General features: G+C 41.1%; 1 protein-coding gene across 1 annotated transcript; it reads left to right on the top strand.

Annotated features, from left to right (window-relative positions):
* Positions 1–12072: 12072 nt before the first annotated feature.
* LOC122638822 lies at positions 12073–71750 on the top strand. Its single transcript, XM_043831670.1, has 3 exons — positions 12073–12679; positions 12752–13114; positions 71692–71750. The coding sequence occupies exons 1-3, from the start codon at positions 12073–12075 to the stop codon at positions 71748–71750; spliced, it is 1029 nt and encodes a 342-aa protein (XP_043687605.1).
* Positions 71751–72089: the final 339 nt, after the last annotated feature.

Below are 72089 nucleotides of genomic sequence, written 5' to 3'. Positions count from 1 at the left end.
AAAGTTTCAGGGCTTTGGCCCATACTTCCAGGTATTTAAGGGGATACTTTTAGTAATATTTTAAGTCTAAGGTTACAGGTGTCGGCCAGTGCCACTTAGCCATTGCCCTTTAGGTAAAGGTCTAAACTGCCCCGGGATGTAGGGGTATATCTGGGGTGCAGGTGTAACAACCAAGGCGCAATGCCACTAAGGTCCGTAGACCACCAAGGCATAATGGCACCAAGGTTCGTAGACCACCAAGGCGTAATACCACCAAGGTCCGTAGACCACTAAGGTGCAATGCCACTAAGGTCCGCAGACCACCAAGGTCCGTAGGCTACCAAGGTCTGTTGACCACCAAGGCGCAATGCCACTAAGGTCCGTAGACCACAAAGGTCCGTAGACCACCAAGGTCCATAGACCACCAAGGCGCAATGCCACCAAGGTCCGTAGACCACCAAAGCAAGGCTAATGGCCAAGTGGGATTAAGAAAGCATATGGAAGGCACTACTGTTCATTGCAACCCAAGAGCAAATACTTGGGGGCCACCAAAAAAGCAAATGCCAATGCAAAGGAGGGAGAAGATTCCAGGAAAGAAATGTGAAAATAAAAAAAGCAAGAGAGAGAGGAGCAAAAAGTGAAAAAGGAAGAGAGAGGAGAAAAAGATATCTACAAAAAGAGAAAGAAGGGAAAAAAGACAAAAAGGTGTGAGAGGAAAGGTTTGAACCCACAACCTCTCCCACTTCACCAAATGATTCGCAGGTACACCCTCCAACAAAAAAGAATTTACAACAAACCTCCTGTGAGTGTAAAAAAGACAAAGTCTACTCTCTTGGACATTTTGACCCAAGAGAGTGGGGGGAAAATGATAAACCCAAATTCACACCAACCAATCACAGGCCGCCATATGTCCCAGCCCAAGGAGGTGGACCATGATAGGACCAGTGAAGGACCAACCACGAGTGTGGACCATATGACTACCCCCTCCTTAGGCGCTGATCCGAATGACCGCCCTCCATGGACGCTGATCCGAATGACAACCCTCCACGGATGCCGATCCGAATGACCGCCCTCCACGGACGCTGATCTAAATGACAGCCCTCCACGGACGCTGATCCGAATGACAGCCCTCCATGGACGCTGATCCGAATGACTACCCTCCATGAACGCTGATCCGAATGACAGCCCTCCACGGATGCTGATCAGAATGACCGTCCTCCGCGGATGCTGATTCAAATGACAGACCTCCATGGATGCCAATCTAAATGATCGGCCTCCATGGGTGCCGATCCGAATGACCGCCCTCCACGGACGCTGATCCGAATGACTACCCTCCACGGACGCTGATCCTAATCTAAGATCAAGGTACTACCGCCACCATCAACAAGACATGCACCATCTCCAGGACTCTAGACCACCGCCTATCAGCTGTACAGTCCCAAATGGACACAAGCACCAGACACCTTATCTGACAACATATCAGCGTCTATCCGCTAGGTACATCAGCCCTACAAGGACAGTACCACCTGTAGGGGACAACTAATCAAGGAAGAACCCTACTACCTAGAGACTCTATTAACTACGAAGGATTACTCATCATCGACCGGGACTCTCCACACCACCACGTTCCACTATAAAAGTAGAGGTACTCCACCCCATCAATCTATCTTGAATTCTATCATTCATCTGTTTGCTCAGAAAGATCTAACTTAGGCATCGAAGAGTCTTAGGCCAGAACCACATCAGTTCTCCTTTGTCACCCTGGTCCTTTTGTAGGTTACGACACTCAAGGGACCATCAGACGATTTCTTGACGTAACACATATCTTTCAAAATAAATACAAGATAAAATCAAAAGTAGAAAATGTAAGAAAAATAAAAACTAAGAAGCATAGAAGAAAGGGTAGTTGCTGAACTCTCAAGTGTCAACCCTAACCCTCATCAACAAAAGGGTAAAATATCAACGGATAGGTTATTATCCGAATTTGTCCAAAAACTGATAGGATATTGTCCAAATTCGTTCGAATATAATCAGATACGAATATGATAATGTCACTATCCGATCAAATTTGATCTGTTTACATCCTTGGTTAAAATAGTAAAGACCTCAGATTATTGGGATCTGGATCTCCTCCAGCCGTGGCGGGAGCTGGAAGAGGCCTAGCAAAAACACTGGGTGTTTTGGTCATTTCATGGAGGGGCCTGGTGGAGATCCGAATTGGGATTATTGTGGCCAGGTTAAGAGTGTTAAATTCAAACCTAAACCGAATCAAGTCGTTTACATCGAAAAGGTGAAACTGTCTAATAATAGTTTGGTTTTGGTTTTAAAAGTAAGATCGTCTAATTAAACGATTTAAATCGAACCGAATAATTTAAACCGATGATAAACTGTTAAAATCCAAATAAATATTAATAATATATAAAGACAATAATTACCCGTTATTGATAATAATAAATAATTAGTAAAATGTAATGATACATATAAACATTATTTAAAGAAAACATATAAAAATTTAATTCATACATATATTTCAATAAATAAAAAAACATGTAATAGAAAGTAGCGATTTGAATAAAAAAGTTAAAAAGAACTTATAAACCGATTAAACCGAATCTATTTATTTAATGGTTTCGGTTTCAACATCTGAAACCGTTTATTAAAGAGTGTAGCTTGAGTTCATGTATGTGAACCTCAGCCAAACTCTTTATTAAATAGGTCGCTTTGGTTTTACCTAAAAAAACTTGCACAGAACCGAATTGAACCAAATAGTTTAATACCCTTAGGCCCGTGTTTGAGTTAAAATAAAACAGCAAGCGTACGGGTCAATCATAGCTACGGGTCGAACACGAGGAGATATACGCCACTCTATTTAACTAACTTAAAAGTAATGCAAAGTGAACCAAATTAAAGTGTTAAATTAAACTAATTATACTAACGAAAATCAATGCATCCTAACTCATAAGCATCTAACAAAATTAAGGGATTAAATCGACGTCCTAACACATGAGTATCTAACCTATCAAACTAAAGCGAATTGAAAGGAATAAAAATGCAGCCACACATACTAACCACATAAAAAAAAATAAGGGAATAAAAATGCATCCATAAATCACAACCATATAAAATTAAAATAAAAGAAATAGAGGGGGAAGAAGAAGAAGATAGAGAGAGATAGAGGAGATGGAGAATGAGATTGAGAGTTTAGATGGTAAAACCTGGATGTGCTTGCATGAATGTAATTGAAAAGCTTGAATACTTGCACAAACTTACCATGGCCTCCTCTTTTAAATCTTCAAGTCTTGTAATCAACTTAAGAACTTAGACTAGAAGGCTTAAAACCTAAACTAGAATTAAGAAATTACAACCCAATTGAAGACTTAAATTGAAATTAAAGCATAAACTAAACCTATTATAACCATTAACTAAAATTCATAAAAGCAAACTAGAACTTAGAAAAGCCAAAAATCACAAATTTGAAGGAGAAGAAGAGAAGAAATTTCACTAAGTCAATGAGCAATTTTTACAAGAGAGGTAGGGGGTATTTATAGGTGGAAGAGAGGAGAAGAGAGAAGATGGAAGTGTAGGAGAACTATTCCCTAAGAAAAGAGAATATTCTCTTCTCTTTCCTCTTCTACAATGCCTTGAATCCAAAGAAAAAAAAGAAAAAAAATAGAAAGAAGAAGAAGAGAAGATTGTTTACATAGACCTTCTATTTCTAGAAAAGTAAACTTCCAATTGTAACAAGTGCTTCCTTTTCTTTGTAGATATCTTCTCCAAGCAATAAAATCAAAGCATCTTTGATTTTTCAACCTTCTATTGATGAGAAAATATAAATCTATCTCAAGTAGAATTTCAGAAGTGCCCTTGAGAAGTTGGAGGAGAGAGAGAGTAAGGATAATGACTAGGATTCCTTCAAGAATAAATAAAAAACCCATTCTATCATTCAAAAAACGTGGAGCATGGGGTGCTTATATAGGCCTCACCATTGTGTTCCTTGCGAAAAATCACCCAAAATAGACCCAAATTTGGCCCAATTCGGAGTTGGGGAGCCCAAGATATTTCAAGTTGAAGTTGGACTGTCCAGAGCCTTCCAAATGGAATCTTTCGGGTACAGTAAAGTAACTTCTGATAATTACGTTAAGGCCCCTGGAATCCGAACTTCTGCTTCACTTTATCCCCCTCCGACTGTCAATAATTATAAATAAACCCCTATAGACCATTTTCGCGCGTCGTTACGAAAATGGCCATAACTTCTTCGTTTCAACTCGGAATCAAATGTCGTTTGAACCGTTGCGAAGCTGACTCGATGGGCTATGCATCCATACTATTAACACCTCTAGAAAGCTTATAAACATCTCCTTAGCATCATCTCCTCCATTTTCACAATAATTCGCCTAAACCCAGAAAAACACAAGAAAGCACCCAGTAACTTTGTCCAATGTGGTAAAATGTATGCTTTATGCCCTAAGATTTCACATATAAATGTGCTCATCAGCCGGCCCTTCTCCTAATCCTCCAACCCATCCAATATATTGTTGTATCCATCCGCATATTTCTCTTTCTAACCATACAATAACCAATACCCCTATAATTCATGATACACGAGAAAAAAATAAGGACAAGCAGCCATATGAGCTCATAGGCTGCTTTTTAAGGATTCCGATCTAGAAAAAAAATTGATAGCTTGTATTTCTGTCGTATCAATTATCATTTCAACGATCAAATTCTCCCGTAATAATATCCATACTACCTAGTATTGTCATATATCAGGCAATTTAAGTCAATAAGTTTCTTTTAGCATTGGAATTCAGTTTGGTGTTCAATCATCAATCGTACCATCTCGTTTGACAACAAGGAGACATTCCCGCTCATATAGTTGAGCAAGCTTTCTTGTTCCCCTGTATGCATATGGATCATCAAATAATTTCATTTGTAAGGCTTGCTTCATCTAACTGACTCCCCTATTACATTTCTTCGTTCAGACCACTGCCAGTAATAGAATACTCAATTGAGCATGGGCATTTCAGAATTGAAATGAATGAAATATTTTTGTTATTTCTTCATCATTTAGTGAGGATTTCTATTTACAAAGTCCCATAACCAATCAATCACTTTCTCAAAATAGTTTAAGGGGAAAAAGAATGTTGTTTGGTCGTGTAGCCCCTAGTAGACTAGGTGGCATTCTCTTTCCCTTGTTTTTTTTAGTTTAAAGGGGGGCTCGAGGGGTGGGGATAAGGGGGATACTTAATTGAGGGCCGAGAGTCTTGGAGCCAAGACCTCCTGGCGGGACTGTGCTCAACTGTACCAGCCCCCAACTAGTTGTGCTAGGCAGCCATACTTACTGTTATTGATCGAGTAACCTAATCTAGGACTAATCCAAGGGAGTTTAACTCGGGTACTCAATGAGTCAACTCAACTTAGAAGAGCAACAAAGTGGACAAAGGAGGAGGGTGATAGGAAGCAAACCTAATGCCCTAAGTAGATAGGTTTGGAAATCAAGCCAGGCATTACACTCTCAAAAGGTATGGGTGTAAATTGGTTTGGAATTGATATTCGGTTTGGTTCAGTTTGGTTTCGGTTCGGCTGGTTTTAGAGAGTGTTTGTTACATCCACGCCTGGATTTACTATTAATTATTATTTCTCTCTCATGTGACGTGTAGATTCTACTGCCGTGTATGCTGACAAGTTGTTTTCACTTATGGTCAAACCTAGCCATAAGATCATTGACTAGTTCATGGGCCTGCCTATGGAGGAGAGGTTCCTCAACCGGCAGTGGGGAAGATTTGTCGATGATGACTTCATCGATCATCCTCCTAGCATGAGTCCATGAAGCGAGGAGTACCGGAAGGCGTTCCCTGTGTCCCCACAGCTAGACACCTCCTTTGGCGATGAGCTTAGTATCATGATTGGGAAACTATTCGGGATCATGAAAGACACATCGTCACGGTCGAGGGGTAAGATACTGACCTTGTGAATGTTGCTGTACCCTTCCCCTAGTTGACCTTGAAGTGTGGGCTAAAGCCCGACTAATGTCCTTAAGTTTCTACCTTTACAGTAGCAATGGACGCACTAGCGGACTCACCAAGACTGAATCCATCTGTTAGTCTGCCCGGGCTGTTTGAGGACCTTATGTGTTTTCCTTGTGTGGGACCCACACCCCATGCCTCGGGTACTCTTTTTAATCTTTTGGACGAGGTAGGTCTCATCCTTGATCCCCTTGACTTGTGGGCTTACCATTTGGGTGGACCCATTAGCTTGGTAGACCTCTTAAATGAGTTTTGACTCATTATGTCCAAGCCAAACAGGCCCTAAGTGGGATTTGGTGTAAGACTAAGACTTAGTCCTTAAGCCTCATTACTTCCTTCACCTACCCAAAATGTTGGAGCTGTGGGAGCATTGAAGGCTTGGAGAAGAAGGGTTTAGAGAGGCTGTAGACGTGGAAAGCATTAAATAATCCATCCTTGAGGTAGGCATCTTCACCTTCCTTCCTCTCTTTTCCATTTTAAATTTAGGGGATCCCCTTGGGATCGATCCCAAGCTTGGGGTTTCTCTTGGAAACCCAATAATCCCTATTGAATGCTCCCTTTGAGGCTTACATTCCCTTTCCTTAATGCCTTTATGGCTTGGATGACCCAAATGCTGTTCAAGCATTTGAAACCTAGCTTAGGTTTGGGAAAAAACCTTGGAGATGGACCCAAATCCCTTAAATCCCCTTACCTTCTTTGAGGACCAGGTGTGTTGGGCCTCCAACGAAGGTTTGAGCTCACCTCCCCAACCCTAGGACCTCTATGGATCCATGAATGAAGGGCTGGAGTTGATAATCTTTGCAGCTTTCAAAGGAATGGTGCGGACGAACGATCGGACTCACTGTTATGTATCCGCCCTTTAGTCCGTTCAGCCTAACCTGGGTGTTTAATCTGGGCGAAGCCATGAGCGGACCCACCTAGGTGAATCCACCCGTAGCTCAGGTTGCTCTCGGGTGTGTCTTAGGTTTTGGATGGATGCACGAGCGAATCCATGTTCCGCGTCCGCCCGTGAGTCCGTTCCATATATTTTCTGGGTATGGCCTGGACAGATCCACGATCGGACTCACCTGGCTGACTCCGTTCCTTCATCTGCCCCTGCTGTCTTGATCCAAACTTCATTTAAACTATTGGGACCCTTTGTGGGACCCACCTATATACTTCTAACGCTACTTTCACGCATCCTCAGACTTTGGAATCTGTACGAGAGTGCGTGTACTAGAGCAAACCTCATCGAGCGACAAGCAAATGAACTGTGAGTGGGTTTTGGGTGATGTTCGGGCTTGACAAATACATATGGAATATAGAATGGTTTATGTGCTTACATTCATTCTTACCATGTTGCATTTTACATATAAAACCCTGTTGGATACAAATGGATGAAATGTGGATATGATACTTTATATTGTTATATTGGGTTACGGTGCCGGAACCCCGTAGTTCTTATGATTACAATCATTGCTTGCCATCCTGGTCTGTATGCGTCGTGCCGTGCTGGTACCCAGGTGCTAGATGGAATGGGACACTGATGCACCTGGAATACCTCTCGGGACGATAGAATCGCATGTAGTATATCTGTGGTTAGGAATTATACTCCCTTATGCTACGATCCTTGCCAACAGGGGTTTACGTGTTGGATAGTCAGAGCACCTGATGTCTGTGGAGGTGGAAGAGGCAAGGTCAGGGGTAGTAACAGCTATATGGGGTCTGCTATTGGGTGGCCTATGGCTTCCACCGACATAGGTCCAGGATAAGTGACCCTCAGTGTCTCCCGAGTTATCACAGTAGCATATACCATGACTTAGACTATTTGTTAGGTCAAAAAATATATGTTTAACATTTCATGCATTATGGACTATGTGTGATTGTGTGTATGTGCACTCCCCTTTCCCCTCACTGGCTCAGTGGAGCTAACCCCCTATGTACACAACTTTTAGATTTTGATGCAGGAGATGGATACTTGGCCGGCCTAGATGTACAGTTGGCAGAGTATGATGTTATTGGCACAGAGGAGGCTGGGTACGTGTCAGAGGAACATGGCGATGGTTGCCCTTGTGATGATTGTGCTTATGGGCACTGATGTTACGTGGGGATTTCCCCTATCTTTTGATTCTTTTGGGGTATTGTGCCTGCTATAAATATTTTCTGTAATAACTTATTATACTTTTGAGTAGTTATGTCATGGTCAGCTGGTGTCAGCACTAACTATTATACTATCACTCAGACAATTGAACATACTGTAACTGCTTATGTAAATACTACTTTTGCTCTTTATAACTCTGACAATGATTGGAATATTTATTCCTTGTTGCTCAAATGTATTTATTTGGGTGGGCCCTTGGGTATTGACTATGCTCTGGGACACTGTGTCGTTGATCTTGGTAGGTATTGGGGTGACGTGTGTCATCCTAATTACCCTTTTGACTGTGCGTATGGCATAAACTTGGGATAGGGGCGTGACAGCATGGTATCAGAGCGTGATGCTCTGCACTAGTCATGGCTCACCAAGGGCTCTTGATTTACTCTACACAATAGGGTCTAAATTAAAAGCTTCTAACCAGCATAATTGGAATGTGTGCAGAACATAGGAAGAGGACTAGTTAGGGAGAAATCTGAGAACTGAAGCAAATAATAGGGACAACATGAGAACTAGAAAATTAATATATATATAGGCAAATTCCATGTACATCTGACTGCCATACCACTCAAACCTCCTGTGGAGGCAAATAACCACACAAAATGCAAGTGAAGTTCCCAAAATTGCAGCCAACAGAACCATAATTACATATTCAAAAAAAAAAAAAAAGAGATAAAAGATAAGTCAAAATAAAACATTGCTCACAAACTTTCCACTAGACCACAAAAGAAACTGAAATTAAGAAAAGTCAATAGAAACTCCATCAGATTCAGGGTCTAATCCCCCATCCCATCATCATTGCCCTCCTCTCCCTCATCATTGCCTTCATAGTATAGATATGCATTTATATCATGGATATCCTTCTCCATTCTTTCAAGGCGATGGTTGTGAGAGGCAAACTGCCCACTGATACTTGTAAAGCCATCTAACATCTCTGAATTTAGCCTAGCCAGGTTGAGGTTTATCTGATCTAGGGCATTTAGGACTGCACCCATCTTTGAAGTTCCAGAACTGGAGGCACCAGCAGCATACTGCATTGGAACCTCTCCCTCATCTTCATCACTGGCCTCTCCACCTCCATCTCCACCACCTGCTGGAACCACTGGCTCTCCATCGCTATATGTGTTGACTATGATCGATCTTCATGCAGGCCAGGGAATTCTTTCCAAATGGTTCCTTGAAGCTTTAACATGGTAGCTCATCATTTAGGTTAACCTGAAAATACTGGAAGATGTGGGTCAAAAGCCTTCCATAGGGGGGGGGGGTTCTCAATTCTGGACTTGAATTGGACTTGCTCCATGTGCTTGATAATGGCATAAGGCAGACTTATTTGGTTCCCCTGATGCAGGCAGTACCCTAAGGTGGTAGACATAAGAGAAGGCTCGATGTTGTGCCCTTTGACAGGCCCCAGATTTGACTTGACTATCATGGTCAAAATCCTCTGAGAATAACCAAAATCCGTCATATTTACCCGGCTTTCATGCTTGTCATTGGTTAGGGTCTTGTACAGATGTTGGTATTCTGCCAAAGACATGCAAGACAAAGGATCTCTCGCGGGTAGATGATATACTCGAGGCCCAAGAGAACTGACCCCTAGAATTACTCCCAATTCTACCTCATTGAATGAGATGTTGATTCCCTTTACAAAAGAGTTGATTCGAAGCATCTCCACATTCTCTTGAACTAGTGTCATGTTGGCATAGAAGTGCCCAATCAGTTTGATATAGTAGTGCCTGGGCAAGACTAGCATATTAGACCATCCTAAATGATTGAATCTTGGCCCCACTTTGAAGGCCACGAGCTCCTCAGCAATGACATCCCTCCCTGTCTCAATCTTCCGTGCTCGTAGTGTCTGGGTGTATAGGTTCTCTGCCTTTGCGGACACAAAGGAGTTGGAATCGAATGGGACTGGGGCCAGAGCTGGTACTGCTGCAGCAGCAGGAGCCCTGTTTCCTCTTGTCCTGGGAGCCATTTTCCCTTAACATAACCTACACACATTCAAATAAAATAAAAGAGACAATGTAACTGATTAATCACTCCAATTATAATAACAACATGAAGATTTGATACAAGAAAATTTGAATAACAATGGTCTTATTGAACTCAAAAATTAAAAGAAAAATATAATGAACTTTTGTGGAGGCTGTCATGATACTAAGAAATTGAACAACAAACCATGCAAGCATTAAGCTTGTAAAAGAAATTGAAGGAAAAGTGATACATATACATTTAAGAGCAAGGATAATTCCTTCTCAAATGACAAAATTGGGAAATTCTTCAAATTTCCATGGAGACAGTAATAGAAGTCCTGAACAAGAGTTGTACAAAAATTTACAATAAACTTATGTAAGGTCGGGAGAATAAGTGATACACTTCATGTCCTAGAACAAAAAAACCACCAAAACAAGTGGGAGATTCGGTTTTGGCAAGGGTTTGACTAACCCTAGCCCTAATCGATGGGGGAATACATGGTTAAACATGTTCACAAACAGATTAAGAGTAAAGAGAACAAGAAAAATAATATCTCCACATATTTTCAAGCAATCAAACAGAATGCCATGAAAATGGGAAGGAAAAACCTAACTAGAATCCCTAGAAGAAGAACTAAAACAATCCAAGGAATCCAAAATGGTTGGAGAATCTCATACCTTGAAGTAGGGAGTTTGAGATTGTGAGTAAAGAAGCCTAAATCCACAATCCTTGGGCAAGAAAATTGGAGCGGACGAAGTCTGGGCACCTCTGCTCTGCTCCTCCGCCTCTAACCAACAAACCTAAAATATGAAAAGGAACTACGCGGTTACTGTCCTTGTCAAAATTTATCGCGTGGATGCACGACCGGACTCACTATCGTGAATCCGCTAAGCCTAGAAACACTGACCTTTCGTCTTCTGTATTGAGCAAAAGAACAAACGGAACCACGATATGAGGATCCGTCAGTTAATCCGTTTGTCTCAGGTCCTCTCGGCCAATGGGCACCCTGAAAATGGACGAATGAGTGGACTCACGTTCCGCATCCGCCCGTTAGTCTGCCCAAGCCAATTTTACAAGCGGAGTCACGACTGGACTCAGAGGTGTAGGTCCGTCCGTGGATCCGCCTATGTTCTTAAGGGCTATTGGCCTGTATTTCTGGCTCAACCTCATTCTTGGGACTCTAGTTACTTCTGTGTGTTGGAACACACACCTTGTATACATTGTGTGCTCCTTTCCTCTATATTGCAATTATTGTTCCCCTCATCCTTGTGCTAACATGTGAGGCATCAATACTCGCAATCCGAATCATTCCCCTCCTAGGGATGACGTCGGTGATGTTTTCGAGGATTGTTTGCCTACACCCCCTCCGGTGAGCACTAATGCAAATGTTGCCGCAATCTTAGGGAATATTCTGCTCGACATGCAGAGAGAACACCGGGAATCCCAAAATGAGCAGCACGCTTTTATGCAAAATGTGACTGCCCAACTTCAAAATGTTAGTTAGGAAGGGCCAAGAGTACCACCTCCGGTGCACGAAGTCCCAAATCCCATAGCTAATACCACTCCTATCATTCCTCCTTTTGAACCGGCTGCAAATGAAGTTCATGTAGCACAAGTGAACCAAAATCCACCTCCCCCTCCTCCGGCTGCCTTACCGGTCAGAAATGTGATACCAGAATGGGCCAATGCCTCCAAACTTTCTAAGAAGTTTCAAAAGCATCATCCTCCTACTTTTTATAAGTTGATCGATGACTCCATGTTCCCGGCCACTTGGATACGGGATTTCGAAAGGATCTTTGAAGTGCTACCTTTCAACTCCAAGGTGACGCTGATGTATGGTGGCATTCCTCGAAGGATCATTTCTGGGTCAAATACCCCAATACAACTTGGGCTCAATTTAAGGAAGCTTTTCTTGAGAACTACTTTCCAAGGAATTTTCTAGAAAAGAAGGAAATTGAATTCATGAGCCTCAGTCAAGGATCCAAGTCAGCCCTTGAATATCAACAAATCTTTGAGGAGTATTTTTACTTTGCTCCGACTCACTTAAAGACTGAGGATGTGAAGGCAAGAAGGTTTGAGAGAGGGCTTAGAGCTAGCTTGAGTACTTCGGTGGTACTACACAAGTACCCCACCTACACAGAAGTGGTTGAAGCCGCCAAGCTGATAGAAGACCAGCAGAGGGAAAATTATCGGGCTATACAAGCAGGCAAGAGGCCAATACCATCTCATGACTCTAGGGGACCCAACAAGTTCCAGAAGAGAGGGGCTCATACCAATGCAGGCCCAATTCAGTCCCGTAGACCTGATGTGGCTCAAGTGCCTAAAGCTATACCTGCTTCTCATTACGGGACTGAGACTCTTATTTGTTATAACTACAAGGAATTTGGCCATATGGCCAAGGATTGTCCACAACCACGACAATTGGGCTCATGGCCAGTTGTGACTTCCAAGGCACCCTTGGCAAAGACTACTATTCGCCCACTTGTTCCTTCTCTAGCGAGCAAGACTCAGGGGCGAGTTTATTCTATTACTCATGAGGAAGCCCAATCTGACCCTAGTGTTATCACAGGTATTATACTCAACCACCTTAATCAATTAATTATGTTGAGATTATCATGTTTGGCTATTTGGTGTTTATCAGGCATGATTTCTATGTGCTCCTTACCTGCTTATGTGTTATTTGATTCGGGGGTGTCACAGTCCTTTGTATCCCCCTCCTTTGATGAAAAATTATCAATTGAACTGCCCAGAATGGAGCAAAAGTTGACAGTTAGTACGTCAACTGGAAGCAAAGTTGAGCTTGACCGGTCCTTCAACTCTTGCCCTGTTCGAGTGAGCGACCACAGGCTTGAAGCTAGTTTGATCATTCTAGATATGAAAGACTTTGATGTGATCTTGGGAATGGATTGGTTATCCACACTTGGAGCCAACCTGATCTATGCAGAGAGGAAGATACTCTTCCAGATAGGAGAGGATAATGAGTTCATATTCAAGGGTAGAAAAAGTAATAAGCCTAACATCCCAATCATATCGGCTCTCCAAGTTCAGAAGCTCTCACTGTCAAACCCGCCCCTGACTGGTTGGGGATTTGAATGAAGGACAGGAACCCCTGACATGGCATCCAAGCACACTATGGAGTGCCACTCTAGTGATTGAATTTAATGGAGAAACCCTGAGGATGTCCTCCTACATACCTATCAAAAGATGGATTGTAGACCTTTGTAGTTGTACAACCCACTGCATAATGTACAGCCTGAGGAAGGTACCATCCCTTGATTCTAGGACCCTTGGACTTAATCCTAGTTCTAGGATAAACTAATGATGATCCTCATCACTTTAAATATTTTAGATAAGGCATTTTTAATCCCAAACATCAATTTGCATGATTGATTTGATGATGAGAACCCAATTCCATACATACATCTTAAATCCCAACATAAATGACAAATTCTACTAATTTACAGATTGACCTTCTCTTAGTTAAAATGATATAACTCCACCATCAGAACTCCATTTGTCTTGGTTCTAATTTTGTTAGAAACTAGACTCATAGGGATGCATTTTGTTAGAAGACACCATTACCTAGTTATGTCTCTAAGTTAGTTAAAAGTTCAGCTCTAGTTGCTGTCAAAATCAAATCCTGATGTCTTGACAAGTTGACCTTTGCATAATAAAAATAACATAAATTCATAATCCAATCTTCATTTCCTTTGATTCTAGTTTTTCTAGAAACTAGATTCATAGAGATTCATTTTCTTAGAAAGAACTATGATCCAATTATGTCTCTAAATGAACTGAAATTTCATTTCAATCCAAATAAATTTTGCAAATGAATTCTCTGGGCGATAGCACTGGGCGATGCACGCATCACCCAGAGACATCACCCAGAGTGGGAAAATGCAGTATTTTTATCTGTAGATGTACGGGGACCATCCATACTGGCCATGGCACCCTCCATAGGTTGAAGGGAGTCTGGGGAACCACCTCATACCCTTGGACCCCTGTGTACCCCACCAGAGTGCCCAGAATGGCTGAGAATCAGTCTAAAAATACATTCTTAAAATGGGCCTAAGTAGCCAAACAGGCTTTAGTAGAGGGCTGGTCTATAAATAGAGGACCCCGGCCTTGTTTAAAACCCTATTTCACTACTGAAACCATGGGAGAGAAAAGAAGAGAGAAAAGAGAGAGAAAGAGAAGGAGAAGAAGAAGGAACAAGGAGAAGAGAGGGGGGAAGGCTTACCCTTGCATCAAACCAGCTCCAGCAGCCATTCTTGGCTGTTCTCAGGTATAAAGCTACACCTATACCTACTACCTTGCTGCTGTTACTATCTTTCTCCTTAGTTCTTTGCTATTTAGATGAGTTTCTGGCCATTGGCAGCCCAGAATAGCTGGGGGCTGCCATGAGCTGCCTCAGATCCAACATGCAAACATGTTGCATGGAAGATCTGAGGTATATTTATGTACTTTTAGTGCTATTGTTCACCTGAGACTGAGATCAGTCTCAGTGCATGGCTGCACTACCTTGTTGCACCCAGATCTGGCAATTTGGGCTTGGAACTGTGCATACAGGCTAGCCCTTGCCTAGATCTTGGTAGGGACAGCATACTACCATGATTATACATGTGAATTCTCCCTTCCATGCAGCCCAATCCATGCCCATATCCTGAAACATTGCTGGGTTACTATTCACTGGGTTGTTTGGGCAGCTTCTGGCAGCCAAGTGGTGGGCCCAACTCAAGATCCGAGTGGACCACTGCAAACCACTCCCCATGAGGTCCACAATGACCTAACATGCATGTAGGGTCGATCAAGGCACGGCCTATGGTGCAAAACCCAAGAAAATGAACCTGTTCACGTTCTAACCATTCTCTGGATGATGCACTGGGCGATGCACACATCACCCAGAGACATCACCCAGAGAATTAAAGTGGACTGTTTTGCAGATCTGAGGTTGGGGACCTCCACATATGGACTATAAATAGTGTAAGGAGGTGGAAATGACCAAAATACCCCTCCACAGATCTGTCCATAATTATGAACACCTTGGGTACCTAAGTGGGCCCGCAGGGCTTGGAAACCCTATCTGTGTTGGTCCTACAGCACTGCTGACCTAGGGACTGTGTTGTAAGACTATTGTGACCTAGAACCATGTACTAATGGTAAAATACCATATTGACCCTAAGCCACATTCTTCGGATGATGCACTGGGACTTAGGCCTAAAGCCCAGTGCAAGGCCCAGAGAATTCCAAATGATGTCCGATTGTGCACCGAGTCAAACCAGTGAGCCTAGATCAACACTAGGACATCTAAAAATAGTTTGGAATAATAAATGACATATTTTTTATTTATACTTTAGGGTTTGACCTCGCGCTCGGGGTGCACTGTCAGATACCGGTCGGAACTGAACAAACAACTGAACCGGTAGGATCAAACAAAGGTGAGTGAAATTACACCATGAGTGTAGGTGTAACATGATTGATGGGTCATGACGACAACAACAATAATATTTACTGTCTTTAATTACTTTAAATTGTTTTATATTCTCATTTGAATTATGAATCTTATCTGATGGACATTGGAAATGGATGATAATGCTTATATGTGGAATTGCTAGATTAGATGCCGTAGCCGGCTTGGAAATGAAGCATGTGGTAGCCCGTAGTATGAGATACGGTTGACACCTCCTGACTCATACGATGCCATATAGACATGGGGCTAGAGTTTCATCACCCGTGCTACGCACCCTTGCCAACAGGGATTAAGGTGTTGGATGCCTATGAGGACTACCATATAACCTCAGGTGAATATGCTGGGAAGCCTTAGAAACATTGCTGGGATGCCTCGAGCAATATGCTTGGGAAGCACCGAAAGGGTGAATTTTGGCTTTATGCCACAATATAATCCAAAAACCATAAAAAGAAAATACAAGAAGCGGTTACCTCACAAGATTAATCATAGAGGGCTGGTCGGATTGACCTTGGGAAGGGATGCTAGAGCCGACTGGTTTTCTCCGACAACTTAATGGGTGTATTGTGGGAAGGGGTAACTAAGCCCGCACCAGGGATACATGTATTGGGGATTGTAGTAGCACTAACCTGCCTTAGTTGTGATGTTAGGTGGCTAATAAATAAAATGAACTGCACCTTATGTAGGACTCATTTGATTGTGCTTGCATGTGCATGCATGGTTTATATTTCATTCAGGGGCTCAGTGGAGCTCACACTCTTGTATATTATCTTTTAGTGGATTTTGTAGGTATGGGTTTACCAATGGGCGAGGAAGCCATTGATGGAATTGTAGATCTTCCTCATCTCGTTGCTTAGTGAAGATTTTGTTATTATTTAAGTTTCTTTCTTTCAAGAAGTGTATTACCAAGATAATGTACTTATTGAACATAAATGGATATGTATATGGTATAACATAGGTATTTAGGATTGTAGTATCGATGATATAAATCATCTGTGGATAGTTCGATCTTTCATTGTACTCTGATATTCTCTTATTAGCTTTTACCCTCATTGTATGGTTTGTGACGTGTAAGTACTGCTTCTTGATCCTTAGGGATTGACGGATGTCATGGGATATCCGGGTTACTTGCCTAAATCCTCCCAAGGGGTGGTTTGGGGTGTGACAGAGTGGTATCAGAGTGAGAAACTCTCTTTACATTCACAAACAACGGAAGTAGGATGGTGGGTGGTCTAGAGATAAAGAAATAAAAGTTTTAAGAAAACACCAAAATAAAGAAGTAGAAGAACACAATAGGAGACTAGCTAGGTGCAAAAGCTGATAACTTTATAACTAAAGAGGCATAAACTTTTACATTCGGAAAGGAAACTGGGAGTACTATTTCCAATCTTATTATAAACTAAAGTGCAACCAATAAAGTGGAAACAAACACAAACATAATTTGGAAGATTCTAAATTCTAGAAATTCTAAAACTAGCTCTACTCTTAAGTTGAACCTTAAGCTTGAGATGATAATCAACAAATCATAGATACCTATCGACCCAACTGTATTATAATTGAACCTTGATAGCCAAGGACTTCTGTGTAATTAAGAGGGAAATAGAATACCTTTAGACTTATACAACCTATATCAAAATCTTACTCCAACGATGGCCAGGCCGAAGCTAGTGCCTGATTCGGGGTATGCTGGTGCATATCTTACTTAACACTGCCTTAAGATCGTTGCACCATGTATTTCAAATTTCTTACTCCAAATCGTTCTATTCAAATATTTTAAGTACATAAATGTCGCCTCAATATATTTCATATATTGAATTTTCCTGTTGCATCCAAATAATCGTAAATCCTGAATTCCTTTCAGATGGTGCAAACTCGATCCAATAGAAATATTCCTTGTGGAACATGTCCTCCTGTTAACCCTCTAGTCAATCCTCCCAATGAGCCTGTTGCTCAGAACAGGGAAGTTCCACCTGCATCTACACTTGAGACCCCTCCAGCTTAAGCACCTGCATCTTCCCCTATTATGACTGCTAATGAGGTGGCAACCATCATGACCAATATGATGCAGGTCATGCAACAAAAACAACAAATCCTGTTACAAAACCAGTAACAACAACAAAAGTTGCTAGCCTACATAACCACTCAAATTGTGACTGCAATACAACAGCAACAGGAAAAGTTCATGACTTATATGAACACACACTTTCAAGTTGCGAAGCAGGCACATGCCACCTCGGGGACTTCTCCTGTATCTGACTCACCACTTGTACCTGATAAGTCTGTGGAAGACAAACAGGGGGTTGAGGGTGTAACACAACATGGGTCCAGGAAGAGTCCTATGAACTCACAAGAGCCTGAAGAACCTAATAAGGCTCCCAGAGGACCCTATCCTGATTCGGCTCCAGCATGCTCTGATGGGGAGGATGCAAATCGACCTAGCCAATCAGCATAATTTACCGCTGCACCCCGACCATCTAAGTCGAACAACCAATGCTATGTTTGTAAGCATCCCGGACACATGGCTAGGGATTGTCGTCATCGCAGATTTCGTGCGCCACGACGAGATCCACCTACTACTCAGTCTTTCCCGTCCCATAGCAATAGAGTCCAAAAACAAGTATGTGCCTTGGACACAAGGGAAGCTGAGGCGAATTCGGAATAATAATAGGTACTCTACCCGTATCATCCTCACCTGTTCGAGTATTATTCTGATTGCGGCGCATTACACTCTTTCGTTCTACTGAGTTTGCTGATAAGAGGAAGGTGCCCTCGAAGAACTTAGAACACAAATGGGTGGTTAGCATTATTATTTGAAATGTTGTGAAATTAAATGAAGATTATAGACCCTATCCATTTGGAAATTCTATATTTGTATATAGATTCTGGAAGGATGATAAAAGACCGTAGGCGCGTAGTTAGGCCTTAGTAAAGCATTATACGCAAACCAAATGAATAGAACATCTCAGGCAGGATTTGGGAAAGTGTGAAGTATACTAGGTGGTTGAAAATGAATAATAGAGGTGAAGAATTTAAGTTAGTGACAAGGATAGAAATGGGTATTAGTATAACTAAGAACAACCAAGAACAGGAAGAAACTGGAACTTAAGGATCCAACAAAACCTTGCTCAACAATAGGTATAAAGGGGGTAATGGGTCCTCGAATGTCCCCTCCGTTATTGGGAGTGAATAATAGGGATTCCGTCAATATCCCGATTCATCCTAAGGTTGAGATTAGGTATTGGGAAACCAAGAGTTAAAGTATTCATAAGAAGAGCCATGTAGGAAAGGTGGTGTAGACTTATGCCATGCAACCCAAAGCCATAGAAGTATAGATTATTAGGCGAAATACACGGAGGTAGTTGAATCGTTTGATTTTTGAGGTATGTGTTGGGGGTTCGATTTCCCTTAGGCCCTTAAACTCAAGTTGGACCTTAGATCAATCAAACCCGGGAGTAATTTGGATAACTTGTTGAGAGTTGGTTAAGCTTGCTGCCGCCATAACCTGTCAAGAGAAACCCAAAGAGAATGTGGGATGTGAGAAGCACAGTCTCCACAACCGGATTATCTTGCTGTAAAGGTACTGTGGGATGGTCGGCTCGCTCAAGGAATGTCTGGTTGATGAGAAAATGAAAGGCGGTCAGAGTATCCTCATCAACTTGAATCCCCACACACGTTAAATTTCGAGGACAAAATTTTTGTAAGGTGGGGAGAAATGTCAAACCCGCCCCTGACTGGCTGGGGATTTAAGTGAAGGACAGGAACCCCTGACATGGCATCCAAGCACACTGTGGAGTGTCACTCCAGTGATTGAATTTAATGGAGAAACCCTGATGATGTCCTCCTACATACCTGTAAAAAGATGGATTGTAGATCTTTGTAGTTGTACAGCCCATTGTATAATGTACAGCCTGAGGAAGGTACCATCCCTTGATTCTAGGACCCTTGGACTTAATCCTAGTTCTAGGCTAAACTAATGATGATCCTCATCACTTTAAATATTTTAGATAAGGCATTTTTAAACCCAAACATAAATTTGCATGATTGATTTGATGATGAGAACCCAATTCCATACATTCATCTTAAATCCCAACATAAATAACAAATTTTGCTAATTTACAGATTGACCTTCTCTTAGTTAAAATGATATAACTCCACTACCCAAACTCCATTTGTATTGGTTCTAATTTTTTTAGAAATTAGACTCATAGGGATGCATTTTGTTAGAAGATACCATTACCTAGTTATGTCTCTAAGTTAGTTAAAAGTTCAGCTCAAGTTGCAGTCAAAATCGGATCCTGCTGTCTTGACAGGTTGACCTTTGCGTAATAAAAATAACATAACTTCATAATACAATCTTCATTTCTTTTATTCTAGTTTTTCTAGAAACTAGATTCATAGAGATTCATTTTCTTAGAAGGAACCATGATCCAATTATGTCTCTAAATGAACTGAAATTTCATTTCAATCCAAACAAATTTTGTAAATGAATTCTCTGGGCGATAGCACTGGGCGATGCACACATCACCCAGAGACATCACCCAGAGTGGGAAAATGCAGTATTTTTATCTGCAAATGTGTGGGGACCACCCATACTAGACATGGGCACCCTCCATAGGTTGAAGGGAGTCTGGGGAACCACCTCATACCCTTGGACCCCTGTGTACCCCACCAGAGTGCCCAGAATGGCTGAGAATCAGTCTAAAAATACATTCTTGAAATGGGCCTAAGTAGCCAAACAAGCCTTAGTAGAGGGCAGGTCTATAAATAGAGGACCCCAGCCTTGTTTTAAACCCTATTTCACTACTGAAACCATGGGAGAGAAAAGAAGAGAGAAAAGAAGAGAGAAAAGTGAGAGAAAGAGAAGGAGAAGAAGAAGGAAGAAGGAGAAGAGAGGGGGGAAGGCTTACTGTCACACCCCAAACCACCCCCTGGGAGGATTAGGTAGGTGACCCAAATTGCATAACGACAATCGGCCAAATCCCATGGATTTAGAAGCAGTGCTTACATTCATGGGTCCACATTCATCACATTACTACAGGTAAGATCAGAGTGCTGCAGAATAAACTACAATTATAAATAAAGAGAAAGCATAGCAATACAGGAATGAGAGTGATAAATACATATATATTATGTTCTGAAGCATTCCCACCTAGATACAACCCACAACAGAAACAAAGCTGATAAAAGCTAAAAGAAAGAAAGATACACATACTGATGAGCACATTTATGTGTGAAATTTTAGGGCATAAATTATACATTTTACCACATTGGACAGAGTTACTCGGTGCTTTCTTGTGCTTTTCAGGGTTTAGGTGAATTCTTGTGAAAATGAAGGAGATGATGCTAAGGAGATGTTTTTAAGCTTTTTAAAAGTGTAAATGGATGCATAGCCCATCGAGTCAGCTTCGCAATGGTTCAAACGGCACTTAATTCCGAGTTGAAACGAAGAAGTTATGGCCGTTTCCGTAACGACGCGTGAAAATGGTCTGCAGGGGTTTATTTATAATTATTGACAGTCGGATGGGGACAAAGTGAAACGGAAGTTCGGATTTTAGAGGCCTTAATGAAATTATCAGAAGTTACATTACTGTACCCGAAAGATTCTATTTGGAAGGCTCGGACAGTCCAACTTCAACTTGAGATATCTTGGGCTCCCAACTCCGAATTGGATGAAATTTGGGTCTATTTTGTGTGATTTTTCGCAAGGAACACAATGGTGAGACCTATATAAGCACCCCATGCTCCACGTTTTCTGAAGGACAGAATGGGTATTTTATTTATTCTTGAAGGAATCCTAGTCATCACCCTTACTCTCTCTCTCTCCCAACTTCTCAAGGGCACTTCGAAATTCTACTTGGGATAGATTTATATTTTCTCATCTATGGAAGGTTGAAAAATCAAAGATGCTTTGATTTTATTGCTTGGAGAAGATATCTACAAAGAAAAGGAAGCACTTGTTAAAATTGAAAGTTTATTTTTCTGAAATGAAGGCCCATGTAAACAATCTTCTCTTCTTCTTCTTTCTATTATTTTTCTTTTTCTTAGATTCAAGGCATTGTAAAAGAGGAAAGAGAAGAGAATATTCTCTTTCTTAGGGAATATTTCTCCTACACTTCCATCTTCTCTCTTCTCCTCTCTTCCACCTATAAATACCCCCTACCTCTCTTGTAAAAATTTGCTCATTCACTTAGTGAAATTTCTTCTCTTCTTCTCCTTCTAATTTGTGATTTTGGCTTTTCTAAGTTCTAGTTTGCTTTTATAATTTTTAGTTAATGCTTATAATAGGTTTAGTTTATGCTTTAATTTCAATTTAAGTCTTCAATTGGGTTGTAATTTCTTAATTCTAGTTTAGGTTTTAAGCCTTCTAGTCTAAGTTCTTAAGTTGATGACAAGACTTGAAGATTTAGAAGAGGAGGCCATGGTAAGTTTATGCAAGTATTCAAGCTTTTCATTTACATTCATGCAAGCACATCCAGGTTTTACTATCTAAACTCTCAATCTCATTCTCCATCTCCTCTATCTCTCTCTATTTTCTTCTTCTTCCCCCTCTATTTCTTTTATTTTAATTTTATATGGTTGTGGTTTATGGATGCATTTTTATTCCCTTATTTCTTTTTATGTGGTTAGTATGTGTGGCTGCATTTTTATTCCTTTCAATTCGCTTTAGTTCGATAGGTTAGATGCTCATGTGTTAGGACGCCGATTTAATCCCTTAATTTTGTTAGATGCTTATGAGTTAGGATGCATTGATTTTCGTTAGTTTAATTAGTTTAATTTAACACTTTAATTTGGTTCATTTTGCATTACTTTTAAGTTAGTTAAATAGAGTGGCGTATATCTCCTCGTGTTCGACCGTAGCTACGATTGACCCGTACGCTAGCGGTTTTATTTTAACTCAAACAAGTTTTTGGCGCCGTTGCCGGGGATCGAACCCGGGTCACCCGCGTGACAGGCGGGAATACTTACTGCCTAGGACCTTCTATTAATTCTTCTAGGCCTCCTCTCCTTGCACCTTATCAGCAACCCCCAGGGTTTACCAATATAGGAGAGGCAACAAGACTGAATGAGATGGACAACAAGATAGCTCTTCTCATGACAAGCCACAATAACATGGAAAAACAACTCAACCAGCTTGTCACAATCCCGCATGAGAGGGAAACAGGAAAGTTACCCAGCCAGCTGAGCCAAATCCTAGGCATCAGGTTCATATTCAAGAAGGTACCCAAGCTCCTCCAACCAATGTTGCACAAGGCCAACAGCACCAAGGGCCCTCCAGGAGGTAAATGTTGTTTATGCTTTAAGGAGTGGCCGTGAGTATCAACAGCTAGTGCACCTCGGTCTTTATCATCTCATACTCCGTTGACTCTCCCCTTCAAGAGGCCATTGAAGTGCCTACCGTTTGGTTCGTCTGATGAACCTAAAGATATACCGATGATTTGGTTGAGGAAACCAAAGAGGATTCCATTGAGGAAGTTAAAAAGACCAACCCTGAAAGAATTTATACCCCACCGCCCCTTTCCCAAATAGGTTGGTTAGCAAGAAGTCTCCTTCTATGGAGAAGATATTGGATGTGTTCAAACAGGTTCAGGTGAATATCCCCTTGTTGGATGCTATTGCCCGGATCCCCGCTTATGCTAAAGTCCTCAAAGACTTATGCACCCAAAAGCGGACCACCAATGTGCCCAAAAGGCATTCTTGGTGCTAACATTAGTTCTCTAATCTCACAAAAGAGCAGCCAAGCATAAGGATCCGGAAGCCCCACCATCTCTTGCACTATAGGCCATACTACTATTGATCATGCCTTATTGGACCTTGGTGCAAGTGTGAACCTCTTACCCTTTCATGTCTACCAACAATCGGGATTGGGAGAACTCGAACCGACCAAAATTACTCTTCAACTTGCAGATCGGTCGGTTAAAGTTCCTAAGGGAATGATTGAGGATGTCCTGTTGAAGGTTGGGGAATTTATTTTTCCTGTAGATTTTATTGTTTTAGATACCCAACCCACTGCCAACTTTAAGGACCAAATCCCAATCATATTGGGTAGACCATTCCTAGCTACCAAGAATGCTTTAATCAATTGCAGAATGGTCTCATGAAATTATCTTTTGGCAATACTTCATTGACTTCAATGTGTTTAGGTTGGGCAAGCAGCCCGACATGGATGAAGAGGTGCATATGCTTCAAGGATTTCCCGATGATATTGATACATTCTTTGAGATTGATTTTGATTCTGGATTTTAAGAATGTATGTAAGAATTGGAGGGTGTTGATGATACTCCCTTATCTGAGGTCTGGAACATCCAACCACCTTTGGAGCCCCTTGGACCCCTATCCACTTCCATTCCCAAATCCTCTATTATTGAGCCCCCCACATTAGAGTTGAAGGCATTGCCCTCCAACCTCAAGTATGTCTTCTTAGGACATGGTCATACTCTTCCTGTTATTATTGCTTCTGATTTGACTTCTATTCAGGAAGAAGAGTTGATTAAGCTTCTAAAGGATAATAAGGAAGCCATAGGTTGGACCATGTCTGACATCAAAGGTATTAGCCCCTCCATTGTTCAACATCATATACATCTGATGGAGAGTTCCACACCTTCTAGGGAACCCCAAAGGAGGGCTAATCCTGTGATGAAAGAGGCAATCAAGAAAGAGATCCTAAAATGCTTGGATCATGGCATCATTTATCCTATTTCGATAGCCAATGGGTGAGTCCTGTGCAGTTGTGCCTAAGAAAGGAGGAGTCACCGTAGTTGAGAATGCTAATAATGAGTTGATTCCAACCCGTATCCACACAGGATGGAGAGTGTGCATTGACTATAGGAAATTGAATGCGGCAACTTGGAAGGACCACTTCCCCTTACCTTTTATTGATCGATGTTAGAGAGACTAGCTGGCCATGAATATTATTGTTTTCTTGATGGTTATGCAGGCTATAACCAAATTCCTATTACTCTCGAGGACCAACACAAGACCACTTTCACATGCCCTTATGGAACCTTTGCTTACCGGCGTATGCCTTTTGGGCTTTGCAATGCCCCGCTACATTCCAAAGGTGCATGATGAGTATCTTTTCGATATGGTAGAGCACTTCCTAGAGGTGTTTATGGATGATTTTTCTATTCATGGCTCTATTTTTCTAATTGCTTGCATCATCTCTCTTTGGTTCTTAAAAGATGCATAGAAAAGAACTTGGTCCCGAATTGGGAGAAGTGCCACTTCATGGTAAAGCAAGGTATAGTTCTTGGTCACATTGTGTCCAAAGAAGGGATCCAGGTTGATAGATCTAAGGTGGACCTTATAGCCAATTTACCACCACCCAAGAGTGTGAAGGACATTCGATCTTTTCTTGGCCATGCGAGGTTTTTATAGAAGATTCATCAAGGACTTTAGCCATAGCTAGACCTCTCACCTCTCTTTTGGCAAAGGACGCCCATTTGATTTCTCTTCCTGAGTGTCATGATAGTTTTGAGCAATTGAAAAGAGCGTTGACTTCAGCCCCCATTATTCAAGCTCCAATTTGGACAGTTTCATTTGAACTTATGTGTGATGCCTCCGATTTTGCTATAGGGGCTGTTCTTGGGCAAAGAATCAATAAATTGCCCCATGTGATTTATTATGCAAGTAGGACTCTTAATGATGCACAATTAATTATACCACCACCGAGAAAGAATTTTTAGTCATTGTGTTTGCTTTAGAGAAGTTTAGGCCCTACTTGGTTGGATCACATGTGATTGTTTATACGACCATGCAACTATCAAATATCTTGTGCGTAAGAAAGATGCCAAGGCTCGCCTCATTAGGTGGGTCCTTTTGTTACAAGAATTTGATCTTGAAATTAGGGATAAGAAAGGGTGTGAAAATTTGGTGCGACTCATCTATCCCGGCTGCCTAATTCCTTGATGTGATTCTCCAATCAACGAGAATTTTCCCGATGAGTATCCGATGGCGGTGTCTAGTGAACCTTGGTTTGTCGACATTGTTAATTATCCTGGTTACGGTGTGACACCCGCACATTGGTCCACCCAAGATAAGAATCGCTTTTTTTCACAAGTTAAGTATTTCTTTTGGGATGATCCTTATCTTTTTAAGACCGCCGGATCAAGTAATCCGGAGATGTGTCCTCGATCATGAGCAACAATCATCTTATCTTTTTGCCATGATCGAGGCTTGTGGAGGCCATTTTGGGCCTAATAAGACTGCGCCAAGTTTTACAGTGTGGATTTTATTGGCCTAGTCTGTTTAAAGACGCTTTTACTTATTGCGGGGCATGTTCTTCATGCCAATCCTTAGGGCGTCTTACTAAGAGAAATATGATGCCCCTCAACCCACCTCGTGGTTGAGGTGTTTGATGTATGGGGTATTGATTTCATGGGGCCTTTCCCTAACTCTTTTGGTAACTTTGTACATATTACTTGTCAGTGGACTATGTGTCCAAATGGATTGAAGCGATTGCTTGTAAGACCAATGACCACAAGGTGGTTGTGAAATTTCGAAGGAGAACATCTTCTCCGCTTTTGGTACTCCCGGGCTCTCATTAGTGATCGGGGCAAGCATTTTTGTAATCGGCCTTCGAGGCCCTCATGAAAAAGTATGGTGTCGCCATAAGTTGGCCACACCCTACCATCCCTGCACAAAGTGGCCAGGTTGAGGTTTCAAATAGGCGGATCAAGCAAATTCTTGAGAAAACCATCAACCCGAACCGCAAGGATTGGTCTAACCGATTGGTAGATGCGTTGTGGGCCCATAGGACAGCCTTCAAGACCGATCTTGGTCAATCTCCGTGCACGTCTCGGTGTATGGAAAGGCATGTCACTTACCGTAGAGATTGAGCACAAGGCCTTTGGGCTATCAAGAAGCTTAACTTTGACCTACGACCGCAGTGCCCATAGGAAACTCCAACTATCCGAGTTGGAAGAGCTTAGGAATGAGGCATATGAGAATGCCCGAATTTACAAGGAAAAAACCAAGGCTTTCCATGATAGGCACATTTTGAGAAAATCTTTTGAGGTAGGCCAGAATGTTTTGTTGTACAATTCTCGTTTGCATATCTTTCCGTAGGTAAGCGCGTTCTAGATGGGATGGGCCCTATATTGTTCAAAAAGTTTATCCTCATGGGGCTGTTGAAGTCCTCAATCCAAGTACAGGAGCTACTTTCAAGGTCAATGGCCAAAGATTGAAGCCGTACATAGAGATGCCTACTCCAGTTGACGAAGAGGTCATGAATCTCCATGAGCCTCTTTACCTTGACCCCTCGATATCCTGGTATGTATCCCCTCCCTTGTCCTTATTCTTTCTTTTACGCATGCATTGAGGACACTTGCATGAATTAAGTGTGGGGGTGTGTTGGACTTTAATTGGGAATTTTGTGAATTTTGAATTTTGTGAATTTTGATTGTGGCGATAGTTTTTGGGTATGTGCATAAGTCTCTTCAAATTGCAAAGCAAGAGTGAGAGGAATTAGGTGCCCTCCTAGTATGCGAAATAATAAAAAATCCCTTTTCAAGGATGTTAGTTGGTTTGTATCCGGTGATGGGGATTGAGTTTGAAAATATGAGTGCTACTTCATGTGATGGTTAGATTCCTCTATGTGTTTATGGACCCTTTGATCTTTTGGCTAGTAGTTGAGACCAATTTGTTTGTGGCAAGGCAAGGCATGAAAGTGGAAGTGAATGAAAAAAAAGAAAAAGAAAAAAACAAGGAACGAGAAAAGAAAGTGGAATTCCTTAGACTAGACAGGCACTGTGCCTCATGAAGCAGGGGTGACTTGATCGAAATTCCTTGGAAGGAAACTCAAAAAAAAAAAAAACTCTTGCATCAATGTCTCAATGTCTTATGGATATATGCAAAAAGCGGTACCAAGTATTTGGGTGTTCTGTGTATGCTCCACCATGTCATTCAGAGAACAGAGTGGAGTAGAAATAGAGTTTGTGGTTGAGAAAGAAAAACTTTTGCCTTAATGCCCGAAAAAAAAAGTATGGTCAACAATACTCAATGCCTAAGTCTTTGGTTCCATCGATGCTATGGGGGTTTACTTGAAGATGAGTAGTGTTCAGAAAATATGAGGAGATCCCTTGAACTTGATGCATGCTTGTTACATGAATTGATGTGGGGTGATAAAATTCAAGTGTGGGGGAACCTTTGGCTCCTTGATCATTAGTTGAACACTTTTTGGGATTATGTGCACTCGCCCTACTTATGCCATGATTAAAATTTACAGCATTTATTTACAATTGAATTTTGGGTGTATATTCACTGCAAACACCCACGAGACACAACTCGTCCACTAGGGGTAACCTAGGGGTTTAAAGGCTTGTTGCACATGCTAAGTGCAACCGTGATTCCTACGAAAGTGAGTTAGATTTTCGCATTCTAGGTTAGTTTTTGTTTTTGCTTTACTTGAGGACAAGTAACGTTCAAGTGTGGGGAATCTGATGAGCACATTTATGTGTGAAATTTTAGGGCATAAATTATACATTTTACCACATTGGACGGAGTTACTCGGTGCTTTCTTGTGCTTTTCAGGGTTTAGGTGAATTCTTGTGAAAATGAAGGAGATGATGCTAAGGAGATGTTTTTAAGCTTTTTAGAAGTGTAAATGGATACATAGCCCATCGAGTCAGCTTCGCAATGGTTCAAACGGCACTTAATTCCGAGTTGAAACGAAGAAGTTATGGCCGCTTCCGTAACGACGCGTGAAAATGGTCTGCAGGGTTTATTTATAATTATTGACAGTCGGATGGGGACAAAGTGAAACAGAAGTTCGGATTTTAGAGGCCTTAATGAAATTATCAGAAGTTACATTACTGTACCCGAAAGATTCTATTTGGAAGGCTCACAGACAGTCCAACTTCAACTTGAGATATCTTGGCTCCCCAACTCCGAATTGGATGAAATTTGGGTCTATTTTGTGTGATTTTTCGCAAGGAACACAATGGTGAGACCTATATAAGCACCCCATGCTCCACGTTTTCTGAAGGACAGAATGGGTATTTTATTTATTCTCAAGGAATCCTAGTCATCACCCTTACTCTCTCTCTCTCTCCAACTTCTCAAGGGCACTTCGAAATTCTACTTGGGATAGATTTATATTTTCTCATCTATGGAAGGTTGAAAAATCAAAGATGCTTTGATTTTATTGCTTGGAGAAGATATCTACAAAGAAAAGGAAGCACTTGTTAAAATTGGAAGTTTATTTTTCTGTAAATGAAGGTCTATGTAAACAATCTTCTCTTCTTCTTCTTTCTATTATTTTTCTTTTTCTTAGGATTCAAGGCATTGTAAAAGAGGAAAGAGAAGAGAATATTCTCTTTTCTTAGGGAATATTTCTCCTACACTTCCATCTTCTCTCTTCTCCTCTCTTCCACCTATAAATACCCCTACCTCTCTTGTAAAAATTTGCTCATTCACTTAGTGAAATTTCTTCTCTTCTTCTCCTTCTAATTTGTGATTTTTGGCTTTTCTAAGTTCTAGTTTGCTTTTATAATTTTTAGTTAATGCTTATAATAGGTTTAGTTTATGCTTTAATTTCAATTTAAGTCTTCAATTGGGTTGTAATTTCTTAATTCTAGTTTAGGTTTTAAGCCTTCTAGTCTAAGTTCTTAAGTTGATGTCAAGACTTGAAGATTTAGAAGAGGAGGCCATGGTAAGTTTATGCAAGTATTCAAGCTTTTCATTTACATTCATGCAAGCACATCCAGGTTTTACTATCTAAACTCTCAATCTCATTCTCCATCTCCTCTATCTCTCTCTATCTTCTTCTTCTTCCCCTCTATTTCTTTTATTTTAATTTTATATGGTTGTGGTTTATGGATGCATTTTTATTCCCTTATTTCTTTTTATGTGGTTAGTATGTGTGGCTGCATTTTTATTCCTTTCAATTCGCTTTAGTTCGATAGGTTAGATGCTCATGTGTTAGGACGCCGATTTAATCCCTTAATTTTGTTAGATGCTTATGAGTTAGGATGCATTGATTTTCGTTAGTTTAATTAGTTTAATTTAACACTTTAATTTGGTTCATTTTGCATTACTTTTAAGTTAGTTAAATAGAGTGGCGTATATCTCCTCGTGTTCGACCCGTAGCTACGATTGACCCGTACGCTTGCGGTTTTATTTTAACTCAAACACATACATATATGTACAGGGTGAGATAACTCAACCCCAAAAAGAAAAGTAAGAAAACCTACAACAGAACCACAGGCAAAACGGGGATAAACTCCTAACAAAACAAAAAGGAGTCCCCAAGACAAAAAGCATCAGGTGCACTCCTCAACGGTCTTCATCAATGACCACCGAGAATGCACGCATCATTAGCACGACCTCCGTCAGGGTCCACACCAATATCATCATAACAACCAGGGCTCTCCTCCTCGTAAAGAGCCTCCATGCCACAACGGCATCACCCTGCAGAATCATCTAAGAAAAACATTGTATGACAGAGTGTGAGCCCCACTAAGCCCGTGAGCAAAACATATCATCATGCATGCACGTGCAACCACAATTCACATGATCCTACATGATATGCAAGTCTAGATTATTTATTATCCACCTAACAATACAACTAAGTCAGGTCTGTGCTACTACAATCCCCAATACATGTATCCCTAGTGCGGGCTTCTAACCACTTCCCGCGATATACCCATTGAGTTGTCAGAGAGGATCAATCAGCTCCCGCATTCGTTCACCAAGGTTAGCCCAACCAGCCCTCTGTGATTAACCTGTAGGGCAATCCATCACATTTCTCATTTCCTTTCTTTTCTGGCTTATATCCCATAATCACCATTCCGGTGCAAACACATTTCTTTTCTTTTCTCATATACACAAATGGTCACCCTCATAGGCATCCAACACCTTAACCCCTGTTGGCAAGGGTGCGTAGCATGGGTGATGAAACTCTAACCCCATGTCTATATGGCATCTTATGAGTCGGGTGGTGTCAACCGCATCCCATTCTACGGGCTACCACATGCCTCATTTCCAAGCCGACTACGGCATCTAGTCTAACAATCACAATCATCAGATAAAATTCATAGTGTTGATCACCAGACAATCAATGTGTAATATGTTGAATAATTGAATAGAATTTAATTAACACAGCAATTATGATTTAAATTAAATAGCCGGCATAGCATCTTAGTTACATGTACATATATGATAATATTTCACTCACTTGGATTTGGTTCTAGGAACTCAGTCGCAAATTCTGTTCCAACAGCAGTCTAATTGTAGACCTCGAGCGTGGGATCAAATCCTAGATATAAATCAGAAGTTGTCATGTTAAGTTTCCAATCTGTCTCTGGTAGTCCTAGGGTTAACCTAAGCTCACTGGGTTGACCAGGTGTTCAGTTGGTTCTCACTTGGAACTCTCTGGGCCTTAGGTCCATGTCCCGGTGCATCATCCAGAGATAGTGGTCTAGGGGTAAAATGGTCATTCTTCATAGTTGTACCTGACCCTAGGTCAGATTAGGTTCACAGTGCTATCTATAGCTTGTCTGTGCTGTAGGACCAAGCACAGGTAGGGTTTTCATCACCTGCGGGGCCCACTTAGGTTCCAAAGCCAATTCTTCATAAGGGCATATGTGAAAAAGGGCATTTAGGTCATTTCCTGTCTTTTCACACTGTCACATGGCCATTGGGTGAGATTCCCCAAGTCAGATTGCAAAACTGTAGCAAATCCCTCACTGGGCGATGGCTTTGGGCGTTGGGTGCATCGCCCAGTGCATCACCTAGAGTTTGCAAATCGACAAAGGGCTGAGATTCCAAGGTTGGGCTTCATAGGCAGTGCTCAAATCTAATCCCCATGCATGTTAGGGGGTCAGGTAACCCTAGGGATGATCTCCATTTTGCTCCAGATGGATTCTCCATTGGGCCCACCATTTGGCTGCCAGAGGCTGCCCAGACAGCCTAATGAATAGTGTCATAGGGTTTTCTCCATACATGAATCTCAGTTTCAGCCACATGCAAGGCTGGAAACAGATGTAATATAGGGATTCATGGCCAAAATTACCCAGGGCTAGGTCTGTGTAGCCATGGTTTGCATCTAGGTTTCCAAACAGCCAGTAAATAGTGAATCTGGGCAGTGCAATTGTGCACAACCAGATTCGGCTTCCATAAACAGCATATCAGTCTTGTATTTTTGTTAAAAAATCATAGATCTTCCATGCTCCAAGCTTGCATGGCAGATCTAGAGCCATTCCTAGCATTTCCCAGCTATTCTGGGCTGCCAGAGAGCAGAAATACATCCAAAGCATAGGGATTCAAAGGGGCAGCAGTTGTAGGTATACAGATATATACCTGAGCAGGGCTGGGAGCCACAAAAATCTGGACCCAGGTGTGTGTGAGCAGCTTTCCCCTCCTTCCTTTCTTTCTTCTTCTTCCCCTCTTCTTTCTCCCCTCACGGTTTTAGTAATGCTAAGGGTTCTAAATGAGCCCAAGGCATTCCTATTTATAGGCCCAGCCCACACTGAGGCCTGTTTGGCTATTAAGGCCCATTTTGAAAATGAGTTTTTAAACTGATTGTGAGTGACTTTGGGCACACTGGTGGGGTCCACAGTGAACCAAGGGTATGAGGTGGTCCCTCAGACTCCCCTCTATCTATGGAGGGTGCCCATTTCCATGTTGGGTGGTCCCCATAATTAAAATCCATTAAAATATGTTGTTTTACTCACTGGGCGATGTCTCTGAGCCTTGTCTGCATCGCCCAGTGCCATCACTCAGAGATTGCAGCAAAGCTGAATCTCAGTGGGGCTTGCATAGGGGTTTGACCCTTGGTCAGGGCATTGTCCCCACATGCCATTTGGAGATTTTTACACACTTTTCCAGAGGTGGGTCCCACATTTATTGAGAGGAGAGAGATTACTTGGAGTCCAAGCCATACATCATGTTGTGAGCTGTACAGCCCCAAGGGTCAGTGATCCACCAACTGACAGGCATGTAGGATGATCCACACAGGGTTTCTTCATCAATCCAAATCACCGGAGTGATACTCCATAGTGTTCTTGGTTGCCTAATCAGGGGTTCCTATCCTTCAATCAAAATCCCAGCCAGTCAGGAGCAGGGTTTGACATTTCTCCCCACCTTACAAAAATTTCGTCCTCAAAATTTGCTTACTTTGCATTTCATAGAGTTGAGGATACTTCTCTTTCATTTCTTCTTCACGTTCCCATGAAGCTTCTTCCACCGGGTTGTTTCCCCATCGAACCTTTACAAAGGCGACAGTGTGGTTGCGGAGGTTATGCTCCTTTCTGTCCAATATCTCCGTAGGTTGCTCTTCGTATAGGTCATATCCACATCCAAATGTTCAGGTTCAGTTGATAGTACATGTGTCGGGTAATTAATATACTTCCTCAGCATTGACACATGGAAAACATCGTGGACGCCTGAAAAAGATATGCTATGGGTCCCACTTTGTTGAGTATTTCATAAGGACCGATGAATCTTGGGCTCAACTTGCCTTTCTTGTTAAAATGTAGCAATCCTTTAGTTGGAGATACTCGAAGGAACACCTTTTCTCCGACTTCAAATTCAATATCCTTCGACTATCCGCATAACTTTTCTGTCTTGACTGGGCTGCCCTGATCTTCTCTCTTATGACATCCACCTTGTTATAGGTTGCCTATATAATCTCAGGCCTGAGATACTTTCATTCGCCAACTTCATCCCAATATAACAGAGTTTGACATTTTTGTCCATACAGAGCTTCAAACGGTGCCATGCCTATGGTGGAATGATAGCTATTGTTGTAGGTAAATTCCACCAGAGGTATGTGAGCATCCCAACTGTCATTCATTTCCAAAACACAGGCTTGGAGCATATCTTCTAGTGTCTGGATAGTTCTTTCCGACTGTCTGTCCGTCTGCGGATGGAAAGCTGTACTAAGATTTAGTTGAGTTCCCAATGCCTCTTGTAAACTTCTCCAAAACTTTGAGGTAAATCAAGGAACTCTGTCAGACACAATACTAACAGGTACACCGTGTAAGCGGACTATATTATCTATGTATAATTGGGCAAGCTTCTCCATAGAGTAACTTATCTTGATTGGTATGAAGTGAGCTGCCTTAGTTAGTCCATCTACGATCACCCAAATCGCATTCATGCCCTTCCAAGTGTTGGGCAAATTTGTCACGAAATCCATAGTGATCCTTTCCCACTTCCATTCAGGTATAGGTAGTGGTTGCAACAATCCATACGGTCGGTGTCTCTCTGCTTTTATCTGTTGACAGGTGAGGCACTTGGACACGTATATCTCTATGGTCTCTTTCATTCCCATCCACTAGTAATACTTCTTCAAATCTTTGTATATCTTCATACTTTCGGGGTGGATTGTATAGGTGAGTTGTGCGCCTCTTTAAGAATTTAGTCTTGGACGTCAAAATCATCAAGCACGCACAATCTGTCTCAAAACTTCAATGCACCATCATGGGCCAAAGAAAAATCTGGGTCCTTATGGACACCTTGTTGTACTTCCCATATGATCTTGGCTAGCTTGGGGTCCAATGGTTGCTTTGCAATTATCTCCTCTCGTATCGACGACTGTAGATCCATGGCTGCTAATTGCATAGCCATTCCTTCAATCACGAGTTCCAGATCAAGCTTCCGAGCTTCTTCATATAACTGTTTGCTTACAACTAAGGAAGCGAGAGATGCAGTCTAAGATTTTCTGCTTAACGCATCAGCTAAGACGTTGGCCTTACCAAGGTGGTACTGCATTTCATAGTCATAATCTTTTACCAGTTCTAACCACCGCCTCTATCTCATGTTCAGCTCCTTCTGGGTGAAGAAATACTTCAGACTTTTATGATCGCTGAAAATTTCACTCTTTTCACCATATAGGTAATGCCGCCATATCTTCAACGCGAAAACTATCGCCGCCAACTCTAAGTCATAAGTGGGGTAGTTCTTCTCATGATCTTTTAATTGTCTAGAGGCGTAGAAGACTACTTTACCTTTCTGCATCAGGACGCCACCCAATCCTGTTCTGGATGCGTCGGTGTATACCACCATTCCTCCAGTGCCATCTGGAATGGTCAACACTGGAGCTGTCACCAATCGGTTTCTCAATTCCTGAAAACTTTTCTCGCACGCTTCATTCCATTCAAATTTGGCTCCCTTCTTTGTAAGTTTTGTCATGTGTGCTGAAATCCATGAGAAATTTTCAATAAACCGTCGGTAGTAACCAGTCAATCCTAAGAAACTTTGAATCTCAGTGGCACTCTTTGGAGTTTCCCACTCGAGAACCGCTTTCACCTTTCCTAGATCCACTTTGATGCCAACTTCAGTAACGATGTGTCCCAGGAATCCAATTTCGTGAAGCCAGAATTCACATTTACTGAACTTGGCAAAAAGTTGGTGCTCTCGCAATCGCTGCAACACGAAGGTAAGGTGTCGAGTGTGCTCTTCCTCATTCTTGGAGTACACCAAGATGTCGTCAATAAATACAATGAAAAACTTATCCAACACGTCATGGAACACTCTATTCATCATGTCCATTAATGCGGCCGAGGCATTGGTTAATCCGAATGACAAAACCAAGAATTTGTAATGTCCGTATCGAGTTCGGAACGTCATTTTGTGAATATCACCGCTCTTAATCTTTAATTGATGGTATCTTGACCTAAGATCGATTTTGGAGAAAACTCTTGCTCCTTGTAATTGATCAAATAGGTCGTCAATGCGCGGTAACAGATATCGATTCTTGATAGTCAACTTATTCAACTCGTCTTGCTCGGAATCAAGAGTAGTTGAGTTCTCTTGCTCTTAATCAAAATTTGTATGAGTTCTCTTGCTCATACTCAAGATTTGTTTTAGTCAAATTCTCTCTAAGGTGAGAGAAGTGGACGTAGGCACGTGTTGGCCAAACTACTATAAATCTCTTGTGTCACTTTTTTATTTATTTATTCATTGCTTGTCTTTACATTGGTAACTTGGTTATTTTCGTATAAGTTTTTAATTTTCCTACCTTCACCTATTCACCCCTCCTCTAGGTGAATTCACATTTGGTATCAGAGCGGGAGCTCAAGACCGTGATTGTTTTTCAATCTATTTAAGAGTCAAAGACCATGGGATGCTCTAGCAATCGAAGGATTGAGGGATACACTATCACTAGACCACCTTTCTTTGAAGGTGAAGGATTCTCCAATTGGAAGAATCACTTCAAGAACTTTGTGTGTGCCAATAACATTGACGCATGGAAAGTAATTGAAAATTGACCATATACCATAGACAAGCCCAAAGAACAGTCGACCCCAGTTGAAAAAGCTAAGATTCAACTTAATTTTGTTGCTATAAATTATATTCAATGTACTCTAGGTGAAAAGGAGTACAATAGAACTTGCATGTGTGACTCTGCTAGGGAGATGTTTGATAAACTTATTGTTACCTATAAAGGTACTTCTGAAGTTAAGCAATCTAAGATTGATATGTTTATAAATGAGTATGAGTTTTTTAAAATGAAAAATGATGAGGACATATATGCAATGTTTACTTGATTTACTAACATTGTGAACAAGCTAAAAGGATTAGGAAAAATCTATTCCAATGGTGAAAATGATTGAAAGATTTTGAGATATCTCTCAAAGGAATGGAGACCCAAGACTACAGTGATCAAAGAATCCAAAGACAATGATAAATTAAGTCTAGATGAGCTGCTGGGATCACTTCAAACTCATGAGATGGAGCTCAAACAAGACACCAAGGAGATTGAACCAAAAAAATCAAAGAAGAAGGTTGTAGCGTTCAAATTATACCATAAAGTAAGTGATGAAGAAGAAGAACTATCTGATGACGAGATCGAATATCTCTCAATGAAGTTTTCAAAGTTTCTGAAGAACAAAGGCAAAGCCACATTCAACAAGAGAAGACTCTCAAGAGAACAAAAAGGTAATAATGCTTGATGAGCACATTTATGTGTGAAATCTTAGGATATAAAGCATTCATTTTACCACATTGAATAAGTGCTACTCGGGTACTTTTTGTCATTTTTCAGGTTTAGGGGCATTTTGGTCAAAATGGAGAATACATGTCTAATTGGACCGCCAAATGCCAGATTACGAGGTTGAAGACTTCAGTCGGGTTAGCTTTCCAATGCGCAACATCAAAAGTCACTTGATTAGAGCCGTATCGAGTTTAGAAGAAGAAGAAGAGAGAAAAATCAAGCATAGGGGCATAACTATAATTTTGGAGACTCAAGAATCTTTCAAAAGATATCGGATATTGGGCTCATATTGTCTGGAATTTAAAATGGTGTAACTTTAATTCTCGGGTTAGTTCCATCTGGACCTAGGATAAAAAGATATAGCCCAAAAACGATTCTTAGTGAAGTTGGAATTTAGGATAAAAAAATATAATAAAAAAAATGAGAAAAATATCTTTTCTCTCTAATCTCTCTCCTAACTCTCTCGGATTCTCTCTCGGATTGTATTTCTTTTATTTTGGTAAATTCGATTTCTATATCTTCTCTCTCCCACTTCCTCTTAAATTCCCTCATCTCTCCTATCTCCTTCCCATCTCCCTTTCACGAGCTCTCTCCCCCATATAAAACCCATCTTGACCGCACTCCAACCTCTCTCTCCCTTCAGTCCTTCGTTTTTTCTTTTTTAGTTTTAATTTTCTATTCTAGAATGATAATAGCAGCAGTAGTGCCGTTCCTCTTCGTTATACCCGATCTTTCATCCTCTTCTTTTTATTTTTAGTTTTTAGATCTTATGTAATTAGGTTATCATATGTAATTTTATTTTTTTTAGAATCATTGTTAGGATAAATTTTATTTCCCCATCCCTTCGATCATATGTGTAATCTTCATTATACACTTTGGTAATTTATTCTTCAATATTGGATGCGGCTTCAAGTGATGGGATTCAAGTGACGGAATCATCTTCATTGGAGTTATTCGAATCAGCTAAGTTCTTCTTCTTATAAATTTTAGTTTTAATAATTTCTATGTCTTTTTCTCCATCAATCCTTCCTTCCCTCTTCATTGCTTTCATGGCTAGCTAAACCTCTCCTTTTGGGAGTGGGTGAAACCATGAGAGAAGGAAGAATTGATGGCTAGCATTGTCTATGTGATTAATGGACATGATCAATATTGGACTTACGATGGATGACCGCCCACAGCTTGTATGTCATTCCAAGGGGAACTATATACATGTTCGTTAGCCGTATCCATTGTGACACCATTATGTTCATGTATTTTTTTTTGTTTACATTGTATGTTGTATGAGCACTGTTTTCATAGGATATGTTAGCCGTATATGAGCCGTGCCGCATATCTTATAGACTTAGGCCGTATGCATGCTTTACCCTAATATGCTAGTCATTGATCTGCCCTAATTCTCATGGTGGAACTCATTCCCAAGTGACTTTCTTATTTTTAATTCATCCATTACCTTAGTGGTTGCCCTAGTTTCTATTTTTAATTTGTTATCTTTGGTAATTTAGTTGCTTCTATATTTGCTAGTTTCCATAATTGGTAGTTTCTATATATAGGTTGTTTCCATATTTGGTAAGTTGTACACTTCGCGTTAATTAAAAGTGAAAATTTATTCAAGGTTGACCTCCTCGTGTTCGACCCGTAGCTACGATTGACCCGTACGCTTGCGGTTATTATTTTAAACTCAAACAAGTTTTTGGCGCCATTGCCGGGGAGGTGACGCTTGTTTAGTTTCCAATTTTAATTGATTCGTAGTGTTTTCAATAAATAAATAAAAAAAAAAAATTTTTAAAAATCCAAAAGAAAAAAAAAAGAGCTTTGTGCTTTAAATTTCGGATTGTGGCTTTTGTATGCTTGTTTGGGAGAGGAATTTTAAGAACCGGATAGAACAAGTTGAGATTCCAACTATGGGTGAGGAAGGAGAGAGGCAACCTATGACCCTTAGGGACCGCTTTTATCCCGCACGGGTTGCACAACCCTCATGCATTCGCTTACCCGCCGCCCAAGGAAATAATTATGAGCTTAAATCTAATTTCATTAGTATGTTGCCCCACTTTCATGGGGTAGATAACGAAGATGCATATTTGTTTCTTAGGGAGTTTGAGGAGGTATGTGTGCTCATTAAGATGCAACAATTGACTGATGATGTGGTTAAGTTGAGATTCATCCCCTTTGCACTTAAGGATCAAGCTAAAAAGTGGCTCCATGGTTTGCCTAGAGACTCAATAACTACATGGGATCAATTTATAGTTGTCTTCCTAAAGAAGTTCTTTCCCTTGCATAAGACCAATAGGATTAGGAATGATATTCTGCAGTTCAGACACAGGCCAAACGAATCCTTCTCTAAATTCATGGAGAGATTCAACAACCTTCTTCAAGAGTGTCCTCACCATGGCCTAGATATTTGGCATTTGTGCCAAATCATCTATGAGGGTATAGATTATCAAACCAAGCAGTTGGTGGAATCCATGTGCCCAACTGGATTCACATCATTCACCGATGAAAATCAAGCTTGGGAGTTTTTGGTTGACTTAGCGGACAAGACCAGAGAGTGGGAATCTACTCAAGAAAATGAAAACTCCGGTAAGGGATTTTTGGTAGGGGGAACTGTAGCCAAAGAGGCTCAGTTGGACAATCTTATTAGAAGACTGGAAGCCATAGTGACCAAGGGACCTTCCCCGATAAATCAGGTTTGTCAGACCACCCCTTTGTGTAGTGGATACCAATCCTCATCACATGTGATGGATGAGTGCCATAATAGGTGTAGTGGGCATGGAAGCTATGAGAGTGTGCATGTAATGAACAATACTTATAGTGGAACCTATAATCCTGTGTGGAGAAATCACCCTAACTTCTCATGGAACCAAGATCCCAATCAAGTTGGTTCATCTACATTCCAGCCTCCAATCCAAGGTCAGTTTGCTCCCCAGTAGACTAACCCTAGATTTGTCTCCCCTCCCAATAATCTAACCCCAATGATGAATTAGCAACCACCTGAATTTTTGAAAAATAGTGATGAGTTTACCAGGTTAAATTCCCTTGAGAAGAGTATGGAGCTCCTCATGAGCACATTCCTGACCAGCCAACATAACATGGAGAGGCAAATCTCTCAACTGGCCAATACTCTCCATGAAAGGGAAAAGGGTAAGGTGGCGAGTCAACCAGATCCGAACCCTGGGACCTCTATGCCCTATCCACCTCACACTCAGTTGAACTCTATCCATCAGAGTCCACACCACTCAGAACCCTCTAGTCAATGTAATGCCATATATGCTCTGAGGAGTGGACGTGAGAACCAACAAGAGGCTCCAATTCAACCAACTCCTTTAACTTCTGAGCCTCCTATTGATGCTGTGAATGTTCTCCATCCATCACCCATTGTAAGTGCCCCACATGACCCTCCCATAGTTGTGAATGACCAGCCCCCTGTCCAAGGTTCGTCTGATGAACCTATAGTGGTTAGTGAAGAGAAACATGAAGAGCCACCTGAGAAGAATTATGTCTCTAAGGCTCCATTTCCCAATAGGCTTAAAAGCAACAAGAAGGATGCAATAACTGAAAAAGTTTTAAATGTCTTAAAAAGTGTGCAAATTAACATCCCTCTTTTAGATGCTATTTCCCAGGTACCTACCTATGCAAAGGTCCTCAAGGACTTGTGTACTCAGAAAAGGAAAATCAATCTACCTAAGAAAGTCTTCCTGACTGCCAATGTGAGCTCAGTTCTGTCACAACAGATAGTGGCTAAGTATAAGGATCCTGGTTGCCTAACTATCTCATGTATGATTGGTAACACTAGAATTGACCATGCCCTTCTTGATCTAGGAGCTAGTGTCAATTTATTGCCATATTCAGTGTACCAACAATTAGGGTTAGGAGACCTTAAGCCTACATCTGTCACATTACAATTGGCAGATAGATCAGTCAAGACTCCCAAAGGAGTAATTGAGGATGTGTTATTAAAGGTTGGGGAATTTCTTTTTCCCGTGGATTTCATAGTCTTAGATACCCAACCTGTGACCAATATCAAAGGTCAAATCCCAATTATCCTTGGTAGACCTTTCTTAGCTACTAGCAATGCTCTGATCAATTGTAGGAATGGTCTGATGAGGCTGTCTTTTGGGAATGCATCTCGTGATTTTAATGTCTTTCGATTGGGAAAGCAACCATGCTTAGATGAAGACGTGCATCTAATTTTTGAACCACCTGATTTAGTTACAACTGCTCTTAACACAGGTATTAATCAATGTCTAAAGGATTTGCCTCAATCCAAGTATGGGGGAGAGCCTTCTAAATTGTGGACCAAGCCACCACCTGTTGAGCCAGATGGTAATCTGTCTACTTCTCTTCCCAAGTCACCACCAGTGGAACCGCCTGAAAAGGAACAAGAGGTGTTGTCCCAATAACACAATGGAGGCTCTGTAATATTTGATCCAGGTAAGGGTACGCACTCTACAATCTCTAGCATATCTTTTAATTCCTCTCTCATACCATTTTCTTCACCACATTCTTATGAGGTCATGGTTTTCCATGCACCTCCTTATTTTGAGCCACCATGATCATATCCGGTACGCCCCCTCTTCTTTGTCCTTATTTTTATTTTTTTTTCATGCATTGAGGACACTGCATCATTTAAGTTTGGGGGGGATTTCATTGAATTGTAGTCTTTACTTTGGTTTGAGTGCGAGTGTGTAGCCTCTTTAGTTTACTTTTCTGACAGACTTTGAGAGCATCCAAAATACCCTACACTTTGAAGTAATAAAAAATTCTGCACTGAGGAGGGAATTGAAATATACCGATCAAAGGGATTTTAAATTCTTTGAAAGTACGTTGTCTACTGAGAGCCGATTTTGTTAGTCATCCTGTTTACACGAGTTTTGGCTAGGTGCTAAGGTTGAACCATGATATACTTGCATGATATAGCTGATTGCCAAGAAAAAAAAATTATTTACTCTTTGATCCAGTCTTGGCTTGTAGCCTATTTGGTTTGAGTAAGTAAGCCCGAGGGGTGTTTTACACCTAATTCCTTAAAACCGGCTGGTTTGAGAGTAATTGGCCTAAAGCTCGCTACAAGAGCCACCTAGAAAGCTTAAGAAGTCAAGACATTGCATGGATTGGAGTTATGTGTGTTGGAAAAAAAAAAAAAAAGAAGTTTGAACTCATACTGCATCAATGTCTAAAGCCACAATGTGGCCATCAAATGATATATGCACTGAGAATCTACTCCAACACTACTTAGTAACTTGGGTGTCTGGTGCAAGCCCTGCATGTCATTCAAGCCAATTGTAGTGGAGGGAAACTTGAGTTCAATACTTGAAAATGTATGGCAAAGTGAAATCGAAGTGAAATTGAAAGTGTGCATATGTTTAAAGGTTCTACCAAGGTTCAGAGCTGAAATCTTTTGTAGCTTTGATGACCTACTCGATCTAATCTCAAGGAAAAACAGTGTGACTCACTCGACCCCAAACCTCCCTAAGTTAGATGTATGATAATTCTCTAACTCAGAGTGGGATAATAAAGTTCAAGTGTGGGCGAATATTTAGAAAATCTCAAAGTAAATTATCTTGGGGTTGCATTCCTTATCTTGGCTATAGTATGGATTTACAAATTGAATTTTGTGTGTATATTCACTGCAAACACTCACGAGACACAACTCGTCCACTAGGGGTAACCTAGGGGTTTAAAGGCTTGTTGCACATGCTAAGTGCAACCGTGATTCCTACGAAAGTGAGTTAGGATTTTTGCATTCTAGATTAGTTTTTGTTTTGTTTACTTGAGGACAAGTAACATTCAAGTGTGGGGGAATCTGATGAGCACATTTATGTGTGAAATCTTAGGATATAAAGCATTCATTTTACCACATTGAACAAGTGCTACTCGGGTACTTTTTGTCATTTTTCAGGTTTAGGGGCATTTTGGTCAAAGTGGAGAATACATGTCTAATTGGACTGCCAAGTGCCAGATTACAAGGTTGAAGACTTCAGTCGGGTTAGCTTTCCAATGCGCAACATCGAAAGTCACTTGATTAGAGCCCTATCGAGTTTAGAAGAAGAAGAAGAGAGAAAAATCAAGCATAGGGGCATAACGATAATTTTGGAGACTCAAGAATCTTTCAAAAGATATCGGATATTGGGCTCATATTGTCTGGAATTTAAAATGGTGTAACTTTAATTCTCGGGTTAGTTCCATCTGGACCTAGGATAAAAAGATATAGCCCAAAAACGATTCTTAGTGAAGTTGGAATTTAGGATAAAAAAATATAATAAAAAAAATGAGAAAAATATCTTTTCTCTCTAATCTCTCTCCTAACTCTCTCGGATTCTCTCTCGGATTGTATTTCTTTTATTTTGGTAAATTCGATTTCTATATCTTCTCTCTCCCACTTCCTCTTAAATTCCCTCATCTCTCCTATCTCCTTCCCATCTCCCTTTCACGAGCTCTCTCCCCCATATAAAACCCATCTTGACCGCACTCCAGCCGCTCTCTCCCTTCAGTCCTTCATTTTTTCTTTTTTAGTTTTAATTTTCTATTCTAGAATGATAATAGCAGCAGTAGTGCCGTTCCTCTTCGTTATACCCGATCTTTCATCCTCTTCTTTTTATTTTTAGTTTTTAGATCTTATGTAATTAGGTTATCATATGTAATTTTATTTTTTTTAGAATCATTGTTAGGATAAATTTTATTTCCCCATCCCTTCGATCATATGTGTAATCTTCATTATACACTTTGGTAATTTATTCTTCAATATTGGATGCGGCTTCAAGTGATGGGATTCAAGTGACGGAATCATCTTCATTGGAGTTATTCGAATCAGCTAAGTTCTTCTTCTTATAAATTTTAGTTTTAATAATTTCTCTGTCTTTTTCTCCACCAATCCTTCCTTCCCTCTTCATTGCTTTCATGGCTAGCTAAACCTCTCCTTTTGGGAGTGGGTGAAACCATGAGAGAAGGAAGAATTGATGGCTAGCATTGTCTATGTGATTAATGGACATGATCAATATTGGACTTACGATGGATGATCGCCCACAGCTTGTATGTCATTCCAAGGGGAACTATATACATGTTCGTTAGCCGTATCCATTGTGACACCATTATGTTCATGTATTTTTTTTTGTTTACATTGTATGTTGTATGAGCACTGTTTTCATAGGATATGTTAGCCGTATATGAGCCGTGCCGCATATCTTATAGACTTAGGCCGTATGCATGCTTTGCCCTAATATGCTAGTCATTGATCTGCCCTAATTCTCATGGTGGAACTCATTCCCAAGTGACTTTCTTATTTTTAATTCATCCATTACCTTAGTGGTTGCCCTAGTTTCTATTTTTAATTTGTTATCTTTGGTAATTTAGTTGCTTCTATATTTGCTAGTTTCCATAATTGGTAGTTTCTATATATAGGTTGTTTCCATATTTGGTAAGTTGTACACTTTGCGTTAATTAAAAGTAAAAATTTAGTCAAGGTTGACCTCCTCGTGTTCGACCCGTAGCTACGATTGACCCGTACACTTGCGGTTATTATTTTAAACTCAAACAATGCTCTTAAAGAAAATAATGATTCTTCTTTAAAAGACATTGTTTGCTATGAGTGTAGGAAACCAGGATATTTTAGGGGAGATTGTCCGAAGATAAAGAAATACAATAAAGTATACAAATCCGAACACTCCTTCGATTCAAGCGATGAAGAAGAGGAAGACGAAGAATCTCAAGAAGAAGAGAAAATCAACTTTGCTTTTGTGGCTATTGAAGATGAAGAAAGTGAAAATGAGGTAACCCCCACTTCTCCATCTCATAAGGATAAGGATTTTCTAGAATTAGAAGAAGCTTTTGAAGACCTCTACCAAAGTAGCATGGAGTTAGCTACTACTAAAAAGAATCTCTTAAAAGAAATAAATACCCTCAAAGACCAAAACACAACTCTAACTTTTCAAGTTAACAACTTAGAAGAAGAAAAAGAGAAATTGTGTAAAGACTTAGAATCTTTTACTAATGGTAAAAAGAATCTTGATATTTTACTTGGATTTTCATCTAAAGCACCTTTCAATAAGGAAGGGCTAGGCTATAATGTGAATATGAGTTCAAAGCAAACCCAAAAGCCAAGTTCAAGTAAGATAGCAAGCAAGGGAGCAAAGAAAAATAAGTTTTGTAACTACTGTAGGAAGAAAGGACACTCGATTGAGAAATGCTACTCAAGAAAGAAAGGTCCTCAAGTTAAGAAAAAAATCCCAAAGGAAAGACTCAAAATACCCCTCCAATTATTGTATGCAATAATTGCAACAAGAAGGGACACACTATTTGGGAATGCTATCATATGGAGTAATCTTTTCATTGTCTTAGAAGACCTTACAATGGCCAAAACTGGAGAAGTCATCCAAATGTGTAAAGACCACCCAAAAACCAAGGTTCACACAAGGTACCCTAAAACCAAAGATCTTGGAACTCCCAATGATATCCAAATTGGTATGGTAACCAAATGGTATGAAAATCAAGAGAAAGGTATGATACTAAGACTGATGGACCCAACACACAATGGAGACCAAAACTTTATTAAGTTTTTTCCTTTCTATCCCCAATTTTTGATAATGCCAAACGGGGAGAGAAATGGGGAGATAAAGTTGTAGTTTATCTTTTGAACATAAATTATCTTGATATTATCTTTTTATATCATTTGATACTATTTATTTATCATCATCAAAAAGGGGGAGATTGTTGGGGTAAATTTCACACATCACCCATTATGGTATTGATGATAACAAATAAGTTAGTTGTAGTAACCTGTGTTATATTGTATAGAGAGACTTCATAAGAGATAAGCATCAAGTAAGGGGGAGCATGTAAAAGCTTGATGCACTAAGACAAAGATTTTAAAATAATGTTGTGAAGTGCAGGACTACGGTTAAGACTTCTATTCAAGCAACTCAATGGGATACAAGACATCATAGAACTTGTTTAATCTTGTATCATATTGTATCATGTTTATAGTCATAATTAATGTATTGTACACACTTGCATACATTCATTTAGATAGACTTTAGGAGGTTTAAATTAAAACCAATCCATGTGACCAAACCCAATTGGATTCATTCATGTAAGTCCAATAAATGACTTAACAAATTTTAGCAGAAATTTGAAAATCCAGCATACCGGATCATGAAACGGCATACCGGATCAGTGTTGCAATCTAAAAAAATTGCTCACAGTAGCCTTCCATCCCATGTCGGATTGTAATCCAGCATACCGGATCATAATCTAGCATATCGGATCAATATTCAGTATATCGGATCAATATTCAGTATGTCGGATCAATATAATACTGTTATCTTTTGACCGTTATTGCTTTGTTCAATAAGGAAATTAGGTGATCTGGCATACTGGATTGGAATCCAGCATATCGGATTATTTATGGCTTTTGGAATCCGATCTTGAAATAGATTCCTAATTGAATTGAGCCATCAAGCCTATAAATACCCTATTGTTTAAGGCTCTGATGACTAGTAATAATCATCATTAAGAGACTTTATCACAAGCTCTAAATTACAATAGCCTAAGTGAGCATTCAAACATCCAGTCATCACAAGCTCACATACTCAAGCTCCTCAACCTCATCTAGCTTCAAGCTCCAAGGGTGGAAGGTAGCATACACTCCTACTAAGGTTGAGATAACCCTTTTTTTAGTAGTTTTTACTTTATGTTTTAATTGAGTCCTCTTGCTCGGAATCAAGAGTAGTGAGTCCTCTTGCTCGGAATCAAGATTGGTTGAGTCCTCTTGCTTGGAATCAAGAGTAGTTGAGTTCTCTTACTCTTAATCAAGATTTGTACGAGTTCTCTTGCTCATACTCAAGATTTGTTTTAGTGAAATTCTCTCTAAGGTGAGAGGAGTGGACGTAGGCACGTGTTGGCCGAACCACTATAAATCTCTTGTGTCACTTTTTGATTTATTTATTCATTGCTTGTCTATACATTGGTAACTTGGTTATTTCCGCATAAGCTTTTAATTTCCCTACCTTCACCTATTCACCCCTCCTCTAGGTGAATTTACATTTGGTATCAGAGCGGGAGCTCAAGACCGTGATTGTTTTTCAATCTGTTTAAGAGTTAAAGACCATGGGATGCTCTAGCAATTGAAGGATTGAGGGATCCACTATCACTAGACCACCTTTCTTTGAAGTTGAAGGATTCTCCTATTGGAAGAATCGCTTCAAGAACTTCGTATATGCTAATAACATTGACGCATGGAAAGTAATTGAGAATAGACCAAATATCATAGACAAGCCCAAAGAAGAGTGGACCCCAGTTGAAAAAGCTATGATTCAACTTAATTTTGTTGCTATAAGTTATATTTAATGTGCTCTTGGAGAAAAGGAGTACAATAGAACTTGCATGTGTGACTCTGCTAAGGAGATGTTTGATAAACTTATTGTTACCTATGAAGGTACTTCTAAAGTTAAGCAATCTAAGATTGATATGTTTATAAATGAGTATGAGCTTTTTAAAATGAAAAATGATGAGGACATATATGCAATATTTATTCGGTTTACTAACATTGTGAACAAGCTAAAAGGATTAGGAAACGTTCGAAAGATTTTGAGATCTCTCTCAAAGGAATAGAGACCCAAGACTACAGCAATCAGAGAATCCAAAGACATTGACAAACTAAGTCTAGATGAGATGCGGGGATCACTCCAAACTCATGAGATGGAGCTCAAACAAGACACCTAGAAGATTGAACCAAAAGAAGCAAAGAAGAAGGTTGTAGCGTTCAAATCATACCACGAAGTAAGTGATGATGAAGAAGAACTATCTGATAACGAGATCGAATATCTCTCAATGAAGTTCTCAAAGTTTTTGAAAAACAAAGGCATAGCCACATTCAACAAGAGAAGACTCTCAAGAGACCAAAAAAGTAAAAATGCTCTTAAAGAAAATAACGATTATTCTTCAAAAGACATTGTTTGCTATGAGTGTAGGAAACCATGACATTTTAGGAGAGATTATCCGAAGATAAAGAAATACAATAAAGTATACAAAGCCGAACACTCCTTTGATTCATACGATGAAGAAGAGGAAGACGAAGAATCTCAAGAAGAAGAGCAAATCAACCTTGCTTTTGTGGCTATTGAAGATGAAGAAAGTGAAAATGAGGTAACCCCCACTTCTCCATCTCATAAGGATAAAGATTTTCTAGAATTAAAAGAAGATTTTGAAGAGCTCTATCAAAGGAGCATGGAGTTAGCTACTACTAAAAAAAATCTCTTAAAAGAAATAAATAACTTCAAAGACCAAAACACAACTCTAACTTCTCAAGTTAACAACTTAGAAGAAGAAAAAGAGAAATTGTGTAAAGACTTAGAATCTTTTACTAATGGTAAAAAAAATCTTGATATTTTACTTGGATTTTTATCTAAAGTACCTTTCAATAAGGAAGGGCTAGGCTATAATGTGAATATCAATTTAAAGAAAACCCAAAAGCCAAGTTCAAGCAAGATAGCAAGCAAGGGAGTAAAGAAAAATAAGTTTTGTAACTACTGTAGGAAGAAAGGACACTCGATTGAGGAATGCTACTCAAGAAATAAAAGTCCTCAAGTTAAGAACCCCAATCCCAAAGGGAAGTCTCAAAATACCCCTCAAATTATTCTATGCAATAATTACAACAAGAAGGGACACACTGTCAAACCCTGCTCCTGATTGGCTGGATTTTTTATTGAAGGGCAGGAACCCCTGGCCAGGAAACCGGGATCATTGTGGAGCATCACTCCACTCAATGACAACAATGAGAATACCTTGAACAGGTTTCCCTATATACCCGTTAGAAGATGGATAGCAAACCCCTGCAATTGTGTAGCTCACAGTCTGATGTATGACTTAAATCCCAGGTATTCTCTCTCCTCCTTATAATGGTGGGACTCATCTCTGAAAAAGTGTGTAAAATCTCCTAGTGGGCATGTGGGGACAATATGCTGACCAAGGGTCGAACCCCTGTGTAAGCCCCTTAGAGTTTCAGTTGCTGGAATTCTCTGGGCCACGGCACTGGGCGATGCAGCAAGGCCCAGTGACATCGCCCAGTGACTGATTTTAAATATTTTAATGGATTTTATTTATGGGGACCACCCAATATGAACATGGGTACCCTCCACTAATAGAGGGCAGTCTGAGGGACCACCTCATGACCTCAGTTCACTATGGACCCCACCAGTAAGCCCAGAATCAGTCAGAATCAAGTTAAAAAAACTGATTTTTAAAAAAGGGACTTAGTGACCAAACAGACCTCAGTTGGTCTTAGGCCTATAAATAGGCAGGCCTGAGCTCATTTAGAGCTCTTATTTCCTACTAAAATCGAGAGGAGAGAAAGAGAGGGAAAAGGAGAGAAAGAGAAGAAGGAGAAGGAAGAAGGAAGAAGAGGAGGGGGAGACTTGCTGCAGCCATCCTAGCCTGCAACCGAGCCTATTCTTAGGCTACTTCAGGTATAAAAATACCCATCCTCACCTGCTGTTCCCATTTCCCCTCTGTATATACTATGTTTTTACTTCCTGGGCAGCCCAAACTAGTTGGGGTTTGCCCAATAGTGGTCCAGATCTGCCATGCAGACCTTGTGCATGGAAGATCTGGAATATTTACGCGTTTTAAACACTTAGATATGCTGTTCTTATGAGCTGAATCTGGCTGTGCATAGCTGCACTACCCAGATTCACTTCTGATCTATGGATTGGAACCCTGGGTGCAAGCTAGGGCTGTAGAGATCAAACCCTAGATGATTGCAGCCCTAGACCCTCATTTGGCATGCTGTTCCAGCCATACATGTGGCTGAAACCAACTCCCAAGCTTTGCGAAAACCCTAAACACTATTCATCTGGGCTACTTGGGCAGCCACTGTCAGCCTAATGATGGGTCTGAAGGAAAATCCATTTAGGCCATGGTGTAGACCATTTCAGGGGCTACTAGACCGCCTGACATGCAAGGGATCAGGTCTGATCTCAGCCTTGAGAGCCCAGCCTTAGAAACTCAGCCTGCATCGATTCTACAGGCACTGGGCGATGCAGCAATGCCCAGAGCCAACGCCTAGTGAGTGGAAAATCACTGTTTTGGTGGACAGAGCTGGGGGGATCTCACCCAATGGCCCCTGGACACTATGGGATGTGGAAAAAGACTAAAATACCCTTCCCCACATCTATCCATGATTAATGAATGCATTGGAACCCTATTAAGCCCCGCAAGTAAAGGAAGCCCTGTTGTGCTTGGTCCTACAGCACAGACAGGCTGTGGATAGCACTGTAAGCATATCCTAGACTAGGGTCAGGTACAACCCTGGAAATGACCATTTTGCCCTTTGAGCCACTGGCATTGGTTGATGCACCAGGACATGACCGAAGGCCCAGTGTATGGCCCAGTGATTCCAAGAGTGAACCAATTGAACCCCGGATCAACCCAGTAAGATTAGGGTAATCCTAGGACTTCTAATGACAGACTGATAACTTAACATGGCAACTTTTGATTTACATCTAGGACTTGATCCTGTGATCGAGGATAATAACCAGACAACTGCTGGAACTGAATTTGTGACTGAGTACCAAGAGCCAAGTACTGGTGAGTGAATAATATGATCATATGTGTAAATGTAATCATGATCTGATGCTGGCTAATAAGAATTGAATATAATTGTTGTGTTATTTACTTCTGTTCAATTACTCAAATCACTGCATAATGACTGTCTGATGATCAACGCTGTGAATTCTTCTATGATGATTGTGAGTGTTAGACTAGATGCCATAGTCGGCTTGGAAATGGGGCCTGTCGTAGCCCGTATTATAAGGCACGATTGACACTGCTTTACTCATACGATGCCATATAGACATGGGGCTAGAGTTTCATTACCCATGCTACGCACCCTTGCCAACAGGGGTTAAGGTGTTGGATGACTGTGGGGGCGACCATCAGAAAAAAAGAAAAGAGAAAAAGAAATGAATAGAACACCGGAATGGTGCATGAATGTATAGAACACCGGAATGGTGCACATGGGCTATAAGCCAAAAAAGAAAAGAAAGAAATGGATTATCCCACGGGTTAATCACAGAGGGCTGGTCGGGCTGACCTTAGTGAACGAATGCGGGAGCTGACTGGTCCTCTCTGACAACTCAATGGGTGTATTGGGGGAAGGGGTTAGAAGCCCGCACTAGGGATACATGTATTGGGGATTGTAGTAGCACAGACCTGACTTAGTTGTATTGTTAAGTGGTTAATAATAAAATCTGGACTTGCATATCATGTAGGACCATATGAATTATGAATTATGATTGCATGTGCATGCATGATTGATGTTATTTTCTCACGAGCTCAGTGGGGCTCACACTCTGTTATGCAATGCTTTTCTTAGATGATTTTGTAGGTGGATGTCGCTGTGGCATGGCGGGTCATTTCGAGGAGGAGACTTTTGGTTGTTACAATGATATTGGTGTGGACCCCGATGGAGGTCATACTGATCCTACGTACATTTTCAATGGTTGTTGATGAAGACCATTGAATTGTGTTCGTGACAGCTTTTTGACTTGGGGACTCCTTTTAGGTTATTTGGAGTTATCCCCGTTCTGACTTAGTTGTTGTAGTTTTTTATTTTTCCTTTTTGGGGTTGAGTATGCTCACCCTGTACATGTCTTTGTATGTGGTACTGTACTTATCAGCTTTGTTTCTTTATTTTCTTTGTGTGGGTTGATGGGAAATGTAAAACTTTTATTTGTATATATTATCACTGTTTCCCTGTATCGCTATGCTTCCTTTTATTATTGAACTGTAGTTTATCTGCTACACTCTGATCTTGCCTATGGTAAAGAGATGGTTATGGTTCCATGATCGTAAGCATTGCTTCTAGATCCGTGGGATTTGGCGAATTGCCGTTGTGCAATTCAGGTCACCTACCCAATCCTCCTAGGGGGTGGTTTGGGGTGTGACAGAGCTTGGTATCCGAGCATGAGGCTCTTCTTACAATTATGGGTTGCAGACTAGAACTAATAAGCATTAAATAATAAAATCTGCAAGAATTAAAAACCACAGGGGAGGTAGATGCAAATAAGCAAAGATGCAAGATTTTCATTAACTCAGCAATAATTACAAAAGTTTGATTTCATAACTGCAATTCAACAAGTACATAAAATGAAAACAAAGAAAGAAAAATACATAAGCATAGGAAAATAATAATAATAATAATAACTAAGATGATCATGACCACGTAGCAAGAGAAGGTCCGGAACTGCTGGAACTACTCAGAAGGAGGTACGTCACTAGGTGAATGCTGAGTCTGGTGAGAGTCAACTCTATAGAACCTGACCTAGAAATCTAGATGCTGCTCCACAGACCCCACTCTCGTCTCCAAAGAAGTGAAGCCCTGATCCACCCTAGTCGCCGAGCTAGAGAGTTGAGTGCCAAAACTCTGGAAGTGTGTCATCATCTGTGCCCAATCAGAAGGACCTAGAACCTATGAGCTAGTGACACCGATCATCTCGTAAGCGGGTAAGTCTGTAATTTGAGTGTCAAAACCCTCAAAGTCGCCTGGACTTATACCCTGCTCCTCTGCGTGTAAGCCCTGAGTGTCTCCTTGCTCCATCCCCTGCACCTCACATCATCACCATACTCCTCTCCCTGCTGTGTCCCCATCTGCCCCTCATCCTCTAGTGGTTCCTCTCTAGGCACTTTCATCTTTAGAATGGAAGTCTTATCTATGGGCTTGGATCTAGTCTTATCAATGTACTCGCCGTCCAATGGCACCCCAAAATATTGAAAGACCAAGGTGAGAAATCTCCCATAGGGAAGGTTCCCATCAGCTGGGTTTCGTGCGTGATAGAGCATCACCTGAAGTAATAGATACGGGAGGTTGATGACTGGACCCCCCTGACCAGCTCCCAAAAGGCAGTAGGTAATGTATGCTCTCATCATGGATATACTACCCTTGTTTCCACCTTTTGGGTAAATGTTGTAGGTTACACATCTACTGATCACTCTAGCACTAGGTCTGTAGGCAGTCTTAGACTTGGGTGTGTTTCCTAAACCTGTCAAAGCTTGGAAGACTGCCCTCCTAGTCTCCAAAGAAAACATATCCAAAATATCCATGCAAGGCTAATAGTAAATCCTCTCTTCTGTGTCAGGTAAACCCAGGATCTCTGCCAATAGGGTAGTGGTCAGCCTGATATCCACTCCCTTCACCTTACTCTCCACCCCAAACTCCTAGGCACTAGAAGGTTCCATGTTACAGTAAAAGTACCAAACCAAGTTGGGATAACAAGGCTCGGTAGGAGATAACATCGATGCCCAACCTAGGGCATTGAATCTGGCAAAGAGGTTGTATCTTTACGGAAACAAAATTTTTCCACTCCTTAGCGTACTCATACCTGGAGAAAAGATGGTGGTCAAAATCTAGTTCCTCGGAAGACGAATCTTCTCTAGGAGACGATGGTGGTACCGAAGAATAGGAAGATTCCTCGGATTTGACTCATAGCCTCTTTTGGGCTACCAATTTTCGTGCAGTACGACGACTAGAAGACATTTCCTACAAGGGATATCAAGAACAATTGAGTTAGGGCAAGGAAAATAATAGAAACCCTAACCAAAACAATAGGAATAAAAAAGAAGGGATAAAATAGGGTAAGTGTCAAGAAAGCATACCTAAACACGTGTAGACGCACGTAAACCTCGGAGAATCGCAAAGATTTGGTGTAAAAGTGGTCCCCTCACCTTACAAGAACCTTTCCCAAGAGTTTAGAAGAGTTTAGAAGAGAATAGAAAAGAAATGGGGCCCTCTCGGACTTAAAAACCCTGCGCCCGATTCTCTAGGCGATGGCACTGGGCAATGTGGCAGCGCCCAGAGACATCGCCTAGTGTGTGCAGATTTGCTATTTTTGGGTTATTTACATATTAGGACTCAAGCTTTGGCATATTATCCTTAATGAACATAAAATAAGAACTTTCATAGATGGTTAAAAAAAATATAAAAAAAATAATAATAATAATAAAATAAAAAATTAATTAGGTATTATGCAGACACAACCTTCTTAAAACCAAAGGGGGTCAAATTTCTAGTTGAGGGTTGAATAGAGCACATAGGGCTTGAAAAGGCTTTTGTTGTTGTGCTTATGATACATATTTAATATATGTAGATAAATGTGTATAATGATTGGTGTGTACTATCTAATTACCACATGTTTGGATATTGTGATGTACGAACTGCTTGGAGTGTTGTTATGCAAACAGAACTTAGATATGTAGGTATGTTGTAATAAGGGATTAGTAAGTACAGGGAGTGTAGATCTCATCCTAACCAAGGCCTAGGATAGCTGAGATTAGAACCTAATAGGGTTCGTAGTAAATCAAACACCTAGATGCTAAGGTACCTCGAGCCAACCCAAGAATTTGTTTCATTGATCTTTAGTTATTTAAGTATCAGTAGTTGTGTACTTAATTCTTTTAATTAAGTATGCCCTCATGCCTAGAACCATTCTATGTGACAAGACCTATTACCTCTGCTATCCTGGTAACTCTGACGTCATGCAACTTATTAGGCAACTGAGAAGGAGGCTGATTAGGATACGTGATACTCGAGCCCATGCCGAGAACCTACTGGTAGTATACTTAGCTCTTGCAGAAGTTACTGAGCAAGGCGAACGGGATTTCTTCTTAGCATTAGTCGAAGAGGTTATAGCCGACATAGGGTATTTGTACGCGATGGAGTTTGTGACCAGGAAGAAGCTGGAGATGCTTGCCTGCAAGATCAGGTAATTAATTAAAAGTCTTTATTTAAAAATCTGAAAATTTTCATTAGTGCCATGCATAGCATATTGACATTAAAATGCATAAGAAGGAAGAACATAAAGCATTCAATAAGACACATCACCTAATAAACCAAGATAATGAATCTAACAATTCCACCTTACTGGTATGACTCATGATACTCATTGGAACTGTGGACTGGATTTGTACCTGCTTAGCTAGAAAACAACTGTTGATCCAAGATGAAATTAGAATATTGAACACGCTCCTCTTTTCAGAATAGCAACAATGGTTAACACTAGAAGTTCTCGTGGTGGTCATAAAGGTAAAAAACCTAGAGTTGTACCAGAGGTTGAGTTGCCTAACGGAATTGAGGCTCTAAACTCTGAGGCATCGGCTGCTTCATCAGGAGCACCAGCTGCTACACAAGCTACTGCAGCAGCACCTTAGTCAAGTGTGGCAGCCGGCGATGTGACTGCATTCATGACCACGATGATGCGGACCATGCAACTGCAACAAGAACTGCTTGGTCAAATGTCAACTCAATTTGCAACCATGATGCACGAGCGCGCTGCACCACCACCACCACCTAATCGACCCGTACTGTTTCCACCACCTGTGCCTCAGCATTTAGCGGAAAATTCCACCGCTAAGGTTATGGAGAGATTAAAAAAACTTCAACCACCTACATTTTCAAAAATAATCTCTGAGGCAATGCAGCCGGAACGATGGATCAGTGCCCTAGAAAAGGCATTTGAAGTACTTGAGTGCACGGATGCATAAAAGATTATTTGTGTGGGTTATCAGTAACAGAATGAAGCCGAAGCTTAGTGGAAGGCAACTAGGCCTAATTTGGAAGCTGCTCACCCAAATCCCACGTGGGCGCAATTCAAGGAGATTTTCTTCAAGAACTATTTCCCTGAGAGTTTTAAGGACAAGAAAGAAGTAGAATTTATTGCACTGGTGCAAGGAACTAAATCAGTTCTGGACTGTCAATAGCAATTTGAAGATCTGTTCCATTTTGCTCTAGAGCACTTGAAAGGGGAAGTTAGTAAGGCCAAGAAATTTGAGAAAGGACTCAAAACTGAGATCGGGTCAGTACTGTTAATCATGGATATTTGGGATTATGCTCAAATGGTCGAGAAAGCAAAGACAATGAAGGATAGGTTTAAGGACAAGGAGAAAGAAAAGACTGTGACGTCGACTGGTTTGAACAAAAGATCAAATAATTTCAAACTTTTGGCTGGCCGAATAAAGTTTATAGAGGTTCGAGTCCAAGCCCTACTTTGACTCCGTATCGTAGGCCGAACGTGGGTCAGAATTCTTTTTGCCCTACATTTACTCGACCTGCTCAACCTACTACGAGTCAAGCGACGACAGCAGCCTCGCTAGCCCAACCAGCAACAAGTCAAGTGAGCAAAGCTTCAACACCTAGAGCTCCACCCTTTAAATGCTATCTGTGCAACAAGGAAGGACATATGGCCAGAGATTGCAGATCGCGTGGGTATGGTAAATACTCATCAAACCAGCCCTATGCTAGGCCATTTCAGCCATGGAACAATAGGATGCAAGGAAAGGTGTATGCTTTAATGAATGAAGAAGCTGAGGCAAACCCCGACGTATTGACAGGTATGTTGCTAAACACTACTCGACTATAGGGAATAATTGGCTTATTACATGTAACCTAAATTATCTAAGAACCCTAGGTACCCTGAATGTCTCAACCGTACCCGCACGAGTATTATTCAACTCGGGCACAACCCACTCTTTTGTCTCCTCAACCTTTGCGAGTAAGATGAAAGATCAACCAAGGACCATCGGGCACGAGCTAGTAGTCAGCACACCGACAAGTGGTGTTGTGAGTTTGAAGGAGGTCTATGACCCTTGTCAAATTGAAAATTGTGGGAAGAAACTAACTGCACAACTGATAAAGATGGATATAAATGATTTTGACGTAATCCTAGGCATGGACTAGTTGTCAGCCTATGGCGCAAACATCTTGTGTGTGGAGAAGAAGATATGGTTCAACTTGGGCTTCACCTATCAAAGTGAACCAAGGAGGAAATCCAGAAGGATAACATTATCCGCACTACAGGCACGGAAGTTACTAGAAGAAGGATGCCAAGGCTTTTTAGCCACTGTGATAGACACAGAGGCGAAGATAAAACCCTTGGTTGAACTAGAGGTCGTCAGAGAGTTTCCTGATGTATTTTCAGAAGATCTGACTCAACTACCGCCGGACCGCGATATAGAGTTCGCGATTGATTTGATTCCTGGTGCAGCATCGGTATCCAAGCCACCAGATTGTATGGCACCTATCGAGTTGAAAGAATTGAAGGCACAACTTCAAGACCTGTTGAAGAAGGGATTTATACGACCCAGCGTGTCGCCCTGGGGAGCACCCGTGTTGTTCGTTAAGAAGAAGGATGGTAGTATGCGGCTGTGTATCGACTACCACGAGCTAAACAAACTGACGATCAAGAATCGATATCCTTTACCGTGTATCGACGATCTATTTGATCAGCTATTAGGAGCGAGAATTTTCTCCAAGATTGATCTTAGGTCGGGATACCATCAACTAAAGATCAAAAGCGGTGACATTCATAAAATGGCGTTCCAAACTCGATATGGACATTATGAATTCTTAGTTTTATCATTCGGGTTTACCAACCCCCCGGCAGCATTCACGGATATGATGAATAGAGTGTTCCATGATGTGCTGGATAAGTTCGTTATAGTATTTATTAACGACATCTTGGTGTACTCCAAGAGTGAGAAAGAGCACACGCGACACCTTACTTTCGTGTTGCAACGGTTGCGGGAACATCAGCTCTTTGCTAAATTTAGTAAATGTGAATTTTGGCTTCACCAAATATGTTTCCCTCACTGGGACACATCGTCACCAAAGGCGGCATCAAAGTAGACCCAGGCAAGGTGAAAGTAGTTCTCGAATGGGAGACTCCGAAGAGTGCCACTGAGATCCGAAGTTTCTTAGGATTAGCCGATTACTATTGGAGGCTTATTGAAAATTTCTCACGGATTTCGGCACCAATGATAAAACTTATAAGGGAGCCAAATTCGAATGGAATGAAGAGTATGAGAAAAGCTTTCAAGAGTTGAAGAACCGATTAGTATCAGCTCTAGTCCTAACCATTCCAAATGGAACCGGAGGAATGGTAGTATATACCGACGCATCCAGGACATGATTGGGTGGCGTCTTGATGCAAAGAAGAAAGGTGGTCGCCTATGCCTCTAGACAGTTAAAAGAACACGAGAAAAACTACCCTACTCATGACTTAGAGTTGGCGGTGGTAGTTTTCGCGTTAAAAATCTAGCAACATTACCTATATGGTGAAAAGAGCGAGATCTTCAGCGATCACAAAAGTCTGAAGTATTTCTTCACCCAGAAGGAACTAAATATGAGACAGAGGTGATGGTTGGAATTGGTGAAAGACTACGACTATGAAATCCAGTACCACCCCGGCAAGGCCAACGTTGTTGCGGATGCATTAGGCAGAAAATCTCAGACTGCGTCCCTCGCATCTTTGGTCGTAAGTGAGCAATTAGTAAAGGAAGCTCAGAAGTTTGATTTGGAACTCATGATCGAAGGAATGGCTATGCAATTAGCAACTATGAACCTACAACCATCGATACGAGAGGAAATAATTGTGAAACAACCATTGGATCCCAAGCTGGCCAAAATAATTTGGGAAGTTCAACAAGGTGTCTATAAGGACCAAGATTTTTTCCTTGGCCCAAGATGGCGCATTGAAGTTTTGAGATAGACTATGCGTGCCTGATGACTTTGACATCCAAGACTGAATTCTTAAAGAGGCGCACAACTCACCCTACACAATCCACCCCGGAAGCTCAAAGATGTACAAAGATTTGAAGAAGTATTACTGGTGGATGGGAATGAAAGAAACCATAGAAATATACATGTCCAAGTGCCTCACCTGTCAACAAATAAAAGCGGAGAGACACCGACCGTACAGATTGTTACAGCCACTTCCTATACCTGAGTCGAAGTGGGAAAGAGTCACTATGGATTTCATGACAAACTTGCCTAACACCAGGAAAGGCATGAATGCAATTTGGGTGATTGTAGATTGACTAACAAAGGCAGCACACTTCATATCGGTCAAAATAAGTTATCCAATGGAGAAGCTTGCCCAGATATACATTGAAAACATAGTCCGCTTACACGGTGTACCTGTCAGTATTATGTCTGACAGAGATCCTCGTTTCACCTTAAGGTTTTGGAGAAGTTTGCAGAAGGCATTGGGATCTCAACTAAATCTTAGCATGGCTTTCCATCCACAAACGGACGGACAATCAAAAATAACCATTCAAACTCTGGAGGACATGCTTCGAGCCTGTGTTTTGGAAATGAATGATAGTTGGGATGCTCACATACCTTTGGTGGAATTCGTATACAATAATAGCTATCACTCCACCATTGGCATGGCACCATTCGAAGCACTCTATGGAAGGAAGGGTCAAACTCCGCTTTATTGGGATGAAGTAGGCGAGTGGAAATATCTCAGACCTGAAATGATTCAAGCGACCTACGACAAGGTGGATGTCATAAGAGAAAAGATCAAGATAGCCCAGTCAAGACAGAAAAGTTATACAGATAATCGAAGGAAAGATATTGAGTTTGAGGTCGGAGAAAAAGTATTCCTTCGAGTATATCCAACCAAGGGATTGCTACGTTTTAACAAGAAAGGCAAGTTGAGCCCAAGATTCATCGGTCCTTACGAAATTCTTAATAAGGTAGGACCCGTAGCATACCAACTGGCGCTACCACCATCTTTATCAGGCATCCACGATGTTTTTCATGTGCTGATGTTGAGGAAGTATATTAACAACCCGACACATGTACTGTCAACTGAACCTGAACAGTTGGACATGGATATGACCTATGAAGAACACCCCACGGAGATATTGGACAGAAAGGAGCATAACCTCCATAATCGCACCATTGCTTTCATGAAAGTTTGATGGGAAAACAATCCAGTAGAAGAAGCTTCATGGGAACGTGAAGAAGAAATGAATGAGAAGTATCCCCAAATTTTTGGATTACAAGATAAGCAAATTTCGAGGGTGAAATTTTGGTAAGGTGGAGAGAAATGTCAAACCCTGCTCCTGATTGGCTGGATTTTTGATTGAAGGACAGGAACCCCAGGCCAGGAAACCGGGATCATTGTGGAGCATCACTCCACTTAATGAGAACAATGAGAATACCTTGAACAGGTTTCCCTATATACCTGTTAGAAGAGGGGAAAATAGACCCCTGCAATTGTGCAGCTCACAGTCTGATATATGACTTGGATCCCAGGTAATCTCTCTCCTCCTTATAATGGTGGGACCTACCTCTAAAAAAGTGTGTAAAATCCCCTACTGGGCATGTGGGGACAATACCCTGACCAGGGGTCAAACCCCTGTGCAAGCCCCTTTGAGTTTCAGTTGCTAGAATTCTCTGGGCCATGGCATTGGGCGATGCAGCAAGGCCCAGTGACATTGCCCAGTGACTGATTTTGAATATTTTAGTGGAATTTATTTACGGGGACCACCCAATATGAACATGGGTACCCTCTACTGATAGAGGGAAGTCTGAGGGACCACCTCATGACCTCAGTTCACTGTGGACCCCACCAGTGAGCCCAGAATCAGTCAGATCAAGTTAAAAAAATTGATTTTTAAAAAGGGACTTAGTAACCAAACAGACCTCAGTTGATCTTGGGCCTATAAATAGGTACGCTTGATCTCATTTAGAGCTCTTATTTCCTGCTGAAAACGAGAGGAGAGAAAGAGAGGGAAAAGGAGAGAAAGAGAAGAAGAAGGAAGAAGGAAGAAGAGGAGGAGGAGACCTACTGCAGCCATCCTAGCCTGCAACTGAGCCTATTCTCAGGCTACTTCAAGTATAAAAATACTTATCCACACATGCTATTCCCATTTCCCCTCTGTATATAATGTGTTTTTGCTTCCTGGGCAGCCCAAACTAGCTAGGGTTTGCCCAATATTGGTCCAGATCTGCCATGCAGACCTTGTGCATGGAAGATCTGGAATATTTATGCATTTTAAACATTTAGATATGCTGTTCTTGTGAGCCGAATCTGGCTTTGCACAGCTGCACTGCCCATATTCACTTCTGATCTATGGATTGGAACCTTGGGTGCAAGCTAGGGCTGTAGAGATCAAACGCTAGATGATTGCAGCCCTGGACCCTCATTTGGCATGCTATTCCAGCCTTACATGTGGCTGAAACCAACTCCCAAGTTTAGCCAAAACCCTGAATACTATTCATCTAGGCTACTTGGGCAGCCACTATCAGCCTAATGATGGGTCTGATGGAAAATCCATTTGGGCCATGGTGTAGACCATCTCAGGGGCTACTAGACCCCCTGACATGCAAGGGATCAGGTCTGATCTTAGCCTTGAGAGCCCAACCTTGGAAACTCAGCCTGCATCGATTCTACAGGCACTGGGTGATGCAACAATGCCCAGAGCCAATGCCCAGTGAGTGGAAAATCACCGTTTTGGTGGACAGAGCTGGGGGGATCTCACCCAATGGCCCTTGGACATTGTGGGATGTAGAAAAAGACTAAAATACCCTTCCCCACATCTATCCATGATTAATGAATGCGTTGGAACCTTGGTGGGCCCTGCAGGTAAAGGAAGCCCTGTTGTGCTTGGTCCTACAGCACAGATAGGCTGTGGATAGCACTGTAAGCATATCCTAGACTAGGGTCAGGTACAACCCTGGAAATGACCATTTTGCCCTTTGAGCCACTGGCATTGGTTGATGCACCGGGACATGACCTAAGGCCCAGTGATTCCAAGAGTGAACCAATTGAACCCTAGGTCAACCCAGTAGGATTAGGATAATCCTAGGACTACTAATGACAGATTGATAACTTAACATGGCAACTTTTGATTTACATCTAGGACTTGATCCTGTGCTTGAGGATAACAACCAGACAACTGCCGGAACTGAATTTGTGACTGAGTACCTAGAGCCAAGTACTGGTGAGTGAATAATATGATCATATGTGTAAATGTAATCATGATCTGATGTCGGCTAATAAGAATTGAATATAATTGCTGTGTTATTTACTTCTGTTCAATTACTCAAATCACTGCATAATGACTGTTTGATGATCAACACTGTGAATTCTTCCATAATGATTGTGAGTATTAGACTAGATGCCGTAGTCGGCTTGGAAATAGGGCCTGTGGTAGCCTGTGTTATGGGGTACGATTGACACCGCTTGACCCATACGATGCCATATAGACATGGGGCTAGAGTTTCATCACCCATGCTACGCACCCTTGCCAACAGGGGTTAAGGTGTTGGATGCCTGTGGGGGCGACCATTAGAAAAAGAGAAAAGAGAAAAAGAAATGAATAGAGCACCAGAATGGTGCATGAATGTATAGAACACCGAAATGATGCACATGGGCTATAAGCCAGAAAGGAAAAGAAAGAAATGGATTGTCCCACGGGTTAATCACAGAGGGCTGGTCGGGCTGACCTTAGTGAACTACTATGGGAGCTGACAGGTCCTCTCCGATAACTCAATGGGTGGATCGAGGGAAGGGGTTAGAAGCCCGCACCAGGGATACATGTATTGGGGATTGTAGTAGCACAGACCTGACTTAGTTGTATTATTAGGTGGTTAATAATAAAATCTGGACTTGCATATCATGTAGGACCATATGAATTGTGAATTGTGATTGCATGTGCATGCATGATTGATATTATTTGCTCACGAGCTCAGTGGGGCTCACACTCTGTTATGTAATTTTTTTTTTAGATGATTTTGCAGGTGAATGCCGCTATGGCATGGCAGGTCATTTCGAGGAGGAGACTTTTGGTTGTTACGATGATATTGGTGTGGACCTCGACAGAGGTCATATCGATCTTGCGCACATTTTCGGTGGTTGTTGATGAAGACCATTAAAGTGTGTTCGTGATAGCTTTTTGACTTGGGGACTCCTTTTGGGTTACGTTCTAACTTAGTTGTTGTAGTTTTTCCTTTTTCCTTTTTGGGGTTGAGTATGCTCGCTCTGTACATGTCTTTGTATGTGGTACTGTACTTATCAGCTTTGTTTCTTTATTTTCTTTGTGTGTGGGTTGATGGGAAATGTAACACTTTTATATGTATATATTATCACTGTTTCCCCGTATCGCTATGCTTCCTTTTATTATTGAACTATAGTTTATCTGCTTTACTCTGAGCTTGCCTATGGTAAAGAGATGGTTGTGGTTCCATGATAGTAAGCACTGCTTCTAGATCAATGAAATTTGGCGGATTGCCGTTGTGCAATTCGGGTCACCTACCTAATCCTCCTAGGGGGTGGTTTGGGGTGTGACACACACTATTTGGGAATGCTATCATATAAAGCAATCTTTTCATCATCTTAGAAGACCTTACAATGGTCAAAATTGGAGAAGTCATCCAAATGTGCAAAAATCACCCAAAAACCAAGGTTCACATAAGGTACCCCAAAACCAAAGACCTTGGAACCCCCAATCATATCCAAATTGGTATGGTATCCAATTGGTATGGAAACCGAGAGAAAGGTATGATACTAAGATTAATGGACCCAACACACAATGGGGACCAAAACTTTATTAAGTTTTTTTCTTTCTATCCCCGCTTTTTGATAATGCCAAAGGGGGAGTGAAATGGGGAGATAAAGTTGTAGTTTATCTTTTGAACATAAACTGTCTTGATATTATCTCTTTATATCACTTGATACTATTTATTTATCATCATCAAAAAGGGGGAGATTGTTGGGGTAAATTCCACGCATCACCCATTATGGTTTTGATGATAACAAATAAGTTGGTTGCACTAACCTGTGTTATATTGTATAGAGAGACTTCATAAGAGATGAGCATCAAGGGGGAGCATGTAAAAGCTTGATGCACTAAGACAAAGATTTCAAAAGAATGTTGTGAAGTGAAGGACTACGTTCAAGACTTCTATTCAAGCAACTCAATGGGATACAAGACCTCATAGAACTTGTTTAATCTTGTATCATGTTGTATTATGTTTATAGTCACAATTAATGTATTGCACACACTTGTATACATTCATTTAGATGGACTTTAGGAGGTTTAAATTAAACTCAATCCATGTGACCAAACCCAATTGGATTCATCCATGTAAGTCCAATAAAGGACTTAACAAATTTTAGCAGAAATTGGAAAATCCAGCATACCGGATCATGAAACGGCATACCGGATCAGTGTTGTAATCTTGAGAAATTGGTCACAGTAGCCTTCCAGCCCATGTCGGATTGTAATCTAGCATACCGGATCATAATCCAGCATACCGGATCAATATCCAGCATGCCGGATCAATATAATACTGTTATCTTTTGACCGTTATTGCTTTTCCCAATAAGGAAATTCGGTGATCCGGCATACCGGATTGGAATCCAGCATACCAGATTATTTATGATTTTTGGAATCTGATCTTGAAATAGATTCCTAATTAAATTGAGCCATCAAGCCTATAAATATCCTATTGTTTAAGGCTCTAATGACTACTAATAATCATCATTAAGAGACTTCATCACAAGCTCTAAATTGCAATAGCGTAAGTGAGCATTCAAGCATCCAATCATCATAAGCTCACACACTCAAGCTCCACAACCTCATCTAGCTTCAAGCTCCAAGGGTGGAAGGTAGCATACATTCCTACTAAGGTTGAGGTAACCCTTTTTCTAGTAGTTTTTACTTTATGTTTTAATTGAGTCCTCTTGCTCGGAATCAAGAGTAGTGAGTCTTCTTGCTCGGAATAAAGATTGGTTGAGTCCTCTTGCTCGGAATCAAGAGTAGTTGAGTTCTCTTGCTCTTAATCAAGATTTGTACGAGTTTTCTTGCTCATATTCAAGATTTGTTTTAGTGAAATTCTCTCTAAGGTGAGAGGAGTGGACGTAGGCACGTGTTGGCCGAACCACTATAAATCTCTTGTATTACTTTTTGATTTATTTATTCATTGCTTGTCTTTACATTGGTAACTTGGTTATTTCTGCATAACTTTTTAATTTTCCTACCTTCTCCTATTCACCCCCCCTCTAGATGAATTCACACTTCATACCCTTGGACCCCACCAGAATGCCCAGAATGACTGAGAATCCGTCTAAAAATGCATTTTGAAAAGGGACCTAAGCAGCCAAACAGGCCTCAGTAGTGGGTTATCCTATAAATAGAGGGCCCTAGCTCATTTTAGAACTCTAGTTTCCTGCTGAAACCATGGGAGAGAAAAGAAGAGAGAAAAGAGAGAAAGAGAAGGAGAAGGAGAAGGAAGGAAGGAGAGGAAGAAGAGAAGTGCTTACCTATGCATCAAATCAGCTCCAGCAGCCATCTAGCTCAGTTTAGGTATAAAAACACTACCTATACCTGCTGATTTGCTGTTGTTCTCTGTTTATCTTCATGGATCTCAGTGCTTAGGTAGCATTTTTGGCCATTGGCAGCCCAGAACAGCTGGGGGCTACCATGTATTGCTTCAGATCCAACAAGCAAACATGTTGTATGGAAGATCTGAGCGTTGTGATATGATTTTGGTTGCTGTTATACACCTGAGACCGAAATCCATCTTTGTGCCAGACTGCACTGCACTGTTGCACCAAGAACAGGTAGTCTGGGCTTGGATCTGTGCACACAGGTTGCTCCCAGCCTAGTCGTGTGTTACGGCAACCCTAGACCACCCTACTCCACGTAGGAATAGCCTTGCGTGCAACCCAGATTATGACAACAGCTGGAACTCAGCTAGGTTACTATTTATTACGCTGTCTGGGCAGCTCCTGGCAGCCAAGAGGTGGGCCCAGGTCAAGATCCAAGTGGACCATTGCAAACCACACCACATAAGGTCCACAATGACCTAACATGCATATAGGGTCGATCAAGGCACTGCCTATGGTGCCAAACCTTGCAATTGGAGCCTATTCACGTTCTAAACAAGCTCTAGGTGATGCACTGGGCTATGCACACATCACTTAGAGAATTAAAATGGCTGATATTGTAGATCTGAGTTTGGGACCTCCATATATGGACTGTAAATAGTGTAAGGAGGTGGTAAATGACCAAAATACCTCTCCTCACATCTGTCCATAATTATGAGCACCTTGGGTACCCAAGTGGGCCCCATAGGGCTTAGAAACCCTGTCTGTGTTGGTCCTACAGCATTGTTGACTTGGGGACTGTGTTGTAAGACTGTTGTGACCTAGAACCATGTACTGCAGTGGAGAATTACCATTCTGACCCTAGACCACATTCTCCGGATGATGCACTGGGACATAGGCCTAAAGCCCAGTGCAAGGCCCAGAGAATTCCAAGTGATGTCTGACTGTGCACCAAGTCAAACCAGTGAGCCTAGATCAATACTAGGACATCCAAGAATAGTTTGGAATATTAAATAACACAATTCTGATTTATACTTTGGGGTTTGATCCCACACTCGAGGTACACTGCCAGACTACAGCAGGAGCTGAAACAGCAACTGATCTCATAGAACCAGACCCAGGTGAGTGAAATGTTATCGTGTATGTACGTGTAACATAATAATATGCTGAAATTTAAATTCCTATAATAATGATCTGTGTTACATGATCAAATTCAAATCTTATAACTATTACACACTGTGTGACTATTGATCAATTCTGCTTGAATATTTCATGATGAATGTGAATGCTAGACTAGATGCCGTAGCCGGCTTGGAAATGAGGCCTATGGTAGCCCATAGAATGGGATACGGTTGACACCGCCTGACTCATACGATGCCATATAGACATGGGGTTAAAGTTTCATCACCCGTGCCACGCACCCTTGCCAACAGGGGTTAAGGTGTTGGATGCCTGTGAGAGCAACTGTATATGAGAAAAGAAAAAAGAAAAGTAAAGAAATATTATAACACCGAAAAGGTGAATTATGGCTATAAGCCAAATAAAAGAAAAAGAAAAGAAAAGAGAAAAAAAGGATGGTTACCTCACAGGTTAATCACAGAGGTCTGGTCGAGCTGATCCAGGGTATGAATATGGGAGTTGACTAGTCCTCTCCGACAACTCAATGTGTGTATCATGGGAAGGGGTTAAAAGCCTGCACCAAGGATACATGTATTAGGGATTGTAGTAGCACTAACCTGCCTTAGTTGTGATGTTAGGTGGCTAATAAATAACTGGACTGCATATTCATGTAGGATCCGTATGATTGTGATTGCATATACATGCATGATGATATGTTTTACTCACGGGCTCAGTGGGGCTCACACTCTGTTATATATGCTTTTCTATTAGATGATTGTACAGGTGGATGCCACTGTTGCAGCGCGGCTCCTTACGTGGAGGAGAGCCTTGGTGGTTATGACCATATTGGTATGGACCCCGACGGAGGTCGTGCCGTTGATGCCAGTCTTCTCGGTGACTACTGAGGACTGACCCGTGAAGGGTGCTCTTGATGCTTTTTATCTTGGGGACTCCTTTTTGACTTTGTCAAGAGTTTATCCCCGTTCTTACTTCTAGTTTTTAGTCTTTCTTTTTGGGGTTGAGTTATCTCACCCTGTATATATATTTACTTTTATTTCAGTCAAGGTATATGTTAGATCATACTATTCTATTTGTGGGTTTGTATGGGGAAATGAACAATCTTACTTATGTATATACAATAATCATTTCCTGTATCGCTATGCTTCTTCTTTCTTCCTTTGCAAATATAGATTATCTGCAACACTCTGATTTTACTTGTGGTAATGCTATGGATGTATGTCTGTGAGTATATTAACCACTTCTAGATCCGTGGGATTTGGCAGATTGCCATTATTCAATTTGGGTCACCTACCTAATCCTCCCAGGGGGTGATTTGGGATGTGACAGAGCTTGGTATCAGAGCATGAAGCTCTTTCTACGTTCACAGATGGCAGAATAGGAATAACAAATTACCAATGATAAAACATACAATAATTAAAAGCTACAGGGGAGGTAAATGTAATTAAAATACAAAATGCATATTTACATTAATAAAAAGGTTAAAAAAGACAAAATGCATATGTACATTAATAAAAAGGTTAACTGTGGCCGAAGCCACTACATAAGCTTTTAGTGGAAGTTCTACTTCCAAATTACAACTACTAGGACAAAAAAAACTAGTACACAAGCCATGATATAAAAAAAAAAGAGACAAAAGTCAGAACTACATCAGATAAGTCAGACTGAACATAAAGAAGCTAGAGCTGGAATGCTACTCTGGTGGAGGTAAGTCGCTCGGTGGAGGCTGAGTCTGTCATGAGTCAACGCGATAGTAAGTATCCTAGAAGTCCAGGCGTCGCTCTACTGATCCCAATCTACTCTCTAGGGACGAGAAGCCCCGATCCATCCTAGTAGACATGTCGGTGAGCTGGGTGCGGAGGGTCTGGAACTGCGACATCATGTCAGACAACCCATAGGACTCTGGCACCTATGAACTGGTGGCACCAGTCACCTCGGGGGCAAGTCAGTACTTGTGCTCCAATCTCCTCTAAGCCGCCTTGCTCCTCTAGGTCAACTCCCTGCTCCTGTCCCTACTCCATCTGATCTCCCTCCTCTAGATCGCCTTAAGGTTCCCCTGGTACCTTCATATTCAGGATTGAGGTCTTACTGATGGGTCTAGACCTGTCCCTATCCATATACTCACCATCCAGGGGAACATCAAAGTGTCTAAATACCAAGGTTAGGAACTTCCCATACGGTAGGTTCCTATCAGAAGGGTTCTGGGCATGGTATAACATAGCCTATAGCAGTAGATATGGGAGGTTGATCACTGGACCTCCCTTGCTGGCTCCCAGAAGATCGTAGGTGATGTAGGCCCTCAGCATAGAAATACTTCCCCTATTCTCGCCCTTCGGGTAGATGTTATATGAAATACATCTACTGATGATCCTCGCACTAGGCTTATAGGCAGCCTCGGACTTAGGGACCTTCTCCAAACCAGTCAAGGCCTTGAAGACCCTCCCCCTGGTCTCCAAGGAAAACATATCTGAGATATCCACCCTGGGCTTGTAGTAACATCTCTCCCCTGAGTCAGGCAGCCCAAGGATCTCTGCCAAGATGGCAATAGTGAGTCTAATGTCCACACCCTTCACTCTACTCTCTAAACCAAACTCCCGTGCCCCAGATGGCACTAGGTTATAGTAGAAATACCGAACCAAGTTTGGGTAACATGGCTCGGTGGGTGACAACATGGATGCCCAACCTTGGGTGTTAAACATAGAATACAAACTGTATTGGTGGAAGTCATCCACCTGTACCAATCTTCCATTGATTACTTAATTTCCTATAGTGCTATACTTAATTCTTCTAATTAAGTAACCGTAGTGGCCTGATATTTAGTACTTTTCCCTGACAGGACCCTGTTGTGTTATTCGGGGTTGCAGACCCCAGTAGCATGCGATATATTAGGCAACTAAGGAGGAAACTGATCCGAATATGTGAGATACAAGCCCGTGCTAAGAACTAGTTGGTAGTTTACTTAGCCCTTGCAGACACTAGTGGACCCATGGGTCGAGCTGTTTACCTATCCCTAGCAGACGAGGTTAGAGGTGACATAGCCTATCTTTACGTGTAGACTGTTATCACCAGTTGGTAGTTACAGAGACTTGCCTGCTAGGCATAGGTACATAATTAGGAAGTTTATTATTTAAAAATTTAAAATTTAAGATAATATCATGCATAACATGACATAAAACAAATAAAAAGAACAAGAACAGAATAAATAAGCAAATAAAACACACCTTGCTGGGATGACTACATGATTTCACTAGGATTGTGGAATAGGAATGTACATATGTTAACTAGGATCTGTTTGTTGACCACGATAAGAAATGATGGATTATTGAACGAGTACTATTTGACTCGAGCATATCACATTCTTTCGTTTCTACTACCTTTATGAGTAGGATGACTGAGCAACCAAGGGACATCAGGCATGATTTAGTAGTCAACACGCCGATGGGTAGTGTCGTGAGCCTGAAGGAAGTTTACGACTCCTTCAGGTAGAGATTTATGGGAAGAACTTGATCGGACATCTGATTAAGTTTGATATGAAGGACTTTGATGTAATACTAAGGATGGATTGGCTATTCTCCAATGGAGCCAACATCATGTGTGCGGAGAAGAAGATTATATTCAGGTTAGATGATGGGTCGGTTTACACCTACCAAAGTGAGCCGATGAGGAAGCATAGAAGAATAACCTTATCCGCCCTCCAAGCGCGGAAGTTGCTGGATGAAGGATGTCAAGGCTTTTTGGCCACTGCAATGGACACCAAGGCAAAGATAACGCCTTTGGAGGAACTTGACATCGTCAGAGATTTTCTTGATGTCTTTCCAGAAGATCTGACTCAGCTACCGCCCGACCGCGAGACAGAGTTCGCGATTGATCTAACTCTTGGTGCAGCACCGGTATCCAAGGCACCATATCAAATGGCACCTATCGAGTTGAAAGAACTACAGGTCCAACTACAAGACTTGCTGAAGAAAGGTTTTATACAACCTAGCGTGTCTCCTTGGGGAGCACCCGTGCTATTCATGAAGAAGAAGGATGGTAGCATGCGGTTGTGTATCGTCTATCGTGAATTAAATAAGCTGACAATTAAGAATCGATACCCATTGCCACCCATTGACGACCTATTTGATCAACTACAGGGAGCAAGAGTTTTCTCTAAGATCGATCTTAAGTCCGGATACCACCAGTTGAAGATCAAGTGTGACGATATTCATAAAACAGCATTTAGAACTCGATATGGACATTATATATTTATTGATGACATTTTGGTGTACTCCAAGAGTGAAGAAGAGCATGCTCGACACCTTACCTTCGTGTTGCAGTAGTTGTAGGAACACCAATTGTATGCCAAGTTCAGCAAGGGTGAATTTTGGCTTCACCAAATTGGATTCCTAGGGCATATCGTCACCAAGGACGGCATCAAGGTAGAACCAGATAAAGTAAGCTTTGATAATGATCTTCATTTCTATTTTAAAACATCAATTAAGCCCTACTTGAAATGTTCTTGAGTTCTTGCTACTCAATTTCCCAATTTCCCTTAAATTCTTCTAAATCTTACATTGATTTGCAATTGCATGTGTAAAACCTTGATTATACATGCAAATGGTTCTAATTAACCCAAATGATGAACTTATCATCTTCTAAGTTCGACGTTACTATTCCTGAGTTGCTACAACTCAGTCTCTCAAAGCCCTCTTTAATTCTTTCAAATTCCTCCTTGGGTTTGTAGATTCATGTATGATTCTTTGATCATGCATGCAATTGGGTCAAAATCACCCCCATTGAAGTGCTCTCATCTTCCCTCTCTTCATTTTGACCCATTGATCAGCTCTTGAGAGCTAGAACATGGAAAACCCCAAACATCCTACTCTATTTGGGGGCCGGATTTTTAAAGGAGGTCGACCGTCAAGCCCAGCCTCTCTGCTGAGTGTGTTTTTGCCCAGTTTGTGCTGATTTTGGTTTCGGACCTTGTGTAGCTTCCCCTAAACTTCTGTAATGATGTTTTAGGGCCTTTATACTTTTTGGATTTCCTCTCTTGAAGCTTGGAGAACGCTCCTCTTTGCTTAACTCTTTCTAAGCTTAAAGTGAGTGGGTTTTTGTTGCATGATTGTATTTCTAGTACTTGATGTTGTAACCATATATGATACTCTTACTCATTATCTTAAATAAAATTAAATCTAATTTCTCGATTGGCCATCGTATAATTTATTCATTTTCTTATAATTCATTCATGTCAATTGCTATGTTATTACTATTAGAGATGATTAATTATGTTTGCTGATTTCTTATAGATCATTCTATTAAGCATGGTTGTTTATGAATTTACATGTTGTGGGTGTTGGTGTAATATGAATCATGTATCAGCATATATATGTGATACCTTGTGTCCTTGAGTGGATATGTAAATGGAACATGGTGCACTCTTGGATACAGAATTTCATCATCTAGAATACATGCTTAGGTTGGAAACCCCAAGCTACAACCCTTACCAGTAGGGGTTTAGGTGCTGGATAATCAAGCACTAGATGATTGGAGTATGGGATATACCAGGATCGGGTGTGTTGATTATCGGGGTCTGCCCGAAGGTTCGGTACCCGGTACCAAGCATGGAGGTGGGCTCCTTTCGGTGTTGGCTGGGAGCGCATGGCGGTGATAAAAAGAAGTAACCCAAGATGCTTCTCGATGTCAGGACGGTAGCTTGAACTTAGTGACTTAGTATGTTTGCTAGGTGGTTAAGTTAAAGGTGGGATGTTACATGCATCATGTAATTAATATTTATACTTAATAGTATATGCCTTATGCACCATTTGAATGTTGTGTGTTTCCCCTCTCATTGGGCTCAGTAGAGCTCACACTCGTGGAAAACCTCTTTTTAGATGTTTGTGCAGGTGATGGACTACTTGTTTATGAGTACGTGGACGATGATGGTGATGGACTTCGCAGATGAAGAACCTGAGAAGCATGATGGGTCTTGCATCTGTGATCTTTGTGCCTTTTCTTAGGCAGGCCTAATGGTATATAATACTTTAATATATGTAAATATTTACTTTGGGATAACTGTAATTTTGGGGTTACTTAGGTTAATACTGAAATACCATGTATATCAGGTTACCACTTGATCCTTAACGGACTCCTTTGTATATATTTTAAGTTCCTATAATCTTCTGCTGCTTTATTTCTCTATTGGTATGTGCTTGGATAAGAGTGTTGCATTGTGATCCTGGTAGTCTTGGATGCGAGATTACATCTGCTCATACTACACCTGGACTGCTCAAGGCGGGGTGTG

The sequence above is a fragment of the Telopea speciosissima genome, chromosome 9, assembly GCF_018873765.1.
Source record: "Telopea speciosissima isolate NSW1024214 ecotype Mountain lineage chromosome 9, Tspe_v1, whole genome shotgun sequence".
NCBI classification, from domain to species: Eukaryota; Viridiplantae; Streptophyta; class Magnoliopsida; order Proteales; family Proteaceae; genus Telopea; species Telopea speciosissima.
The sequence above is the reverse complement of the archived record's forward strand: the minus strand, read 5'-3'. Positions and strand labels throughout refer to the sequence as shown.

Coding starts and splice junctions, on each gene's coding strand:
- LOC122638822 (XM_043831670.1), top strand. CDS start 12,073: ATGAGCCTCAGTCAAGGATCCAAGTCAGCCCTTGAATATCAACAAATC. Junction 12,680..12,751: donor TGACCCTAGTGTTATCACAG/GTATTATACTCA, acceptor GGTGTTTATCAG/GCATGATTTCTATGTGCTCC. Junction 13,115..71,691: donor CATATTCAAGGGTAGAAAAA/GTAATAAGCCTA, acceptor ATGTTTGTGCAG/GTGATGGACTACTTGTTTAT.